The 72,089-nt window shown below is 43.4% G+C and overlaps 1 long non-coding RNA gene across 1 annotated transcript; it reads left to right on the top strand.

Moving 5' to 3' along the window:
* The first annotated feature begins 24,250 nt into the window (after positions 1-24,250).
* Positions 24,251-40,320, top strand: LOC129329195 (uncharacterized). The gene is made up of 3 exons (XR_008596926.1): positions 24,251-24,343; positions 29,831-29,950; positions 39,290-40,320. It is a non-coding gene; the product is annotated as an uncharacterized LOC129329195 (long non-coding RNA).
* Positions 40,321-72,089: the final 31,769 nt, after the last annotated feature.

Genomic DNA, 72,089 nt, shown 5'->3' with positions numbered 1-72,089 from the left:
GAAAGATCTCTGTCTTTTGGTGCTACACCTCTGAAGATGCCAGCCACAGCTGCTGGCGAAACGTCAGGAACTACAATGCCAAGACCACAGCAATACAGCCCGGAAAACCCACAACAACCATCGTTCTCTGGCCGTGAAAGCCTTCGACAATACAATACATGTTATGTTATATTTGAATGCATGCTATGCTTTGTTGTATGGTATAGTATACAGCAAATACTATATTGATAGTATAGTTGACAGAGTATTTGTATAAAAGAATTAGAATATGCTTAGAGTAAGAGATATTATGAGCTATGTGTTGAAGAAAAATATAAGTGAAATAGTATTAAGCAATAAAAAGGGGGTAAGGGTTGGAAAGCTGTTGGAAGTCAATAGGGAGGGGGGAGGAAAAGGGTGAGGAATAAAATTAATTAGATATGAAGGGAATGTATGTATTAAATTTAAAAATTTATACTCACCAATAAAAATTTTTTTAAAAAAAATTCAAATGCTTTGTTGCCACAGTTAAGAATAAGTTTGGCAAAGCACTTCAAAGTCTACGTACTGATGATGGTGGAGAATATTGTAATGCAGAATTTAAGAGATTTCTGGATCTTGAAGGCATTGAGCATAAAGTAACTAAACCTCAATCGCCACAACAAAATGAATGTTCTGAGAGACTGAACAGGACTATACAGGAAATGTGCAGATTTATGCTTATACATTCTGGATTACCCAATGGATTATGGGCTGAAGCTGTCAACACAGAAGTTTACCTGCACAACAGAGTACCTTCAAAAGTAACAAGCATCACTCCATTTGAAGCCTGGTTTGGCAAGAAGCCAGCTCTGAAGCATATCAAAGCTTTTGGTTCCAAGGCTTATGATTATATACCAAGGGAAACGAGAGGAAAGCTTGATCCCCGAGCTGAAGTTGGACAAATTGTAGGGTATGCTATTGGTGGGAAAGGATACAGAATTTACAATGCTCGAGAACACAGAGTCAAAGAACAGAATGTGGTATATGTGGATGAGAACCATTTGCCACACACTTCTAACACAACTGAATCCACAGTGACAACTGATCCAAGAGATACAGAAACTGCTCCAGTAGAACTGGTTGATGGGTTACCTGCAGTGACACCCGGGAAACCGGCAAGTCCACCTTCTCAAGAGATTGCCCAAACAGAAGGGGAAGCAGGGACTGGACCAGAGGAGACAGAAGCAGCAACTACTGTGAGACGATCAGAAAGAAGCAAATAAGGAAACCCAACAAAGAAATATGGATTCTGTGAAACTGTGCAACTTATAAAAGAGCCTAAAAATCAGAAAGACATATGTAAACTACCTGCAGAAGAAAGAGACAAATGGATTGAAGCAATGGAAGAGGAACTACAATCCATAAATGTAAAACAAGTGTGGACTCTCACAAATTTACCTCCAGACAGAAAACCTGTTGGATGCAAATGGGTGTTCAAAATCAAGCACAATGCTGATGGAACTGTTGAGAAATACAAGGCATGTTTAGAAGCCAAAGGATTCTCTCAGGAATATGGAACTGACTATTTTGAGACTTTTGCACCAGTTATCAACCATGTAATGTTCAGGGCACTACTCAGTGTTGCAGTATCAAGAGACATGCTAGTAGAGCACCTGGATATAAAGACAGCCTTTATCAACGGAGAATTATCTGAAGAAACCTATATGGAGCAACCTGAAGGATTCCAGATCAAGGGAATGGAAGATCATGTGTACAAGCTCAACAAAGGTCTATATGGCTTAAAGCAAGCAGCAAAAGCCTGGTATGACAAAATATCAGGGCTACTACAAAAGCAAGGATTCAAGCAAGGAAAAGCTGAACCATGTCTGTACACCAGAGTTAAAAATGGACAATACCAATACATTCTTATTTATGTTGATGACTTGATAATATCTTGCCAAGACAGACAAGACATCAAAGAAATAGTTGATGGACTGAACAAAGAGGTAGAGGTGAAGCAACTTGGAGATGCACAACATTACCTCAGAATACAGCTAGAAAGGCTTGAAGATGGAACTTTTCTCCTAAGTCAGAAAAGAAAAATACCGGACTTTATAGAATCTATTGGCATGAAAAACTGCAATGTGACAAGTATACCACTTGAACCTGATTACCTGAAAGAAAGGGATGGACAACCACTTAGGAATATTGGTGAATACAGTGAAGCAGTTGAAAATCTTTTGTACCTGAGCAAAACCACAAGACTTGATATAACAGCAGCTGTTGGCATTTTATGCAGAAAAGTAAGTTCTCCTAATCATCATGACTGGAACGCAATAAAGAAACTAGCAAGATACCTGAAAGGAACAGCAGCCCTAAAGCTGAGAATCTCGCCATCTGAAAAACCAAGACTGGTAATGGTTGGATATATGGATGCTAACTGGGGAGAAGAATCAAGCAACTACAAATCAACTAGTGCATACCTATTCTTTTATGGAGATGGAATGATAGACTGGACTAGTAGGAAACAAACCATTGTAGCAGAATCTACAGCGGAAGCTGAATGTGTGTCAGTGGCAAGTGCCAGCAGTGTCAATCTTTATTACGGTCATAGACCACACAATAATAGCATACAACCCAGTCATGGTAAGTCATATTATTTACAAATCTATTCACTAAAATTTCAGGGTACAGAGTCTTAAATATTTAAAACCTTAAAACCTGAGTGCCTAAGACCAAATTATTAAATATTAAAATCCTTAACATTATAAAATATTTAAATATTTCCCCCTGTAAAATACTTCCTAATCCGTATGGCTTGCACTGCAAAATTTGCCACCTTTAATGTAATTTCATGGTCCTTATCGGCTAAAAGCTTATCTAGATAGAATCTGTCATTTCTACCTGGGAATCGATTACAAATTGGAGTTATGAAGATTGCCCTAATATTTTGATAAAGCTCACACTCGAAGAGTACGTGTCCCCTAGTTTCTATCTTTCCAGCCCCGCATATACATACTCTTTTCTCGAGTGGTTGTTTTGCATATCTGCCCTCCATGACCGCTGATGATAACGTGTCCATTCTGAGGAGGGTAACTGCTCTTCTATAATCTGCTTTATCCAAGTTTTGTAAGTAAGGCATCATTATCACTTGGTTTAGGCTATCTATTCCCGGGAAATACCCTTTGACTTGACTCAAGTCGTTCTGCCTTTCAATATCCAGGATTCTTTGTTTCACAAAGGGTTTGACCATGTCATGTTCCATATTCATCAAAAACTGTTTGGAAAGACCATAATAACCCAATTGCGCTCCGTTTCTTTGATCCAAAGTGGTACTCTAGAATCCCATGCTATTAAATCGGTTAAACCGGAGGGATTAGTTATTAGCTTAAACCAATAGACAATGGTACAATCCACAGGCGTGCTTTTACAGTGACCATACCGGATTCCAAACGAATATGTGCATTAGAGACACAAAAGGGAACCTGCAAAATGTGCCTTAAAAACTTGGATTGCACTTTTTCCAGTGACTGCCAATAAGACTGATGTGTTGTTATGCTCAAGGGCGCCGCATAAAGTAATTGGGCAAGAGACTTAGCCTTGAAAATCTTGACTGCTGCTGCAACATTCCGGCCCCCAGAAGACCAATAAAATTTCTCAATCGCTTGCGCACTTTTAGCTGTGCTTGTTGTAACATGGTCCACATGAGCTTTTCTAGAGCCTGAAGCCTGAAAGGCAGTTCCTAAATATTTAAAACAATGGACTTGCTCAATATCCACCGAGTCTATCTTCCACTGGTAAGTTTGCCACTTGCTCCCAAAAACTAGAACCTTTGATTTTTGATAATTAATTTTGATGTAATTGGCCTGACAGTATTGAGCTAATATTTCCATAGCTCGTTTAAGGCCACTGGGGGTTCTAGAGATTAATACTGCATCATCTGCATATAGCAGAAGGGGGACATGCCTGTCAGCAACCTTGGAGGCATGTACCTCCGGGCAGTTTAAGTACTCCCCTAGGTCATTTATAAAGAGGTTGAACAGAGTTGGTGCTAAAATACAACCCTGTTTAACCCCTTTCTCTGCTTTTATGGCTTCTGTAAGGTGGCCTTGGGCATCTGTCCTTACTTGGATCTTAGTATTCCTGTATAGAGCCCTCATTAGGGTCAGCAATCTCTTTTCAATACCCATCCCTTTTAGCTTTTCCCATAGTAGGTTACGATGTAGCATATCAAAAGCAGATTTAAAATCTATAAAGGCTGATACAGGGAAACGATATTATTAGATGCGTATTTCGTGATCAAATGGTCTAAAATTACACAGTGATCCAAGGTTGAGCATCTTGGTCTAAATCCGGCCTGTTCTTCTCTCAGAATATTATTTTGCTCAATCCACTCCCAGAGTTTTCCTTTCAGGTGACTAGCATACAACTTACTTATTATACTTAGGAGGCTAATAGGTCTGTAGTTATTTGGGTCACTTTTGTTGCCTTTCTTAAAAATAGGAACTATAACTCCTGTATTCCAGCCTATAGGAATTCTTGCTGTCCTGTCTATTTCTGTAAACAATTTGGCGAGCAGTGGAGCCCACCAATCTCTGTTTTCTTTAATCAGCTTGGCCGGTATTAAATCAAGCCTTTTTTGATTTCAAGGTTTCAATTAGAGATCTTACTTCCGAAGGCTCAACAGGTGGCCATTCTGGTAAGTCTTCTAAATTCTCCAGCAAAGGCGCTGGCTCCTCAGCTGTTCCATATAGTTCTTTATAATGGTTTTTCCAGGCCTCCAGCATAACAGCATTAGAGACCTGGGAAGGAGTTCTATCAGAACAGTTGGCCACCATACTTCAAAAGAGCGAGGGGTTTTTTAGCCTTACTGCGTGCCCTAATTGCATCCAAGCCAGGTCCCTTGCCTCGTTCTTTTTCCTATTAATTAGCTTTTTATATTTGGCTTTCTGTGACTTTAACTGTTCTTTATTCGCAGTCCCTGGGTCGGATCTGTATGTCAGATATGTACTACCGAGCTCCTTCCTTGCCAGTATGCACTCCCTATCAAACCAACCATTTGTCTTTACCCCAGATTTGCTCTTTGGATCAGTTGGATGCCCTTCTAATGGGGGGTGTAAATGGTGAATGAGGACCTCATATAATGTAATAGTCTCATCCCCTTTGTCTGATGTGATGATTTCCCTTGCCAATTTTATAATAGTTTCTTGATTAAGAAGTTCTTGCATATCCTCATTTTATCATCCCATCTTAATTTAAGATATTTCCCCCCATATTCGATGGTGCCCTTATAACTATCTTCGGTTCGTGGATTGAGGCTGGAAGTTGACATAATCAAAGTGAGAGGGATGTGATCGCCACCACAATATGTGGCCACCTCAAATGATTCCACAAAATGAACCAAACTTTCTGAGATCAACATGTAGACAATTACACTTAACCTTGTGCCAGACCAGTATGTATATTCCCCAGGATGGTCATTTATATGAGAACCATTTAGGATTCTTAAGTTCAAGGCATACGTCATACGTGCCAGCATGAATCCTGCATAATTATTTTTTAGATCTTTCGATAACCTAGTATAGGGTAAGTGGGATGTTTCTAAACTAGGGGGGCAAGCATTGTAGCTATTGTGTAAGGTGTTATCATCTCTTCCCAGTCTAGCATTAAAGTCCCCTCCCATTACAACATGAGTGGCTGGGTTTGTTCTAATCAATTGCCAAATATACATTTCCAAACCTCCCCATGTCTGTTCTATTTGAGCTTTAGTTTTAATGGGGGGATGTAGGCATTCACTACTAGGCAGTCAATTCCTTTAAATTTCAAAATCAAGGCCATCATGATTTGATCATATGAAGGGAGTTGGATAATCTTAACTCTCAAGGCTGTTGATACCAATATTCCTAAACCACCCTTGGCTCTACCTCTTACAGAAGGTTCAGCCTGTACCTCATATGAACTATATCCCTCTAACATCGGGGAGTGAGTACACCATGTCTCCTGCAACAATATAACATCAAATTTCTTCATAAGGTTTTTTGCATCTAGTTCTTTTGTTCTAGGCCCCCAACCCATAATATTCCAGGATATTATTGCAATCAAATGGAAAGGGTGTCCTCTCTTCTGCTGTCTCTCTGATAGTCAATCTGTTTCTATTACATCCAGTGTCCTATAGGGGTCTTGCTAGACACATCCGTTTTGGATGAGGGTCTGCTGTCCTTTGTAACTCTTATAGCTGGCATCCTTATGATCATTCTGACTGGGAACATGACTTCTGGTGTCAGGCCCCTTCCTTTGGGGTGTATTATCGCCAGTTTCTTCCTCTAGCTTCTTCTGTTTCTGGTTTGGGCTTGAATAGTCCAGCAGAAGATGATCCATATCGTTGTTGGCTTTGCTCTGAGTAGCCCCCACAGTCAAACTGGCTTCCGTTGCTATTTCCATCTCCTCCTTTGCAGGCATTTGATGGATTTCCACCAGCTTTTCATAAACCCCTCCCATTCTGGAGATTATAGCTGTTTGATCTTCAGGTGGGAGAGTTGCAAAATTATGAAGCAGCTCTTTCTCCTAAGGGTTCTCAAGCCAATCATTCCCTTCTTTGATGTATGGCCTTGTTATTTCTGGCCTCTGGGTTGAATTATCATCTCCTTTTATTGCAGGTTCCTGGGGGGATTCCTTGTTATCCGTTGTCATCTCTTTAGTATCATAGGGTTCTTTATTTGGCTGTTTGGTGAATAAAGGTCTTTTAATACTGTCACCAAACACACGGATAGGGAAAATACCTTTATGCCTCAGGGTATTTCTGAGGGCCAACATCTTATGTGGGATCTTTGCGCTCTTAAATGTAAGAATTATCCTATGTGCTTGATTGTCATTGGTGATGTCCTCTACCCCTTCCAGATCTATGTTCATTCTCCTCATCCTCAGGAGATAACTTAAGTGCTCCACCACTTGGTGCCTGTGCTTCCATAAGTGAATCCTTCCCCTGTACCTGCCGATTGTCAGAGCAATCTTGTTAGCATGTAGGAGCAGGCATTGGTCCTGAATGTCTGCAGCTTGCCATTGCCTGCCACGGGTGTTCTTTTCTTCGTAACATCTCCTCCAATTAACCCTCCATTCAGTCCTTGATCTTAGTTGGTTTCCCTCCTTAATTTCTGTGATTGCTCTGCTTAGTTTCTCGAGGTGGGTTTCCATAACAGACAGGGTGTTAAATATAGAAAATACAATTCGAGCAATCAGTTCAATCATCATCTTAATTGTTGAGTCGTCCTCCCCTTCGTTGGATGCACTTGGATTGCAGTTGCTTTCTCTTCCCTCTTCATTATTTCCAATTGCAATTCTTCCATTCTCACTCTCTCCTCCTATCTCCTGATCTTTTCCCTTCACACCCTCTTTGCCCAGTACAGCAAAGCGATTTGTTACAGGGATATTATATACTGTCTCGTCCCTCAAGGGGAAAAACTCACTTATCTTTGTCTGTTTACAGATAGGCATGGTGGCGTCCTCCTCTTCAGTGCCGTGAGGCCTCTTTAAAGCACCCATCTGTCCTCTATTGATTTCCTTCCTCCCCTGTCTGTCCTCTCTTCTTTCTTATGGAGTGTTTTATTTTTCAGTTCCTCCAATTCTCTTGGTTTATGCTGGCAAGTAGCTCACTATCACAGTTAGTCTGCTATGGAGCACACTCCCACTCAGTGCTGGCTTCAGCGTAGCTTTGCTAAAATAAAAGTCAGCTAAAGATAATGATTCAAAATACCTCTGAATGCCTCCGGAGAACCACTGTGATATTCAGCAAAACACAGCTACAGTTTAGGAAGTCTGTTTAGGAAAGCTGATGAGTTTATAAAACAAATAAAACAAAGTGCCATCAGTGAGCTAGAGTGGATCTTCAACTTGCTAAAGGACTTTGGAATAGGCGAACCTCTACCTGTAGTTATGTTTGAGGACAATCAAGCCTGTATCGCTATATGCAAAGAAGAAAGTACCAAAGCAAGAAGCAGATCTATTGGATTTAAATGTGAACTTCTGAGAGATATGTACCAGAAGGGACTAATCGAAATTGAACAGTGTCGTACAGAAGAAATGGTGGCTGATATTCTAACTAAATCATTGTCTAAAACAAAGTTTGAATATCATTGTGAAATGTTCAATATGTTTGATCCTAATGCTGAGATAAAAGATGAATAATGTTTGTTGGCTATGAATGTATAATGACTTCCATGCGAGACCTTGAGAAGGGGTGTTGGAATATATGTGTACTGCAAGGTCCGACATTCAGTCGTTATGGGGTTAATGTGTTTACCTACCATGCTATTGTTTAGATTGACCTGGAAGAGAACCTGGCATAAAGCCAATAGCCTAGAAGCCTGGGAAACTGAAGGATGTTTGTAAACTGTTATTGGTCATAGGTCAGGTGATTTTCTTTTCAGGGTCAAGAAGACGGAGGAAAAATCTCCATTCCTATATATCTCTTTGTCTGTACTTGTGGTTAGCAAGATGTAGTCTTAAGCTTTGTTATTTTGTAGCAATCCTGTGTACCTTTTTCCTTTAGAAGTAAATGATTTTGAAAGTGTACTGATGCTCAGACTCTCTATTGATTCAAGATTCATTGCACCTCTGTTTTTAAAGCTATTTTAACCCTTTTCCCCAACACATTTTTTCTTGCTTGCTTTTGATGTCTTCTGTTCTTTCACAATACTTGTGGTGAACATATTAAGAAGCATATGTTGGGGACTAGAGGCTCTGCTACTTTTTGCTCTGCTCACAATTTAGACTACTGAATGAGCAGTAGCAATAAAATAGTAGCAATACTAGATGAAGCAACAGCAACAGTGGTTATCTTTTGTTAGCAAGCTGTAAGCAATTAGATTTATAACAAACTAGAAACAAAGCCCATTCTGGGAAAAAATACAATGGGCTCTAGAAAGGGGAGAGCGGGCAGGTAGGCATTCCTTTCTCCTCTGTCACTGATCCCGGATGGTGAAGGAGTGGGATGGGCATTGCCACCTGCTCCACACCTGATCTCAGCAACAGGAAGGGGTGGTGGGCTTTGCTACCTGCTGCACATCTGATACAGGCCAGATAAAGGGCATTGCCACCTGCTCCTGATCTCAGCTGGGTGAAGGGAAAATGGGCATTGCCTTCTGCTCTGTGCCTGATTATGGCTAGATGAAGTGGGGGCAGGTATTGCTGCCTGCTCCAAGCCTGATCCCAGCTGGGTGAAGGGGAGTAGGCATTGCCACCTGTTCCTTGCTGGTTGAAGGGAGGAGCAAGCACTACTTTCTGCTCTTCACCTGATCCTGACAGGTTAAGGCAGGCTACGTGCTCCGCTCCTGATCCCAACTGGGTGAAGAGAGTGCGGCCATTCCCACCTTCTCTGCTCCTGATTCCGGCAGGTTGAAGGGGGGGCAGAGATTGCTGCCTGATTGGCTCCTGATTCCAATATGGTGAGGACGGGGTGGGCATTGCCACCTGCTCAGAGCCTTATTCCAGTAGGTTGAAGGGGACAGGCATTTCCACCTGCTCCACTTCTTGTCCTGGCTGGGTGAATGGAAGAAGGGAATTGCCTTCTGCTCTGTGCTGATCCCATCCAGGTGCACTGGATGGACATTGGCCCCTGCTCCACTCCTGATCACAGCTGGGTGAAGAGGGCAGGCAATGCCATCTGCTCTGCTCCTGATCCCAGCTGGGTGAAGGGGGTTGGGCATTTCCACCTGCTCCGCTCTTAATACCAGCTGAGTTAAGGCAGAGAGTGGGCATAACCACCTGCTCCACTCCTGATCCCAGCTGGGTGAAGGGGGTGCATTGTCATCTGCTCCACTCCTTATACCAGCCCAAGAAAAGTTCGTGAAAGCTAACTAACATGAACAATAAAGAATAAACACTTACATAATTCAATCACATGTAATTATTATATCATAAAACGCAATAAACACTTATATAATTCAATCACATGTAATTATTATATCATAAACTGCAATATATCGATCGTTGTGTACTGTATATAATTCCAAGCACGCATCATCACCTCAGCCACATCAATAAATAATTCAGTACATCAGTTTGTTAGAGGAGGTCACAACTAAAGTGCTACGTGCTAAGCCTTGCTCATGCAATTTCTTGACAACCGTATAGGTGTTTTCTTAAAGTGCAAGGTGCTATAGCAGCAAATTGTTCATACAAGCACAATGTGCCTCACAAAATGTTCATCCAGTGATTGACTGTTGAAAGGCCGCCGGGGGAATTAAGAAGAGAAGGAGCAGTCCAACCACAACCAAGCCATCTGACGAATGGACCAGTTCCTGAAAAAGCCGTTTTGGAATGTATATTTACAATTACATTGGCTGTTGTTAATATATGCACTGAGCCACTTTATACCACTAAAATTTTTCATAAGAATTTTGACGTTTTTTTGTTTTTGGTCCCTTAGCTGTGGTTTCCACTCTAGTTTACATGCATTATTACTAAGGGTGCTTCTTTTTGCTTTGCCGCTCCTATTACCAGCTGCGTTGGCAAGAGGTGGTCATTGCCACCTGCTCCGCTCCTAATACCAGTTGGGTTAAGGCAGAGAGTGGACATATTTACCTACTCTGCTCCTGATCCCAGCTACATGAAGGGGGAGGCACTGCTACCCTCTCTGCTCTTGTATTCAGAGCAGATGCCCACCCCCACCTTAAACCAGCTTGTATTAAGGTGGGGGTGGGCATTGCCACCTGCTCTGCTCCTAGTACCAGCTGGGTTAAGGTGGGGGGCAGGCATTACCACCTGCTCCGGTACTAATACCAGCTGAGTTAAGGTGGTGGTGGACATTACCACCTGTTCTGCTCCTAATACCAGCTGGCTGAAGGGGGGGTGAGCATTGCCCCCTGCTCCACTCCTAATATCAGCTGGGTTAAGGTTGGGGATGGGCAATGCCATTTGCTCCACACCGAATACGAGCCAGGTTAAGGTGCATGGATGGCATTGCCTCCTGCTCTGCTCCTGTTCCCTGCCTGGGCTTCCCACCACAGCATGTTTTCTGGAGCAATGTGGTGAGTTACCTGGGCTTTCCTCTGTGGCAGCGCCCTCTGGTGGTGCACCAGGGTATAAATGAGTTGTCTGAAACATGCTTATTCAATTATATAGTAAGATGTCATAGCCAGACTTTCTCCCCAGTAGGTACCCAAAGAGCTTACATTGTTCTCCTGCCATCCATTTTATCCTCACAACAACTCTGTGAGGTAGTATCCAGATCCTACCCCAGCAGCCTCAGACTTACCTCTGCCTACAAATAAGAAACCTTAACTTATTTTGCAAAAAGTGGGAGGAGGCAGTACAGGCTTCTGCAGATATCCGGACCAACATGGTCCAATCTCCTTCATTTTTGGCTCTGTAGCACCCACAGTCATCCTGTAGTGTTGGCTGTGGACCATTGGTCCATCCTTGGTCTCTACTGTCTAGACTGGCCGTGACTCTCTAGGGTCTCAAGCAGAAGGATTCCACGTCACTTACTGCCTGATCCTTTTAACAGGAGATGCTGGAGAATGAACCTGGAACCTTCTGTATAGCAAGCAGATGCTCTGTCACTGAGCCACAGCCCCCTCCCCACAGCCCTACACCTAGGTTTCTCTTTTGATGACTTATGCCTGTCACTTAGTATCTTGCCTTTCCTTGCCAATTGTGTGTATAAGTGGTGGTGTGAGTGAGTGAGAGTTATCAGTCAATCTGTTACCAGGAATGGGCCTCCTAGTGAGTAAGTGGGGGAATTAGCAGCAAGGAGGAAGGCTATGTAAGAGGGGTAACAATGGGATATCTCCACCAGTGTTTCCGGGGTCCTTTCCCCAAGGAAGTAGACAAGACTTGGTGCTTTAAGGTCAAAGAGTATTTTTATTTAAAGAGAAAACAACCAACATGCACATAAGAGGCAATTAAAAATGGTTGGTACACACACAGAGTCCTAGGAAGCTAGCCAGAAACTGGAATAGAGTCAGGGGAGGAGACGTATATTCAGGAACATAGAGTAGTCTACAGAGGAAGAGAATAGCTTCAAACATCCCACATTCTCAGCCAGGAGAGAAAGACTTAGAGTCAAACTACAAGTGACGCCTGACACAGGTTGGACACTTGTCAGCTTCCCTCAAGTTTTTATGGGAAATGTAGGCATCCTGGTCTTGCAGCTGTAATGGAGAGCCAAGCTGTAAAATCAGGACGCCTACATTTCCCATCAAAACTTGAGGGAAGCTGACAAGTGTCCAACCTGTGTAAGGCGTCACTTGTAGCTTGGCTGTTAGGGAGAGTGGCCCCAAGGGTACAATGCTCATATCTGAACGCTCAGCTTACACAATTTGAATGGGGCAAGAGCCCTGGTTCTTATAGGGCAAAATGTGTCCTGAGGCTGGGGAGCTCCCTCAGCCATTGGAACAAAGACCGTAAAGGTCAGTCTCTGGGAATTACAAGGGTTTGATTACCTTGATTGCTTATTGCCAGGGTGTGTGAAAAAAATGCAAAGTGTCTCCTGCTGCCTCACAAAGGGGCAGTTTGCTAATGAAGGCCACCAGAGCTAAGTCGATGAATTTAGATGTGAGAAATATAGGTTCCCAGAGAAATATAAACTTATTAGTGCTGCTTGATTGATCTTCAATCTTAGGGTGGGGATTTCATCATGGAAGGAGGGAATCGGAATGTGCCAAGTGGGGTGACTCAGTGAGTCCCTGTCTTATCACAGCTCACATCCATAGCTAGGAAGGTAGTAAATCAAATCACCTCAGTCCTCTGCATTCTCCATGAACATTCCTTTCATGCCTGATCTCCCAGGCAGGTCTAAGCAACTCTCTTTGCCCAGCTGGATGGAATCCCCCTTGCTGCATTTGATCCAGGGGTCCTATGATTTTATATCATAGGCCTGTTTATTAAATATGGCAGAGGCCAGAGCAAATTGCTTACAAAACTGCCAGGAGTTAACAAAGTGTCTTCCAATCTGAATCCAAAATAGTGCTGTGAAAGGCATTGGGATTCTGGAGGTGGGGGAATAAAATACTCAGAGAGGGCATATTGAGGACTAGAGAGAGTTAGATCTTGATACATCCAGAGTATCATAAGAGAGTGAAATGAATAAGCTAACAGAAATCTGAGTGAAAGGAGGGTGAAGTGATTGTGACACCTAAGTCAGAAGAATAACATACTCACTTTTAATTTCTGAAGAAAAATTATTCAACAACCTGAATGAACTAATAAATATTTATTTTGTTTCTTTTGTTCACTCCAGAGTTATATATAATCCCCAGGGCCATATAGTCTCACAAGGGAGCCATAACGCTTGGTCAAATTATTCAGGGAAAAATTAAATTAACTAGTTTGGAATTGAATTCCAGGTGGCCAATTTGATTTTTCTAGCTTCATTTTCTGATTACTTTTGCCTGTCACAGATGGATGGATCCTTTTATTATTATAGATTTCTTCGGCTATTCATCTATACAAATTATTACGTCTGTTCCATTTTTAGAATTATTTATCTTTTAGCTCACAATGAAGGTTGAACTGAAAGTACAGATTTTGAAATGTTTTTGCATTGCAAAGTATTTCTCTTCTTATATGAACTATACTGGTTTTGACCCTAAACTCCTCTCCAGCTTGAGGAAGGCATTTCTATGCACAGAAGAGGGAGCGCTTTTCTAAAATTTGATTGATCGAACTGACCCCCACCCCAGCATTTTTCTTCACAATGATCCCAAGTGCCCTGATTGGTGGAGGAAAGTAGACAGACCACTGCCTAGGTGGCACTGCAAAACAAACCGAGATGCACCCCAGCAGGTCTACTCAGTGTAAGTCCCATGTTATTCATTAGTGCTTACTCCCAGGGGTGTGTCTTTTGAATTGCAGCCTATGATTGAAGTATCTCTTCCAAACATTTCCAAAGCTGATAGGCAGAGAGAGAATCTGAGAATCTGATTATAGGGAGACAATGCCATTTCCCACATAGCAATGGAGTGGGGGGAGCGATGCACTCATACTCATTGTGCTCATTCTCCTTGGGATTAATAAATAATGTAAGTTCTCTCCCTCCTTGGGATCTGATTGGTGACCTGTTCAGGAAAACAAGATGCTGCTCTGAAAGGCAAGCCCAGTGCTTGCCTGCTGCTGGAAGGTTAGATACAAAACAGAGAGACACATGAGAAGACAAGAGTCTCTGGAAAAGACAATAACGCTAGGAAAAGTGGAAGGCAGTAGGAAAAGAGGAAGACCTAAAACAAGATGGCTTGACTCAATAAGAGAAGCCACCACGTCCTCCAGTTTGCAGGATCTGAGCAAGTCTGTGAATGATGTTTTGGAGGTCTTTCATTCATAGGGTCACGATAGGTTGGAGATGACTTGACGGCACATAACACACACACACACACACACAAAACATAAGGACAATCAATCAATCAATCAATCAATCAATCAAAAGGTTAAATCAAACAGCAAACCATTACAGTCTCCCTTTACCAAAACATCTCTCTGAACTATTTCCTTATAGCACAGTCCTCTCACCTGTGTAAAAAAGCCTGCCTGAGTAATTCACTCTTGCAAAGTATGTTAAAAGGCAGGAGAGTGGAGGATCCCCTAACCTCATCCGGCAGGCCATTCTATAAGGTGGGGGGGGCACAACAGAGAATGTGTGTGTGTGTGAGCTCTTGTTGATTCTGCTCATTTGCAGCAGGAAGCCGAGTTCAGATGAATGAAGCTGTCATGGTGTCATAAAGAGAGAGGTAGTCCTTTATAGACGAGAGATCAAAGCTATGGAAGGTATGTGATAGGAAAAATCTTGAACTGAACTCGATTACTGATCTGCATCCAGTGGGGTGACTGCAGAATGGGAGTAATATGCATGTTCCACCTAGCTTCCGATAATAACTGAGCTGCAGTATCCTATACCAATTCAATTCTGCAAGCAGAAACTTTTAGAGTGAGTTCCCTAACACATACTGTGACTATGAGCTGGGTCTTTTAGGAGTAAGTAGTTCTTTAGGTATCCCCATTCAAGGCCATTTGAGGGCTTGTTTGTTAAAGCATCAGCAACATGAATAGAAATTGGTATCAATGGGCAGGCAGTGGAACACTTAAATTGTCAGTATGTGTTTCCCATCATGAGCATCTTCGCAAGCTTTGCTGTTTCATTTTGCATTTAGTTGCCAGATTATCACAGGACACCCCATGTAGTGGCTACTGCAGTGAACTAACTTGGATCACATTATTGCAGGGATAAATATGCCCACATCCTACTTCTCAAGGAAGGAAAACAGTGGACAAATCAAGGGAGGGTTCTAGCTAAGACTGATATTTTCCTGCTTATGGTGTGTGATTTTCTGCCCCCTGCCACTGCTTCCTGTTGTTGCTCAGCTGAGTGACAGGAGGAAACTGGTTGATAAAATGGTGGGGAGGATCAGCATTCCTGACACAATGATGCAACTTTTGGCATGATCTGGAAGTGACATTATCAGACCAAAAAACACTCTAGCATTCAACCACAGCCCTATGGTTAAATCACAGAGTTTTGGGCAAATGCTAGAGCATCACCCCCAATGCAATGATGTCACTTTTGGGTCATGCTGGAAGTGACAAGATTGCATCAGGAGTGCTGAATGTACCCCATGCCTATAAGTTCCTTTCTCCCCCTTCTCCTGCCTAGTTCTACCTCTGGATAAAACAAAATGAAATCAGATTGTGAACGGTTTTGGGGGGAGGGGGTTGTATGTGTGCATGTGAGATAGAGAACCAGGTTTTCCCCACAGAAGAAACAAAAGGTGATGCCACACAAAATTCCCCAAGACTGTGGATGGTGAGCAATATCCTAATAGGGTTCCCAACTCCGGGTTGCTGAGCCTGGGAAAAGTGGAGTTTAGAGAGGGGAGGGAGCTCAGAAAGGATGTGATACCATAGAGTCCACCCTGTAAAGCAGCCATTTATTCCATGGGAACTAAACCCTGTAGTTTGGAGATCAGTTGTGATTTCAGGAGATCTCCAGGGCCCATATGGAGGCTAGCAACCCTATGTCTTAACCAGAAAAAAATATGGAAGTTTAATTCTAGTAACTTTAAGATATTTTTTCTTATCTCTTATTATTATCTCTTCATGGTCCCAACACTACGGATAGATTAGTTGATAAGAAGAATGTGTTTATTGACCATCATCATTTTTCTTTTCCTCTATTCTTATTAAATGTGGTTTTGGTAATTTATACATTTTTTTCTTCAATGTAATCTGTGACTTTATTTTTATGAAACTGATGTTATATGGTAGGAACTAGAGATGGGCACAATCCCAAAAAAATTAACGATCCAGCTGATCGTGGATCGGCACCAGCGATGATCCCGAATTAACGATCCACACCGATCATCTCCTGTTCCCCAGCTGTGGATCATGGAGGCCAAAGCGGGGCGAGCTGGTATTATGTGGGAAGGTGCGTGGTGCCGGCGGCCGCTGGGCCTGGCAGGCATGGGGAGGCGGCAACAAGCCGCCTCCCCTCAGGGGGCAGGGGGTCTGGCTGCTCGTCTGTGCGTGGCCGTCAGAACTGCCTATCAGGGTTTGCAGGAATGAGATTGGAGTGCCCATGGCTATAGAACACCCCCTTCCCCCTCCCTCCCCTGGGTGTCTTCTCCTAACTGGTGACTGCTTTGCTGCTCCGTGTTTGGAAGGAAGCCCTGCTGATCAAGGAAAGCTGGGCTTCCATTCGGATTTCCAGGGCAACAGAAGGAGGGCAAACAGAGCTCAGGCTTTCTCCTGGCTCCGTTGCCAGGGGAACAGATTGCTGGTGCCTGAGTGTCTGGCTACAATGTGGACAGAGCCATCCTTGGGGTCAGCTTCCCGATGGCACAACTAACTGGCTTCAGACTATGACATCTTTACATTTGTCCAAAATATGGATGTTATGCTGACACAGTACTGGATTTTTATTATTATAAAGAGTATTTAAATTGGAAGTATTATGAATCTGACTTCACCAGCAGTGAGAAGCGGTACAGCACATCCTCCCCCCTCAAGGTTCTCCCACTTCATTCTGCGGCACATTTTGACCAGGCCTTGGATGCCAGGATGAAGAGACTGTGTTAACTGTGCCACTTCAGACTGAGGAGGGATGATGACTAGGGCTGCCAGGTTCCCCTGTGTGAGCGGGTGATTCCCTGCTCCCAGCCTCTGCCTCCCACTGCCACTCACCTGGCTGGTAGGAAGGAAAGCCAACATCACGCAACAACATCACTTCTGGAAGTGATATCATTGCACCTGCTGGTAGTGGGCACGTGCCTTGATCATGCCACAAAATGCACACAACCAGAGTAAGTGCCAGGTACTCCACCGGATAGGAGTGAAGGGGACCTGGCAACCCTAGGGGCGACGTCAATTCTGAATACTGTCCCATTTATAATACTTTCTGAAAATAGAAATCTAACATATAAATGAGAAGTTTTCCAGCACTTCATGGCTCCTGTGAAGTTTAGATATCTATGACCACGGCCCAATATCTTTCTCAATTAGATGTTCCCCCTTATAGGAGGGAGTTCACCTTGGCTAGATGTGCAGCTATGCCATCAATGGTATTAGAAGGAAGATATAAAAAGATTCCATATGCAGAAAGATTTTGCCTTTGCGCTATGCGCAAAGTGGAATCCCTGGAACATGGGTTTTTTTTTTCCGTTGTCCTTTTTACAAGGAACTTTGAGACGATTATTTCTCCCCTTCTTGATAGACCAACAGTTTATGCAGATACGACCTGCTAATACGACCTGCTTGGAGAAACTTTTAATAGATGAATATTCAACTATCTCCAGGCGTATAGCCAAGTTTTGTGCTTATATGATAAAAGCTCGTAGCAAGCAACAAGATCACACACAGAGACCTATTGCTCCCTCCCTTTTTGTAGGGTATTAATGATACGTATGCTTTTAAATATGTATTTTAAATTGTATGACGTATTTTTATATCTCATATTTTATATACTGGAATTTAGAACTGTTGTAACTGTTGTTGATGGTTCTTACTGGTCATTGATCATAAACAATAAATAAATCAGCAGAGTTCTTGCTTTTTAATTTTCATTGGAAGCTTAAACATGTGATCCTTGTCATCAGCTGTCATGTTTGAAGTCACAACAGGCAAGTTATGGTGCAGCCAGATATGCTTCTCTTTTGCTGGCAGCCTGCCTCAACTAAGACTCTATGCCTGGATAATATTATTTTTTAAAATGTGTGTGTGTATGTATATGTATGTATGTATATGTGTGTATGTATATGTGTGTGTATACACACACACACACACACACACACACATATATATATATATATATATATATATATATATATATATATATAAATTGGCTTTTTGTTTAATTCAACTTTGGGAGAAAATTCCAATGTGTCAATGAGAAATCAATCAATCCTTCCCCTGTAGTCAGAAGTGGTATAATCCATTTTGCCACTGCATTCCACAGCAGGCAGGGCCACGCCTCCAGGCCTCAGCTCTTCGTTCTATATGGTCAACTCAGTAGTCCCCCCCACAAACAGACTTTTATCACCTTTTGATAATAAGTCCAGAGGGGTAGCCATGTTAGTCAATTGTAGTAAAGTAAAACAGAAGTACAATTGAACCTTAAAAACTAAGAAAATTTATTCTGAAATAAAGATGTATGTGTCAGAGCTAGGGTAGGCAACCTCCAGGTGTGGCATGGAGATCTCTCTCAGAATTACAGCTGATCTCCAGAATATAAAGATTGCTCTGAAGGGTGAACTCTAACATTATACCCAGTTGAGGCTCCTCCTTTCCACAAACCCTTTTCTCCCCAGGCACCATCCCCTAACCTCCAGGAATTGCACAAGTCAGAGTTGGCAACCATAGTCAAAGCTCATGTCATAGCAGGCATCCATGCATCTGACCAAGTGAGCTCTAAGTTGCAAAGCTTTTGCTGGAATAAATTCCCTTAGTCTTTAAGGTACTTCTGGACTTCTTTTCATCATCTTTTGAAGTATTTTTGCAAATGACCCACTAAAGCCTTCTTGCTGTCCCAGCCATGACTCCATTTCCCTTATCTCTATCCCTTTATTTACTCACCAACAGCACAGAAGAGCAGGACAGGGAAGCCAAGGAGAAGAAGCTGGTTCATCATAGGTTTCAAAGGGGCAATTACCAAACAGGATAAGCTCTTGCCAGTATCTCCCTCCCAGATACCTCCCAACAGACAGGTGATTTCTATTTATCCTCTCGAAAGGAATGGGTAAACAATAAGGGTGGGGTACTGAGTTCCTGTGGAAACTGGTGTATAAATCACATTCCTAATAACGAGAATAGGGCATCTTCTGGGAACAGCAACTGCTGACTCCTTATAACTGGAATAAGTTATGCTTTGGGAACAGTAATGACTGATGGCAACAGCTGAATAATTAAAATGAGGCATAGGGTTTTTTGCCAAACAAACATTATTCCAAAACATTTCCAGGTAACATATTTTCCATGACAGGACAATAAACTCTATGTGGTTTTACTGTCATAAAACATTTCATGCAAACCTCCCTAAGAACCCCATTTGCCCAGTGTCTCATCCAGATAATCCCTCTGTAATTGTGTCTTCTATATTTTGAAGGCCATTTCTGCCAAAAGTCATCTACAGACCTTTCCCTACACATCTATGATAGGCCCCATCTGTCCATCCACTTGTGGTGGCCATAACTCCTCCAAAGATAAAGCCAGGAGCCTCAAAATTAGCCACCAGCTTCAGGGTGACAGTGGATGTTGCAATGCCAAACATTGGAATTGGAACATCCTGGCCCAGCTTATCTGCAGAATCCCACCCACCCCTGGTCGTCTCTGGCAAGCATAACTCAAAACTGGCCTCTGCCTTCAGGATGATGATAGGAGTTCCTGCACTAAATGAAGCAACAGCTTCAGAGATTATCCCTTCCTGGAAAACTGTAGGCAAAATGAGATTTATAGCAAATGTCATGCCCTATCTTTCTCCCAGGGGGGACCCAAAGTAGTTTACATTGTTCTCTCCTCCCTTTTATTGTCACAACCTGGCCTGGCACAAGGTCAGTCAGCACTTTTCAGTGGCGAAGTTGGGATTAGATCCTGGACCTCCTAGATCCTAGTCAGGCCCTCTACCACTAAACCACACTGGCTCTGGGAGCTCAGGGAGTCTCTTAAGCCCCTTTGTTTTGTAAAGGAAGGGCTATCTTCCACCTTCCCTGTCTGTGCTGCCTTTCTCCCAATGGGGACAGAAAGTGGCTGACATTGTTCTCTTTCCCTCTATTGTTGTGTAACAGAGGAGATATTGTCCCCCCAACCTGTCTGTGCTGCCTGCCCTCCATGGCTTCTGTTGAATAAACTTTTGCTTCCCTTGCAAATACTATCGTGATGACGAAGAGTTTATCTATGCTAGGATGTTTAGAGTCCCTTCATTTTTGGCACTCCAAGTCCCATCTTCACCCTGAAGCTGGTGCTGAAGTTTGAAATTCCTACCTTCATTGTCTGATGAGTTATGCTTGTCACAAACAGACAAATAGCACAAGATGGAAGCATTCTGGGGATAATCTAGGCCAGTCTAATTCCCTTTGTTTTTGGAACTAAAACTTCTGTGATGATCCTGAAGCAAGTGGCCCATTTTGAGATTCCCATCTTTATTTTCTGCTTAATTATGCCTGCCACAGCCAACTGTAGCTTCCATTGCGAACAACAGATTGGAGTTTTAAGTGGGTAGCCATGTTGGTCTGCAGTAGAACAGCAGGATTTGAGTCGAGTTGCACTTTAGAGATCAACAAGATTTTCAAGCCACAAGGTTTCAGTTCATGTCTGAAGAAGGGAGATCTGATTCTCAAAATTTCCCTAAAAATCTTGTTGGTCTCTAAGGTGCCACTGGACCCAAATTCTGCATGAAGAGAGTAGGGATTTCTGAATATATTTGGGGCTAGGATCCTCTAAATCCTTCTAATTTTCACTTTGCAAGTCCCACAATCATCTTGAAGCCAGTGTCCAATGCCTGGCTTTATTTTCAAATGAGTTATGCCTGCCATAAATAGACAATCTTAGCTTTAATTGCAAATGGTGATGTGTTCGTGTATGTTGGAGATTGCATTGGACAGAATGTTTGGATTCTCCCTTTTTTTGGCATAGCACCTCCCATCATCATTCTGAAACAATTGGCCAATTTTGAGCCTCTGAGCTTTATTTCCAAGTGACCATGTCAGCCAGACCTACCTACCTGCCTGCCTGCTTCTCTCTCTCTCTCTCTCTTGTACTGCTTATACGGCTATTGACTGAAGCAGATATTAAAATGGGAAGAACTTTACTTAATGTCATTTCTCTGGTGTTTAATTATTGCCCTTACTATGAACAATGCCTCTTGAGTGAAAAAATACAATGGGCTCTAGAAAAGTGATTTGGTGATCCCCCTTCCAGTGGCAGGCAGGCACTTCACAGCGGCCTGGAAGCCAGAGCGCAAGGGTGCTGAGGGGAGGTGCGGGGAGAAGTGGTTAGGCCATTGATTCAGTAGGCCCCCTCCTGGCAGCAAGTGGGCACTTCACAGTGGCCTGGAGGCCAGAGCAGGAGGATGGTGAGGGGAGGCAGGGGAGGAGAGCTTAGGCCATTGATTCAGAAGGCCCCCTCCCATCAGCAAGTGGGCACTTTGCAGCAGCCTGGAGGCCAGAGCAGGAGGATGCTGAGCGGAGGCAGGGGAGGAGAGCTTAGGCGATTGATTCAGAAGGCCCCCTCCCATCAGCAAGTGGGCACTTTGCAGCAGCCTGGAGGCCAGAGCAGGAAGATGCTGAGCAGAGGCAGGGGAGGAGAGCTTAGGCCATTGATTCAGAAGGCCCCCTTCCATCAGCAAGTGGGCACTTTGCAGCAGCCTGGAGGCCAGAGCAGGAGGATGCTGAGCGGAGGCAGGGGAGGAGAGCTTAGGCCATTGGTTCAGAAGGCTCCCTCTTGGGGGCAAGTGGGCACTTCGCAGCAGCCTGGAGGCCAGAGCAGGAGGATGCTGAGGGGAGGCAGGGGAGGAGAGCTTAGGCCATTGGTTCAGAAGGCTCCCTCTTGGGGGCAAGTGGGCACTTCATGGTGGCCTGGAGGCCAGAGCAGGAGAGTGCTGAGGGGAGGCATGGGGAGGGCTTAGGTTGTCAGACTCATCAACAATACACCTGTGTGAGGATAAAAAGTGAGTTGTCGTCACCAAAACGACTTGCCTTTTATATAGTAGGATATATTTAGCCAAAGTAAGAGTAATAGAATCATTTGTATCTGATAATAACCAAGTCACTTGCACAGATGGAAAAGATGGATGGACAGATCCTTTTATTAGTATGCATCTGTGGACTCACATTCACAACAGAAAAAGAAAAATAATTAAACCCCAGAATTACACCTCCCAAAGACAGACATCTCCAGAGATCAGTTCTCCTGAGGTGAATGGCTGCTTTGGAAGGTGGACTCTACAGCATTATATCCTGATGACTCCCCACCACCACCACCTCCCCAAACCCTGCCTTGTCCAGGCTCCCCCACTCCTCTGGAATCTCCAGGAATTCCTCAACCTGGAGTTGGTGAAACCCAATTACACATGTAATCTACAATTTCTGGATATTTTGAACTGGAAGTTATCACTGCCACACAGTGTAATTATAGTTCACTCTGCTTAAAATCACAGCAATCAGGATTATCCAGAGCAAAAAAAGCAAAATGGCTCAGTCCCTGCGTCATGAGGAGATTCCACAAGACTTCATAACAGATTCTAGCTTTAGTGATGAGAAAGATATTGCCTTAGTCTCTCAGAACAAGATGGTTTTAGCCAGAATTTGTATATTCTATGATTGTGGGAGGGGAGAGAGGAGGAGACATTGTACCTGATCGCTTAGAGGCTGAAGGACCTGATGGGAAAGTTACATGTCCTTATCTGAGGTCTGGGTTGGGTTTTGGTGGAAGGTAAGCGTTAAACCCCAGGAGTCTGTGATACATTACAGAAACCCTGGCTGGATCAGAAGCATGAGATGACTAGGGATGTGTTCCTGAAAAAAGTGGTATTTTTTGGATTTGGATATTGTGAAGTGCATAAATACCAGCATTCAATTGTATTTGGGTCCCCCACTACTGTTTCAGGATGCAGGTCCATTTTTCCCCAGGATCCCAGCATTATACAGGTTTCATTATTCCTTTGGGGGACTCTTTCAGGGTGACCAGAGTGGCTGTTTTTCAATCAAAGGACACTAAAACTGCAGAAGAGCTAGTGTTGCCTATCCACTAAAGAACTTTTAATTTTCAAGTGAGTTGGACTAAGAAGCCCAATTCTACAGGCCCCTGAAGAAGATGCCCCCAGCCATTCTATTTGCAGAGGGGAAAATAGGGCTCTCTGCCTCGTCCGCCCCAAGAAGGCACGGAAGGAGGAGTGAGTCAGAAGAACTGCAGCTCTGCTGGGCCTTGTACCTGGTGTGCGCTAGTTGGGAGCCCTTTCTCCAAGCCACTGCCTGGGAAATTCAAAGAATCAAAGAAAACAACATGATGCTGCTGCTGCTACTGCAGTAAGCACCCAAACAGGAAAAAATACACAGATTTTTCTGGAGGAGCAGGGGTGTTTTTCATAAGGCCTGAGAATCTTGGATTTTTGTAACCACTAAAAAACAGCAGTAAGAACTCCAAACAGTGATTTGCATGTATATTTTCAGCTTGGGAATTCTCCAGAGCACACTCCTAGTGCTGACACCATGCTGTAGTTGGCAATTGTTCCCTTGTGGGCTGAAAAGATATCTGACTGACCTCTTGGATATCATATTGATATTGTGCAGGCATCTGTCAAGTGTAGATAAAAGTCTGGACAACAGCCAGGCAAAAGGTGCTCCAAAATGCGGCTAAGATCATATTATGTACACCGTGTTCCTGGATGCCATTAAGGAGCAATCCTTTTCTAAGCATATATGCGTCGTTTAAATATTCTCGTAACTGAATCACTACTTGTGAAGTAAGGCCAGCATTTTCCCGGAAAATAGTAGTAGTCTAGCAACCTCACAACACCTGTTCTCAGACACAAAGATGCTTTGGTAGAATGTGTGATGAAAAGATGCCAGATTTTTTTAATAGTTCTTTCCATAAATCTTCTATAATTTCAAGCCATCATTATCGTATTCCTGTAGATATATTATACAATGTAAAATAACAATTAAAATATGGTTATGCACTGTGAGTATCTTCCCGTAAGAAAGCTCTGCCACACCTTCATTTTTTTTTCTCCCTCTTGCTTTTTTCACAGGTCTTGGAGAGAATAAATTGCAACACCTGCCCAGATGTAGCCGAAGAGCTTCACAGCTGTGGGGCAGCCAGACAGCTTCTCTTCACAACTGCAAAAATTAACTCAAAATGAATGTGATTCTTCTACTTGGTTTCTCTAATCTGCTGTTCTTCACAACTGGTAAGTGAATAGCAGGAATACAGGTGTGTGCACTATTTTTTTTTTAAATAGCAAAGAGTCCAGTAGCACCTTTCAGACTAACCAACTTTACTGTAGCATAAGCTTTTGAGAACCACAGTTCTCTTAGTCAGAGGGACATATCTTGTATCTGACGAAGAGAACTGTGGTTCTCGAAAGCTTATGCTACAGTAAAGTTGATTAGTCTTAAAGGTACTACTGGACTCTTTGCTATTTTGCTACTACAGACTAACACACTAACACCTCTGGATCTAAATTTTTTTGGGTAGAGGTATGAGGAATCTGATAAATACTGGTATTCCCGAAATTGGGGTCAAAATGCCAGTTTTGTATTCAGATCAGTTTTTGCCCCCAGGAATATGAATATCTTCGGCTTCATTATTCCCTATGGGGAAATATTTCTGGGGGGCTGGTGGATCTGTTTTCCTGCAAACCATAGCATAATTGCAAAGGAGGGAGGGCTGCATGTCCTTTAAAGAACCCCTATGTTTCAAAAAGATTGGATCAAGGGGTCCAGTTCTCCAGGCCCTTGAACAAGGTCTCCCAGCTACTCTCCGTAGTATCATTCATGACCCCAACTCAGTGACTGAGGAGCACCAGCAGGTCCAGGGTGGGCCCAGCGCAGAGGCGCCTGTTGAGGACAAACCAGCTGCGCCAAAGGCCACTCTGCCAGAGGCTGCAAGAGAAACTGTAGCTTGCTGGGCCTTCAGGCAGGAGTCAAACCCAGGCCTGTATCCCCCCAGGATCCTCTCCCACTCTGCAGGAATGGCGGTGGATGGCCCAGACAGAGGCGGGACAAAGGAGGGGAAGTGCCGGACTGTCCACACACAGCCTCCCTGTGGATCCAGAACAAAGTGCTGAGAGTGGTGCTCCCTTGCAGGATCCTGGCCAGAGTACAGTGCAGCGTCAATTCCTGTCAGCAAGTGCAGCTGAGCATGATTAGCACCCGTCCTATGGGCTGAGGGTTGAAAAGGCTGCATTGCTGGATCAACTTGTCCACTAGGTGCAAGCGCTGCAATCCAGCTCCCAGCCTCCTGTTGCTCTGCCTTCCTAGGCCTAGCTGGCAAGCAGTTGACCCTACTCCTGAGGAGTCCAAACCTGGCCAGCCTGTAGAGCGCATGGGGGGGGGGTCCTGTGCTTTCTCTGGGAGAAAGCAGCCTTAGCTAAACACACAAGAGCAACTACTGACCCACCAAAATAACTAACAAAGCCTGACAGAACTGGAAGAGGCATACTGTGGTCACTCAGGGTGCCACTCACCGTCATCTGATTTTGTAGAGCTACAGCAGCCTGCAGAATTTCTTCAGCTGGTGATGCTGTGTCACAAGCCATGCTTTTCAGAAGCTTGTGATTTCCCAAGTACAGAGTACAACTGAGTATAAAAGATTTTGCCGTAAAATTACACGACCATTGAAATGAGCCCAAGCTCCAAAGGCAGACATAGCCAATATTCCATGTGTAATAACATGGGGGGTGGATATCGTAGCATGCTTCAGAATGATTATTTGATTGCAGCTTCTTCCTCTCCCCTTTGGCTTTTCAATCAAAAGTTTATCAGTAGGCAATCTAGGGTTGTCAGCCCCCCACTGGGGGTGGGGGATCCCCTGCCTCCACCCTCCACCCCTGCCCCTACTTACCTGGCCGGCAGGGGAAAAACAGGACTCATGGGCGCGCTCTCAGGTGGTGTGGCACACTTCAGGGCGGCACGGCACACTACCACAGGCCTAAAATGGCCCAGATTGGGCCCGAAACAGCCTGTTCTAAGCCAGGGTGCTCCTCTGCTGGAATGACATCGGAGGAAGCACAGCTTTTTACAACGACAGTTTGCCCTTGTATGGATATAGATACAAAGACATTATTTTGATGAATTGACTGCATGAATTTAGGTGATGTACTTACCTTATGCTGGTTCTATACTGTGCATTGGCTTAAGAATAGAACTTAAATGTGGAATGGACTTTTGTGTACTGATACTATAATATATTATGTAATTACCTAACTGTATTCTTGCACTTTGAGCACTGGCACTTTGTATATAGATATTATATTTATAGTATTTATGTATTGTACTGAGTCTTCTTGAGGTTTTCCTCTTTTGTTTTGGTCCGTGTAATTCCTAAGAGCCAGCATGGGATCCTCAAGAACAAGTCATATCAGACTAACTGTATCTCCTTTTTTGATAGAGTTACTTCTTTGTTGGATCAGGGGAATTCTGTGGACGTCTTAATTTCAGCATGGTTTTTGATAAGATCACACATGATATTCTTGTTGGTACGCACTAAACAAAAAAAGAACAATTACAGTTAAACTGAAATCACTTGATCATGTTATTTAAACAGGTCTCTATACCTTACCAAGGTAGAAGAGCCGTATTACTTCCTGGAGCTAAACCTGAAATAACATAATGCTTAACTTTTCCCATCCTCGAACCTTAATTAGTAAACTAGAACACTGTATTTGTTAGAATATATGCAGAGGCTTCTACGCAGAAAAGTTAGAATTATAAGCAGGCTGCAATGAGAAAAATGACTATTAAGTATGTCTGATTGGAATTTTATTACCCTTTTGTGGGGTAGGAGGCTGAGATCTTTTCCTTTTAAGAGATATAGTCTCTGGGTCTCTGGGTATCTCCAGACTGATATTCTTCAGCAGGGTCAAACCTGATTCTTGGTCTTCTGCCAGATAAGTGTTCCCTTTGTATGTGACTCAGAGCTTTGTAAAGCTTGACCATCTGTATCCAATGCCTGCTTCTCTAAGAGTTCCTGTGATCAGTTTAAGTTCTCTTCTTTTGTTGAGGATTTCTTTCAGCAGATCAACAAAGACAGCAATATAAGACCCATTATAAGTAAGTGAGTTCTGTTGTCTGGCCATTTCTAAGATCTTTCTTCTTGAACTCCCATCTGAAAAAGTTGCTAAAATGTCCCTGGGGCTTTTCCTTCGTGGATTATTTGGCAAACCAAGCCGATGCGCTGTGGTAATTAAAGGGGCAGTATTATCTCTGAGGTTTAGAATTTTTGTTAGCCATTTATTCAAGAAAGCTGCAGGATCTTCATTTATTGCTTCATTTTCTTCAATCTTTCTAAACTTAAGATGAAGTTTGCGATTTGAAAGTTCTAGGGACTGAATTTTGCTTTTCATTAAGTCACTGTCCTTTTGCAAGGCTTGGATTTCATTTTGCAACGAAGTACTCAGATCCATTGCACAATCGGCTTTATGAATGGCTCTAGTAATGTCCAATTTTATATCTGAGAGCTGGTCGGTTAAATTTGTAAATTTGTAAATTTATTTGTAAGATTCTTTGCTCCATTTTTTGTAGCAACAAAGGCAGATTAGTTTCAGACAAAGTTTTACCTGTTGCATTTGCCTCAGATGCCATTTTGAGTGCTTCTTCTCCAGCGTTGTTTTGAGTCTCAGGCTGCAACGGTGCGGGAAAGTAATCCTGGAGCTTTTTAGCTGACTTGCCATTTGCGTTTTTCTTTTCTGCATTGTGCTTGCCCATTATTTGAGCGTTCTTGCTTAAATGAGTTGCTTTCTTATACTAATTGGCTCGAGGGAGGAGCAGAGCTCAGGTTTCTGCGACTGTCTTCATCCGAAGCAGCGCCACGCCCCCTAAGAAAATGAATTTCAACAGAGATAAATGTAAAGTTCTGCATTTAGGTAGAAAAAAAACCATGAATAATTCTGGGATGGGGAGGTTTGTCTTGTCAATAATACATGTGAAAAGGATCTAGGGGTCGTAATAGATTATACATTGACCAGGAGTCAGCAGTGTGATGCAGTAGCTAAAAAGGAGAATGTATTTTGGGCTGCTTCAAAGGAGAATATTATCCAGATCACGTGAAGTGATGGTATCAATTTACTCTGCTCTGGTTAGACCTCATCTGGAGTACTGTCTTCAGTTTTGGGCATCACAGTTTAAGAAGGATGTTGACAAGCTGAAGCGAGTGCAAACGAAGGCAACAAAGATGGTAAAAGGTCTCTGGACTCTAGAGACCAAGTCTTACAAGGAAAGATTGAAGGAGTTGGATATGTTTAGTTTGGAGAGGAGATGCCTGAGAGGTGACATGATAACAATCTTCAAGTACTTGAAGAGCTGTCAGATAAATGGTGGTGCAGAGTTGTTTTCCGTTGAAATTAAAAGAGTTTTCGGCTAGACATTAGGAAGAACTTCCTGACAAAGCAGTTCTTCAGTTGAACAGGCTTCCTCAGGAGGTGTTGTGCTCTCTTTTTTGGGGAGGTTTTTAAACAGACCCAAGATGGCCATCTGTTAGCAATGCTGATTCTATGACTCAGAATGACTTTAGGCAGATTGTGAGTGGTAGGGCAGGAAAAGAGGAGCTGGTGCTAGGCTCCCGTGGCCCTTTCTTATGTGCCTAGGGTATTGCCAGGAAGGACTTTTTCTCTAGGACAGACTGACTTGGGATCCCAGCAGGGGTTTTTTATGTGTGTGTCTTCCTCTGGCACTGATTGGGGTCACTGGGGGAGTAGGGGGGAGCTGTGAATGTCCTGCACTGTGCAGGGAGTTGGACTAGATGATCCTTTGGGGTATCTTCCAGCTCTATATTTCTAAGAAACCTCTCCTTATACTTTTGCAAATATGGATGCCATCCTTTCTCTGGACACTCTCTAAATGTTCCAATTCTTGAGTATTTACAGAATGCAAAGTAATTTCCTATGACATTGTATTGTATTTGATTTCAAGTTCATTTTACAGTAACCCTTACCTAGCATGCAGTATTGGGGTAGATCCAACTATCCTCCAAGAAGCTTTCCTGCAGCCTAAAGAGTCTTCTTCTAGCTTAAGTAGCTCTTCTCCAATGGAAGAGCCACTTGGATTGGAAGGAGGCTTCAAACCTGAGCCGAAAGGAAAGGTGGGGTATAAGTGTTTTAATAAACAAATAAGTAAATAAATAGACTTTGCTTAATTGAGTGGTAAGATGGGGTCCCCTGACCTGGATAGCCCAAGCAAGCCCAATCTCATTAAGATCTCAGAAGCTAAGTAGGATTTGCCTTAGTCATTGGATAGGAAACCTCCTCCGGGTTGCTATGCTGTGGCTGGAAATGGAAACCACCTCTTTTAGAGTCTTGCCTTGAAAACCACAGCAGGGGTTGCCATAAGTCTACTATGACTGATGCCACTTCCTCCATCGAGATAGGGTCCAAACCATGATTTCCTATTTGTCAATATGTGTAGATTAGCTTGAAGTAAAATTTTGTTTGTTCATTGGCACGTAAGAGTATGGAACATGCCAACTCATGAGATTCTTTATCTGATGCCAGCCAAAATAGAAATGTTTGGCTAAGTATCAGAATGCCTAAATCACCCACATTTTAATTGATGAGAAAGAAAATCTTAGGAGAGGAAAATAGAATGTCAAAGTTCACATTTGTAAAGGGTAACCAATGGGATTCTTCTGTGAATTTGAAATATTTGGGAATATTCTTTTCAGAGATACTTTTTCTCCGCAGCCCAAGACTTCCTCTGCAATCAATGTTTAACTATATATCCTGGGAACTGTCTCGATGAGAAACCATGCCCAGCAGTGCGTGGGAAATGTTTCACAGAAACTGTCTATCAAGGTCCCAAAGGTAGGTTTAAAAATATAAACTCATGGTGCTTTGAGTGGGCTCAATCCTGTTCTGTCACCACTCCTGCCAGGTGCGGGGAGAACAGAGAAGCTGGTGGTCCAGGGTCTGGCCTTAAAGGGGATGGGTGCATCTGCCCTGCAGCCTTGTGGGTTTGCCGCACCTTCTTGAGATGATGCTTCAGGAACAGGCTCCTGAGGCCTTGGAGTTCAGATCCGGGAATGGTCTTGTGATATTAGGCATCTCCTGTACCCCCAGATTGTCCCCATCAAGGTAACATCTCCTGTTCATTTTTGGAGGAATCTGTTCCTCAGTCTGAGTCCAGCTAAGGAAGAGACCCCACAGAGCCATCCTCTGAGCTGTAGATTTGTGGACATGCTTGTAACCTACTAGTGCCAGGAGACCCAGGTCCTCTCCAGACTACATCCCATCAACTCTTGAAATGTCTGGACTGGCAGTTGGAAGAAGGTCTTAGAAGGCAGAAAAAATTATCTTGGAAGACAAGTGAACTGTCCAGTAGCTGGGCTGCCAACTAGGATTCCTGCCATGACAGCAAACATGGGAGGTGTGTAGGGGAGTGCATTCAGGGGTATCCAAGCCTAAAATATGTCTGGAAATTGCTTTTTCAGGTTGGCTCAGATATACCTCAAGTGACTCAAAACATTTACAAAATTCTAGGAGTAACAGAAATTAATCTCTTGGAATTTCAGGAGTATTTCAGGTTTCAAGATGGAGAGGGAGAAAAGAGGAAATGGGCCCAGAAAATAGCTGTTTAGTGGTGTCTTGTGCCTTTAATTTTAAAGGGTTATTATTTTCTATGAGAGGAGAACTGGGGCCATGTCTACTGTCATAGAAACTCATAATTTAAAAATTTAAAAGTAGCAGGCACCAACAAACAGATGAGCCAACAGCTGATAGTTTGCTCACACCCACCATGTCCCTTTAAACCAGTTATACTCTACAGCTCACTATGAGCTTCTTTTGCAATTACCATCAACTGAAAGAGCCTAATGGCTACTATATGCTGTGTGTGCCACCCCACCAAACACACACATACAATACTTTAATTTGCACTAATGCTATTAATATTAAATATACAACTGGGTCCAAAAGGTGATTAATGCCTCCCTGAGAGAGATAGCGGCTGCCCAAGTCTGGAAACAGGCTGTGGTGTGTCAACTTCTAAAGAACCCTTGTGTCAATGCTAATTACTCTAAGTTAATTATCCCAAGGATGGACTGTGATAGGTCCATCAATACAACAATGGGGCCTAGGCCAATCATGGGGTGCATTTATGGGTAGGTCAACCCTGGCTACAAACTTGGCCAGTGCTTCCACAGGCCTTTTTGATCCTCCTCACCTGTATGTGTGCTTTGTGCCAAGTGGTGCCCAGGCTCATTACCCTCCCCCAAGGTGCCCTAAGGCCCGTACCTGGTGCAGAAATATGTTGCACAGCACCAAGGATGCTTTTTACTAGTGTACCCAGCCATAAGGCAATAGATGGCCTGTTCTGGATACAGTTTCTACCAAAACAATGGGTCATATCATCAGCAGACCTTTGCCGTGCTGAAAAAAATCCTATGCACTCATAAACACACCCAATGTATAGATGGGTCGAAGATCCCCTGTGGGCTTGAGTACTGCCTCTGCCCCTTGTTCCTGTGATCTATCTTGCCAGTGGTAAAGAGTCTGGGTGTGCTCCTGGATGTCTCCCTATTGATGGAGGCCCAGGTCATGGCGGTTGCCAAGTCTGCATTTTTCCATCTTCGTCAGATCAGGCAACTTGCCCCCTACCTGATGCCCCAGGACCTGGCTACAGTGATCCATGCAACGGTCACCTCCAGGCTAGATTACTGTAACTCACTCTACGCTGGGCTATCCTTGGGCCTGACCCGGAAACTACAACTGGTCCAGAATGTGGCGGCGCAGGTCCTGACTGGTATACCTTACCAGTCACACATCACGCCTGTCATGCGCCAGCTGCACTGGCTTCTGGTTGAATTCCAAATCAGGTTCAAAGTGTTGGTTCTTACCTTTAAAGCCCTGAGCGGGTTGGGACCGGCATATCTCCGGGACCGCCTCTCCCTGTACATTCCCCAGAGATCGCTTTGATCAGCGAATAAATATTTACTTGTGGTCCCCGGCCCTAAGCAAGCCCGCCTCGCTTCAACCAGGGCCAGGGCCTTTTCAGTCCTGGCCCCAGCCTGGTGGAACGCTCTGTCAATGGAAACCCGGGCCCAGTGGAACACATTATCATTCCGCCGGGCCTGTAAGACAGAGCTGTTCCACCAGGCGTTTGGTGATTGAAGGGGGCGGTGCCATGTCGGCCTCCCACCTTTGGGGTGGGGGAGGGTTCTCCCCACCACTGCACTTTGTTAATTTGTTTTATTGTCTGTATATTGATTTTAGTTCTTGTTTTTATCGATTTTAACTGTTCACCGCCCAGAGCCCCTGGGGATGGGCAGTATATAAATTGAAATATAATAATAATATAATGAGTAAAGGACTAAAGCAATTTTGAGAAATTCAGCGAATTTAAAAGAAGAAAATAGCGTTAAAAGAGAGAAAATAAGTTTTGTTTATACATACCTGTGGTTTTGCAAGAGATAACAATGCTGGGAAAGGGAGGAAGGAGCAAGAATCTGTGAGAACAAAAGGGACATTGAGAATAGATGACCTTCCTGCCTAGAGAGGGAACAAGTGGAAGAGGAAGTGGAGGAGGAGAATGGAAAAGGACTCCGGAAGCAAAACAAAGGCACCATTGAGAGGAGTTGAGACTAGAAGGTCAGCAGGAAGCGGAAGTTGGCCATTTTAAGAAGGTAAGGAGGAACAAATTGGACAAAACACCATAGAGAAATACTGCCTGACATCTTGGTGATGTCTAAAATATTAAGTTGAGAAAAAAAGTTAATTTTTAAAGTAAAGACCTGGAAATTAAAGGAAGCAGACGTGAATATTAAAAACGGAGCTCAGAAAGAGGGCAGACACTTGGGGTGGTGTGAAAACTAGCCCAGGCATGACAAAGAAAGGTGAGAAAGAAATGCAAGCAGCGATGGAGGCGATGGAGAAAAAAGTGACTGATGGCAACAAGGAGTTGTCTCAAACAATACAACTAATGGAGGAGAGCTTGCTAAAAAATTTAAAAGACCTAATAAAAGCAGAGGTCTCTGAATTGGCAAAGAGTATAGAAGATGTTAAAACGGAGCTTCAAACAACAAATCAAACAGTAAAGGAGGTGGAGCAGACGACCTCTGGTTTAAAAACAGAAAACCAAGTGTTAAAGGAGCTGATGGTGGTGATGGAATGCAGAATTATGGAAAATCAATTATGATTTCGAGGAGTCCCAGAGTCCTTGACTCAAAATACACAGGAACAAATGACTGAAATATTGTCAGATTATTTGGAAAAACAGCCAGAAGAAATTCAAGGCAATATGGATTTGGCCTACAGAATAAATTCCAGCTTTGCACAGCAGAAAAATATACCTAGGGATATAATTTTACAACTCACATCCAAAAGAATGAAGGAAGAGATTTTAAGTAGGCATTTTCAAAACTCTCTGATAGGGGTATGCAATTCGGGTATATGATACCCGAAAACAACCCGAAACGTTTCAGAAAACCCGAAACGTTTCGGGTAATCCGAAACAGCGATTTCCGAAACGTTTCGGGTTGTTTCGGGTTGTTTCGGATTTTTCAATGGGAAAATGCCTCCGTCTTCCCAGATGCCTGGGGGAGGCATTTTCCCACCGAATCAAGCCAAAATTGGTGGGAACCTTCCTCTAACTCCTCTCTAACAAACCCCCAAGTTTCAGACCAATTGGACTTTGGGGGGCCATGTTATGGCCCCCCAAACCAGGTCCCCCTATCCTCGCCTAAAAAAGGGAAACGTGAACGTATTTTTAGCTTGCTGCTGCTGCTGATCTTCTTCATTATTTCCTATGGGGAAAAAATGAAGAGGCAGGCTTGTCTTGCCAGGGGTGGCATTTTGCATGCAAAATGCCCCCCAACCCTCAGGGGCCCTTCTCCCACCTTTTCTCCCACCCACCACCAAGGCTCAGCCTGCTCCCACTTGGGGGGGGGAGGCAATTCATGGCCTCCCCAAGTAGGAGCTCTTTTCTCCACCAATTCCACCTGGGGGAATTCCAGCCCAGGGGTGCCACAATGGTGGGCAAACTTGTGAGTGCCAACTAGTTTGAGGGAAAGAGCACCTGACCTGACACACAGACAACCACCCCGTGACACCCCCACCACCTACTGAGGAGGCTGGCCAGCCTCCCCATTGTTCCCTATGATGGGAACCAACTGCACAACAAAGAATAAAACACGAACAACACAAAATAAAGTTTTTTAAAAAATATTTTCTCCCTTTCAAAGTAAAAGTAGGGAAAGCATTATGACACATTACACCAGCAGTCCCCCACACAGAAAAATAACACAACTCTCACTTAACATCAGAGAATCACAAAAAAAATTCCTGTCAAAAACACTTTATTTCTTTAACTGCTTTAGGTTACACAGTAGGAGGGCACAACAAGGCATGATAGCAGTGTACTACACAGAATAATAGAACCCACTTCACCGTTTTTGACAGCAATTGTGTTTGGGTGATTCTCTGATGTGAAGTGAGTTGTGTTATTTTTGTGTAGTACACTGCTTTCATGCCCTGTTGTGCCTTCCTACTGTGTAACCTAAAGCAGTTAAAGAAATAAAGTGCTTTTGACAGCAATTTTTAGGGTGATTCTTTAATGTGAAGTGAGTTGTGTTATTTTTGTGTAAGATACTGCTGCCATGTCCTTTGGTGTGCCCCCCTGCTGTGTAACCTAAAGCTGTTCAAGAAATAAAGTGTTTTTGACAGGAATTGTGTTTTTGTGATTCTCTGATGTTAAGTGAGTTGTGTTAATTTTTCTGTGTGGGGGACTGCTGGTGTAATGTGTCATAATGCTTTGCCTACTTGTACTTTGAAAGGGAGAAAATAATTTTTTAAAAACTTTTTTTAATAAATTTTTTTTTAAAAAAAATTTTAAAAAGTGGGAGCAGGCTGAGCCTTGGTAGGGGTGGGAGGAAAGGTGGGAGAAGGGCCCCTGAGGGTTGGGGGGCATTTTGCATGCAAAATGCCTCCCCTGGCAAGACAAGCCTGCCTCTTCATTTTTTCCCCATAGATAATAATGAAGAAGATTAGCAGCAGCAGCAAGCTAAAAATACGTTCACGTTTCCCCTTTTTTAGGCGAGGATAGGGGGACACTGGATAGGAGGATAGGGGCACACTGTTTTGTTATTCTTGTTTCGGGTTTCCCGAAACAAGAATCTGTTTCGGATACAGGTAAAAGCCTGTTTCGGATACAGGCAAAAGCCGAAACGGCTAGCCATTTCGGCTTTCGGCTTATGGGTTTGTTTTGGCTTCTTTTGGCTTTCTTTCAGCTTTTTCAATGGGAAAATGCCTCCGTCTTCCCGGACGCCTGGGGGAGGCATTTTCCCACCGAATCATCCCAAAATTGGTGGGAACCTTCCTCTAACCCCTCTCTAACAACCCCCCAAGTTTCAGACCGATTGGACTTTGGGGGGCCATGTTATAGCCCCCCAAACCAGGTTTCCCTATCCTCTCATTAAGAAGCACTGAGCAGCATATTGTTAGACTGCTGCTGCTCATCTTCTTCATTATTTCCTATGGGGAAAAAATGAAGAGGCAGGCTTCCTTTGCCAGGGGTGGCATTTTGCATGCAAAATGCCCCCCAACCCTCTGGGGCCCTTCTCCCACCCTTCCTCCCACCCCCCACCAAGGCTCAGCCTGCTCCCCCTTGGGGGGGCCCATTTCATGGCCTCCCCAAGTAGGTGCTCTGTTCTCTACTGCTTACAGCTGGGGGAGGCTTGTCTTGCCAGGGGTGGCATTTTGCATGCAAAACGCCACCCCTACCTTCAGGGGCCCTTCTCCCACCCTTACTCCCATCCCCCACCAAGGCTCAGCCTGCTCCCCCTTGGGGGGGCCCATTTCATGGCCTCCCCAAGTAGGTGCTCTCAGCCCCCAAAGTCCACCCCCTACTGCCCCATACAAACCCAATTCCCCCCATCTGCCAAACACAGACCCAAATCCCCCCAGTAGCCCCTCACAGACCCAAATCCACCCCCAGCTGCCCCACGCCCACCATAACCCCAGGAACAGGCTGGCCAGCCCTCCCCCTTTTGTAACTCCTAAACTCTCTTTCCCAGGGCAATTCTGCACAGCCCATGGGTGCCACAATGGTGGGCACACTCCTGAGTGCCAACTTATCCCTGGGAAAGAGCACCTGACACACAACCACCCCCTGACACCCCCCCCCCCCACACCTACATAGAAGGCTGGCCTGCCTGCCCCATTGTTCCCAATGCTGGGAACCAACCTCACACCAAAGAAGGGAACACACACACAATGATTCAAGTTTGAAAAAACTTTATTTTATCACTTTCAAAGTACAATGGGTCAAAAAATCACAACAAATCACACAAATTATCCCCCACACAAAAGGACTACACAATTCACTACACATCAGAGAATCTTAAAAAAAATTTTTTTTAACAAACTCTAAAATTTTTGAACTGAATTGGGTTATGCAGTAGGAGTGCACAACAGGGCATGAAAACAGAAGTCCCCTAGACAAAATTAACACAACGAACTTCAAATCACAGATTAAACAAAACCATAACAAGAGCTTTCAAAAACACTTTATTCCATGAACTGCTTAAATTTACACAGCAGCAAGGCACAAAAGGGCATGGAAACAGCATGCTTGCAGTGATTCACACTACACAAACATAACACACAACTCAATTAATATTAGACAATCAGCAAAACTTGTAACCAGCATTACAAGATGTGGGTTGCACAGCGGGGGCGCAAAATGGGTCAAAAACACTTTCTGTCTTGGACAGATGTAGGCAACATGGCAGCAGGGCACACCCACAGGCAGGACAGCATTGTCTCAGACTCTGAGTCAGAAAATAACACAACTATCATGAAATAAAATGCTAATTTGCTCATCCCCTCGACACCTCCATAACAACAAAACACAACACAAAAAGTTTTTTGAAGCGTGCTTGTGAGTGCCAGGCTAGCCAGCAAACAGGCACCAAAGCCAGAGCAGCAGGCCTGTGTGTGGGCCAGAGGCTGGCACACTTGTTCAAGAGCCTGGTGGGAAGCCTTGGGAGAAAGGGGCCAGACACAGCAAAGCAACCCCACACCAATCCAATTTGTGAAGCATAACTGTGAGTGCCAGGCCAGCTAGCAGAGAGGGTGACCAAAGCCAGAGCAGCAGGCCTGTGTGTGGGCCAGATGCTGGCACACTTGTTCAAGAGCCTGGTGGGAAGCCTTGGGAGAAGGGGGCCAGACACAGCAAAGCAACCCCTCACCAATCCAGTTTGTGAAGCATAATTGTGAGAGCCAGCCAGAAGAAAGGCACCAAAGCCACCAAGCAGAGCTTCTGGCCTGTGTAGGCCCAAAGCTGGTACACTCATTTTTTATTCCTGGGAAACAGTAGATCAAGCCCACCCCACACTCAAGCATGACAAAGTAAACATTAAAGAAGGCAAGCAACATTGTCTGCCCAACCTGTCCCCCAGGCCATGCCAAGACTTAACTGAAACACCTTTTTGCAGAGGCAGGCCACAGCAGCACATTGCCCAGCATCAAAAAAATTACAAAAATTTTAAAAAGGCCTACCAGGTGTCCTCTCAGGATGTCCAGCACAGTTGATCCTCCAGGCAGATGTCCTCCAGGTGCAGTCTCTCTTCTCCTCTCTCGGTCAGCAGCAGCAACAGAAGTGTTCCAGACCAGTCTGGCCCCAAATTTAAATCCCCTGCTGCAGCCTCAGCCAAAGATTTAAATCTATTGGCTGGCAGAAGGATGCAGCAGTGGGATTGGTGACTCCTAAAGTCCCCCCTCCCCTGCCTTTCCCCACCCACACTCCAACAGTCACCCTCCTCCTGCTCCCCCTCTCCTACCTGTTAATTTTGGCGGGAATCTCTGCTTCCACTGCTTTGCAAATGCAAAGTGCAATGCTAGCAGCAATGCACCTTGCATTTGCAAGGCAAAGCACAGGATTCCCTATCCTCCTTTGCAAGAGGGGTGGGGGGTGACAGAAGGAGTGAGTGATTCACTCCTTCTCCCCCCCTCCCCTCTTCGAAGAGCCTGCAGGAAGCCTTAGCTTCCAGCAGGATTTTGCTAGACGCTTGCTAAGGCAAATGCCTAGCAAAAACAAAATGGCGATTCTTGAATGCCGAAAGAAAGCCGAAACAAGCCGAAACGTTTCGGCTTGTTTTGTTTCAGATAACCCGAAACGTTTCGGCTTTCCCCGAAACGTTTCGGATAACCCGAAATAACCTGAAAGACGTTTCTTTCGGCTTTCTTTCGGGATTCGGAAAGCCAAAATGCACATCCCTAGTCCCCACCAATTTTGGCTTGATTCGGTGGGAAAATGCCTCCCCCAGGCGTCTGGGAAGACGGAGGCATTTTCCCATTGAAAAATCCGAAACAACCCGAAACAACCCGAAACATTTCGGAAATCACTGTTTTGGATTACCTGAAACGTTTCGGGTTTTCTGAAACATTTCGGGAGAACCCGAAACAACCCGAAACAGGTTGTTTCGGGTTTTTTCCGGGTATCATATACTCGAATTGCACACCCCTAATGAAATGTAATTTGTTGAAGAGCCCGGAAATGCTGTTGCTAGGATCGAATATGCAAGAAGTTAACATGAGGAATAGAACTTTGTTATATTATATGACTGTTGCAGCAAGAATTTTGTATGCACAATACTGGAAACAAGAAGACATACCAGAAGTTGAGGAATGGATCTAAAAGCTGTTGCACATGGCGGAAATGGACAAATTGACAAGGAAATTGAGAGAGCAGAATCCGAATGAATTTTTAACTGACTGGAAGAAGTTTAAGGACTACCTGGAAAATAAATGGGATGTGAGAGGACAACTGTGGACTCTAGATAGTTATTAAGTAATATGAGCTATGAGAATGAACATGAACTTTACCTTAGATAATAGGGACTACGTAATAAATAGAGATAACGATAAGAAATTAAGGCGTTTTAGTGCTGTTGGAAGTCAAAAAGGGAAAAGGGGGAGGGGGAAGGGATGGGGGGCATATACTGTAATTATAAGGGTAAATGAGTATGTATTGTATATTATGTAATGTGTTAACTCATTCAATAAAATTTCTATTAAAAAAAAGGAATGAATGAATGAATAAAAAAACCAAAAAAACAAACGAACGAATGAATAAATACATAATATTCCTTTGTGCTTCTCTGTGATATCATCCTCCCATCACCGGTTTCAATTTTTTTTTCCTCACAGGTAAAGAATTTCTTTGGAATATGTACGGATGTGTTGCTCACTGGATGGAACACACCTGTGACACAGTGCGCTGGATGGCTGGATTAATCTATGTTACCACTTGTTGCAACTCTGAGAAATGCAATGGACATCGTTCTCCTTTCCCTCCAGCTAACTGTACCAGGGGTGTGTGAGATGGCAGAAGATGCCCAAACATTTTCTCTCCATCTACTCTTAGCTCATCCAGTCCACTGTCCAGCCAGAGAATCTGGACTTCCTTTACCCTCTTTGAGCAGGCTCATAACTTAAGAGTCTGTACATGATCTTCTCATGTGTTCATCTGGTTTGTACCTGGCATGTCTTAATCTCTTGATAAGGTGAAAGGGGAAAGAATAAACTTGCACCGTGGTATATGTTGTGTCCAGTTATTTATTTACTTCTATATACAATTACATGTTGGGGAAACTGTGAGAAATCAAGCCTGAGAAATGTGTGGGGAATAAAGGGCTAAGCTACAAGTGACGAATGCTACTTGAATGGTAAGTATTGTAAACAGACTCACATGTATTCCTCCCACATGGTGATCAAGTGGCGCACAAGTGAACAGGGAGGAATACATGTGAGTCTGTTCACTTGCCGTTCAAGTGTCATTTGTCACTTGTAGCTTCGCCCAAAGGATGTTTAACTACTTCAAGTAAACTGAAACTTGGATTGGGATGTGCAATTTATTCCATAGTTGTTCCTCCCTACCCCTATTTTTACTTCTGTACTTATTGTTGTTTTTATTGATGTTGTTATCTGCCCTGAGTCTGTTTGCAAATAAAGAAATGAATGAATTAAAAAACCAAAAAAACAAACAAGCGAATGAATGAATGAAGAAATACATAATATTCCTTTGGCTTCTCTGTGATATCACCCTCCCATCACCAGTTTCAAAATATTTTTTTTTCTCACAGGTAAAGAATTTCTTTGGAATATTTACGGATGTGTTGCTAAGTTGAATGAACGCTACTGTAACACAGTGCGCTGAATGGCTGGATGCAGAGGAGTTAGCCGTGTTAGTCTGTGGTAGCAAAATCAAAAAGAGTCCAGTAGCACCTTTAAGACTAACCAATTTTATTGTAGCATCAGCTTTCGAGAAGAGAACTTGATTCTCGAAAGCTTATGCTACAATAAAATTGGTTAGTCTTACAGGTGCTACTGGACTCTTTTTGAATGGCTGGATTAATCTATGTTACCACTTGTTGCAACTCTGAGAAATGCAATGGGCATCATTCTCCTTTCCCTCCAGCTAACTGTACCAGGGGTGTGTGAGATGGCAGAAGATGCCCAAACATTTTCTCTCCGTCTACTCTTAGCTCATCCAATCCACTGTCCAGCCAGAGAATCTGGACTTCCTTTACCCTCTTTGAGCAGGCTCATAACTTAAGAGTCTGTACGTGATCTTCTCATGTGTTCATCTGGTTTGTACCTGGCATGTCTTAGCCCATTTCCACACACGTTGAATAATCCACTTTCAATACGCTTTAGTGAACATTTGTAACTGATTTTCCATGTGTGGAACAAAAAATCCACTGAGACACTGAGAGATCTCTGTCTTTTGGTGCTACACCTCTGAAGATGCCAGCCACAGCTGCTGGTGAAATGTCAGGAACTACAATGCCAAGACCACGGCAATACAGCCCGGAAAACCCTCAACAACCAAAAAATCCACTTCTAAAGGATAACTAAAGCATATTGAAAGTGGATTATTCAACGTATGTGGAATCGGCTTTAATCTCTTAATAAGGTGAAAGGTGAAAGAATAAAAAATGCACCATGGTATATGTTCTGTCCAGTCATTTATTTACTTCTATATACAATTACATGTTGGGGAAGCTGTGAGAAATCAATGGGAGGTTAAATAATGGGGGAATTCTCCTTGACAACCTAGATCTTTCCGTTCAGGGGAAATTAGATGTTAGAAGCTACATCAGGCCAGTTTGCTCTTCCCTTTCTTTAACAGACCCTGAATTCCCTTATGTGCCCTCCAGAGAGCTATAAACATGTGGAGTCCACTTCTCTTTCTTTAGCAGATGCAGAACTCCTTTCTGCGCCTTCTGGACAGCTATAAACAAGCAGAGTCCTAATTGGGCTTCCTTTGAAAGAGGTTCTGTATTTCCGTTTAAAAATAGTGTTAAAAATTGTGCAGACTGCACATAGTCTAAACCATCGAGCCATTGAGCTTTTCCTCAAGCACAATTACACACGCCCACAAGAAGGGACCCGTAGAAGGTGAGCGTCTGTGGGTGGGGCAGTGGCATCAGCGCACTCTCAAGCAGGAGAGCACTCCAACCAGTGCAGTGCAGCAACATTAAAAACAATCCTGCTTCATGTTACCTTTTTTTATGGGGCCAATAAATTATGACCTTTGCATTCTACTGTTGCCTGTTGTTTCCTTGTGCTCTGTAGTTTTGTTCCCACAATGAGGCATGAATCCAAATCCTTCCTTTAATGGTGCAAAATGGGGCATACTCACTGCCAATCTTCTCCATTGCCCAAGTGCAGGCAGGAAGGCAGAATGATTGTTTGAATTCTTTCTCCCACCACCTCACCTAAACAGATGTATGTCTTCCCCATAAGTTTTCCTTCTGCTGTGAGGGCAGGCAGGATTGTTTTTGAAAGGGGGGAGTGGGTACAAATTTGCCATTTGGCAAATTTTTCACCTGATTAGAAAGGCATATGCGCTGTGGAATGGAAACATGTCTGAGGTCCCTTGGAGGGAGAGAGGGGATTTTCCATCAAAGAGAAGCCATCCCCTGCTATGAGTGAGGGGTGGAGTTCTGTGCCTAGGTGGTACCAGGGATACCACCATAAAAGAGGGCTCAGGCAGACAAGGAGGTGCTGGGTGGTTTTGTGTTTCTGAGATTTAATAGGAAGAAGGTTAGGAGAACAGGATAGCACTATGTGGGTGCTTCAACCCAACCTTTCCACCATATTGTCCACCACAATGAGGCATCACTTTCATCATGATGCCACCCCCCACCAGCCCTCCCCAGCTTTCTAGAGCCTGTTGTATTTATTTGCACAACAGGCTTTGTTTCTAGTATTTTATAAGCGAGTAGAAGCACATTTTAGGCAGTTCAGAACAGTGACCATAGCCATGACTCCAAAGAAAAATCACAGTTTTGCCACCTAGGATTTTAAGTTACACTGAATGTGTTTGTTCTAATTGATGTTTTTTGAGTGCACTCATTAGCTATACCCTTAAGATCAATTTCCTGATACGTCTGTTTATGTTCACGAAGAAGAGCCATGTGTTTAAGTCTTGCCTGTCTCGTGCTTGACTGTAGAAAGGTCTTTATTCAACAAAATGAACTTTCTGAGGTACAGGAGGAAACAGGTATGGTAAGGCTTATTTTGATGTTTAGCTAATTCTGGTAGTAGCTGATGCAGACATTTTCCTTGTCTGAAAATTCTAGGCTTTGCACATTAGATGTTGTATTTTGGTCCTTGGCAAATATGTGTGAATGTCTGCTGGGACAGGCTTACCTGGTTTGTGCAGGAAGGGTGTAATCCCTGAAGCTTCTAACTTTTGTAATAGCATTTCAAATTTGCCAAAGTGTTTTATACCTTTTAATCCAAACAACCACCAGGCAAAGTAAGCCACAGTGCAATAATCCTATAACATAATTCAGTAAGTGAGTTTCCGATGACTCCCATGGATTCCACAGTGCAGGCGTGCCCTCGCGCGCCCCTAGCAGGGATGAGAGGTGAGTCTCAGCAACAGGGCTTGCTGAGTAGGCAGGAGAAGGAGCATGCCCCACTGCCTGCTCCCCTCCCTGCCCGCATCTCCAGCCAAATGGTGAAGTGCCCTCCTGCCCTGCCCTGCCCTTTCTAGAGCCCATTGTATTGTTTCCCTACAATGGGCTTTGTTACTAGTACTATTATATGCTTGAAACCAGTTTAGTTGTACCTGCGTAGGTGGTGAACAATGGTCAATACATACCTACTTGACCAACTCTTTTGAGTATAAACATTTTAAAAAGAATGCTTAACAAGCTTGCTTGGGCCATTAATTAACTTAAAAAAGGAATTAGTTTCCCATCCACTTCAGCAAACATAGGATATCGCAGGCTTGAAGAAGACACAAAATATCTATGTGTGCATTAAATATTTTTGGATAGAGGTATCAGGAATCTGATAAATATTGTTATTCTCGATACTAGGGTCAAAAATACCAGTTTTGTATTCAGATCCGCTTTCCCCCCTGACAATCTGAATATATTTGGCTCCATTATTCCCTATGGAGGAATGTTTCTGAAGGGCTGGTGGATTTGTTTTCATGCAAACTACAGCAAAATTGCAAAGGAAGGAGGGCTGCCTAATCTTTTTTTAAAAGCCCAAGTTTCAAGACAATTGGGTCAAGGGGTCCGATTCTCCAGGCCCTTGAATAAGATCTCCCAGCTACTCTCCATGGTGTCATGGCCCCTCCAACCATTTCAGTGATTGGAAAGGTTTTGCCATTGTAACTTCTCCTTGTATGTATTCTATGGGGCTTAGGAAGCAAACTTTCAGACAGATTTAAGTTAAGGAAAAAAATCTCTTAAAAACCTTTTAATCATTAATACAACTTTTTTTTCCTTTAACTAAACTCATAAGTGCAACCATACAGAAACTTTAAACTAACTATGTCTTTGAAAGGGTAAACAGTTCAACTTGTCTGATTCCATTAAGTAATAGAGTCCTCTTTCACTATCCTTCCAGTTCAAAGCAACTGCAGCCCAGTCTTCTGTCCTCTTCTTGGGGAATTACAGCCCTGCAAAAATAATACAGTCCCAGTAACATCAACCAAACACAGTACACATACACCACTTTAAGTCATTTTGTTCATATACACATTTCTAATTACTTTATTCAAGGTGATAAGCAGGGCTTTTTTTCAGCTGGAACACGGTGGAACGGAGTTCTGGCACCTCTTGAAAATGGTCACATGGCTGGTGGCCCCACCCCCTGATCTCCCAACAGAGGGGAGTTTAGATTGCCCTCCAGAAGTTTAGATTGCCATGTGACCATTTTCGCCAAGGGTGACTTAAACTTTTAAAAACTCCCCCCTTGTTCCAAAGTGACATCATTGTGTGGTCCTGGGAGCGTGTGCGCACACTTTGTGCATGCACATGTGGTACCAGGGGCACCACCTCCCACCAAGAGTTGCCCCCTGGCAACCCACTGAGTTCCACCACCTCTTTTCCCAGAAAAAAGCCCTGGTGATAAGAGCATATTAATTACTATTAAGCTCCCCAGCAACCGGCTTCTTCCTCAGCTCCCTGGCTCTAGCTACAGACTCCGCCCTACTGGGCTGAAAAATTCAGGACATAGCCATTTAACTTAGCAGGTTTGGTTCTAACCCTTCGAGGCCTAGAAGGCACTACACTGAATTGCTCTGGGTCTGCAAATGGTTCTTCAGTGCTGACTGCGCTCACTGTAAGAGACTTCTGGGGCACAATTTCTGTTCTTCCTTGAACCAGGAGGCAGGGTTTTTTTTTGAGGGGGAATGCTCCGGAATGCCATTCCAGAACCTCTCTAAAGAGGTCACATGTCTGGTGGCCCCACCCACCAGATTCCCTTTCCTCCTGGAGCCCCAGCGTCTCTTTAGCTTTTAGCAGTTCTGCAAGTCTGCACCATTTAGAGGTGAGTCCCCCTTGCTTGTCTTCCTTCCTACCTGCTGGCTTGCCCCAGCTTGCCAGGGCACTTTGCAATCCCCGCAGGCCAGCTGGAGGGGTGTGTATGTAAGTTTAAATGCATAAATATTTTGCAGGAATATTGCAAGCAGATTTACTTAGATCCTTTGGTTTTCTGCACACAGCCATATATCCCCTTTTTTGCACGCTGTTTTTTAAAACTTGCACCTCCGTAGTGGAAGAATGTGTAGGTGAAAATGTTCTTGAGACTAGAAGAGCCCCAAGACTTCCTTAGCATAAGAAAAAAGTGGAAGTTTGCAGCGTACATGGCTACCTCTTCTCTTCCTGTCCTGGAGAGCTCAAAGAGACCACATGGCAATCCTGGGAAGGGGGCTGTTGTTAGGCTTCCAAGATGCAAATGCCTCGTTTTGGCACCAGCCAGCCCCATTCGCACTTGCTGCGGTTCTCTTCAGTGCCCTTTTTGATCCAAGCGGAGAGGTGCATTTTCCCTTGAGCAGCTGGTTGTTCAGGTAAAGGGGCTTCCTCGGGAACACTTCCTCTCCCGTTTTCTCCCCCACCCCCTTCCAAGACTGTGTAGAAAATCATTTTATCTCCCCCCACCCCCGCCATTTTGGGAAGGACTTGCTTTTAAGGCTGCTTTGGCAGCAGCGAGAGCACTAGGCTTGGTACATCAATGGTTTGGCAAAGTTTCCTTATATGGGAAGTGAGAGAGGCAAAAGAAAGCAACAGACCGGCAAAACGGGGAGCTGAGCTGCCTTTTGCAGCTGCGGCAAAGCCGAGGGATGTAAATATTTTGCCAGTCTGTTTGTGAAAGTTTTGTGAGTTGCTAGCAACTGTTCTGCATTTTCTCAGAGGTGAGTTTTGTGAGTAGCTTCATTAAAATCTAGCTGCATTTATAGATTCTGAGTAGGCTACCTGAAGTGGAAATGTTTGGGGAAGGAACAGAAGCAGGACTTGATTGGTCTGGAGACCAAGGCTTGAGAGGAAAGGCTGGAAGAAGGCTTCGAACCTGAACCAAAAGGAAAGGTAGGGGTATAAACGTTTTGATAAACAAATAAGTAAATAAATAGACTTTGCTTAGTTGAGTGGTAGGATGGGGTCCCCTGACCTGGATAGCCAAAGTAAGCCCAATCTCATTAAGATCTCAGAAGCTAAATAGGGTTGGCCTTAGTCATTGGATAGGGAACCTCCTCCGGGTTGCTATGCTGTGGCAGGAAATGGAAACCACCTCTTTTCGAGTCTTGCCTTGGGGTTGCCATAAGTCTACTATGACTGATGCCACTTCCTCCATCGAGATAGGGTCTAAACCACTATTTCATATTTGTCGATATGTGTAGATTAGCTTGAAGTAAAATTTTATGTTTGTTCATTGGCACGTAAGAGTATGGAACATGCCAACTCATGAGATTCTTTATCTGATGCCAGCCAAAATAGAAATGTTTGGCTAAGTATCAGAATGCCTAAGTCACCCACATTTTAATTGATGAGAAAGAAAATCTTAGGTGAGGAACATAGAACGTCAAAGTTCACATTTGTAAAGGGTAACCAATGGGATTCTTCTGTGAATTTGAAATATTTGGGAATATTCTTTTCAGAGATACTTTTTCTCCGCAGCCCAAGACTTCCTCTGCAATCAATGTTTAACTATATATCCTGGGAACTGTCTCGATGACAAACCATGCCCAGCAGTGGGTGGGAAATGTTTCACAGAAACTGTCTATCAAGGTCCTAAAGGTAGGTTTAAAAAATATAAACTCATGGTGCTTCGAGTGGGCTCAATCCTGTTCTGTCACCACTCCTGCCAGGTGCGGGGAGAACAGAGAGGCTGGTGGTCCAGGGTCTGGCCTTAAAGGGGATGGGTGCATCTGCCCTGCAGCCTTGTGGGTTTGCCGCACCTTCTTGAGATGATGCTTCAGGAACAGGCTCCTGAGGCCTTGGAGTTCAGGTCCGGGAATGGTCTTGTGATATTAGGCATCTCCTGTGCCCCCAGATTGTCCCCATCAAGGTAACATCTCCTGTTCATTTTTGGAGGAATCTGTTCCTCAGTCTGAGTCCAGCTAAGGAAGAGACCCCACAGAGCCATCCTCTGAGCTGGAGATTTGTGGACATGCTTGTAACCTACTAGTGCCAGGAGACCCAGGTCCTCTCCAGACTACATCCCATCAACTCTTGAAATGTCTGGACTGGCAGTCGGAAGAAGGTCTTAGAAGGCAGAAAAAATTATCTTGGAAGACAAGTGAACTGTCCAGTAGCTGGGCTGCCAACTAGGATTCCTGCCATGACAGCAAACATGGGAGGTGTGTAGGGGAGTGCATTCAGGGGTATCCAAGCCTAAAATATGTCTGGAAATTGCTTTTTCAGGTTGGCTCAGATATACCTCAAGTGACGCAAAACATTTCCAAAATTCTAGGAGTAACAGAAATTAATCTCTTGGAATTTCTGGAATATTTCAGAGTTCAAGATGGGCAGGGAGAAGAGAGGAAGCTGGCCCAGCAAACAGCTGTCTGGTGCTGCCTGGTGCCTTTAATTTTAAAGGGTTATTATTTTCTATACGAGGAGTACTGGTGCCAGGTCTACTGTCATAGAAACTCATAATTTAAAAATTTAAAAGTAGCAGGCACCAACAAACGGATGAGCCAACAGCTGATATTTTGCTCACACCCACCATGTCCCGTTAAACCAGTTCTACTCTACAGTTCACTATGAGCTTCTTTTGCAATTACCATCAACTGAAAGAGCCTAATGGCTACTTTGTGCTGTGTGTGCCACCCCACTAAACACACACATACAGTACTTTAATTTACATTAATGCTATTACTATTAAATATACAACTGCGTCCAAAAGGTGGTTAATGACTCCCTGAGAGAGGTAGTGGCAGCCCAAGTCTGGAAACAGGCTGTGGTGTGTCAACTTCTAAAGAACCCTAGTGTCATAGCTAATTATTCTAAGTTAATTATCCCAAGGATGGGCTACGCTAGGCCCATCAACACAACAATGGGGCGTAGGCCAATCGTGGCCAGCTTTTATGGGCAGGTCAACCCTGGCTACAAACGCGGCCAGTGCTTCCACAGGCCTTTTTCTAATCCTCCTTACCTGCATGTGTGCTATGTGCCAAGAGGTGCCCAGACTCATTTCCCTCCCCCAAGGTACCCTAAGGCCCATACCTGGTGTGGAAGAATGTTGCACAGCACCAGTGTACCCAGCCATAAGGCAATAGATGGCCTGTTCTGGATACAGTTTCCACCAAAACAATGGGTCATATCAGCAGCAGACCTTTGTGGTGCTGAAAAAAAATCCTATGCACCCATAAACACACCCAATGTATAGGTGGGTTAAAGATCCCCGTGGGCTTGAGTACTGCCTCTGCCCCTTGTTCCTGTGATCTGACTTGGACCTACGAAATACCAAGACTGCCCCCCTCCCCAGGGAAAGCACCAGAACTGTACTTGATACATCCCAACATGATTGAGCCAAAAGCAGCATAAATGGCAAGCAAAGTTGCTGCCCTGAAATGAAGGAGTTCCTTGGGAGTTGAGCAGTGCCACCTTTATCCCTGTAGCAGCAGCCTCATCAGTTCCGGAATCCATAAACTTCTGACTCTGTCTTACAATGACTGCCTTTGTACTTGGGGCCAGCAGTGACATCACCAGGTACCAACAAATACGTGACCCAACAGACAACAGCCGATAGTTCGCTCATACCCACCACGTCCCTTTAAACCAGTTACACTTCACAGTGAACCTCTTTTGCAACTACAATCAACCAAAAGATCCTCATAGCTACTATATGCTATGTGTGCCACCCATCAACCACACACATACAATACTATTAAACTATTAAGATGAGATATACAATTATAACCTTTACTGGGTGCAAGAGGTGCTTAATGCCTCTTTGAGAGACTGGGTGATTGCCCAAGAACTCTACCCTGGACTCAGGAGATTTCAGTAACTATTGACCAGTCTTAAACATTCCCTTCTTGAGCAAAATGATTGAATGGGTGGTAGCTGGACAACTTCAAGCATTCCTGGATGAAGCAGATGGCTTGGATCCTTTCCCAAGTGGTTTCAGACCTGTTTATGGGAATGAAATAGCTTTAGTTGCCCTGGCGGATGACCTGAGACAGGAGATGGCAATTGGGAGTATAATTCTGTTGATTCTCCTGGATTTCTCATCACTAAGGGCAGCTTGAAAATTTGAGATAACAAACCAGATGCCCTGAAACTATAAATATTTTTCAATGGGTGCCTCTAGAGGTGAGAGGAGGGTAAGTGGGCCTTTAGGTGCCGGGACAGATACAAAGACTGCATAGGGTACAATAGAACCTTACTTTTTTCTATGGTACAGTCACTATTTGAGCCTCTGGCAAAGTGGCACAGCAGAGGGGGAAGGCAGCTCCCTCTTTAGAGAAGCGCCACAAAGATGCAAGCCTGAGAAATTTCTGGGGAATAAAGGCTGTTTAACTTACTACTTCAACTAAACTGAAACTAGGATCAGAATGTGCAATTTACTCCATAGTTGTTCCTCCCCACCCCTATATTACCTCTGTATTTATTGTTATTTTTATTGATGTTGTTAGCCGCCCTGAGCCTGTTTGCAGGGAGGGTGGGATATAAATTCAGATAAATAAATAAATATCAAAATATTATCTTTTTTCTCACAGGTAGAAAATTTCTTTGGAATACTTATGGATGTGTGAAATGAACGCAATTGTGACAGTGTGCTTGATGGCTGGATTAATCTATGTTACCACTTGTTGCAACTCTGAGAAATGCAATGGACATCGTTCTCTTTTCCCTCCTGCTAACTGTACCAGGGGTGTGTGAGATGGCAGAAGATGGCCGAACATTTTCTCTCCGTCTACTCTTAGCTCATCCAATCCACTGTCCAGCAAGAGAATCAGGACTTCCTTTACCCTCTTTGAGCAGGCGCATAACTTAAGAGTCTGTACGTGATCTTCTCATGTGTTCATCTGGTTTGTACCTGTCATGTCTTAATCTCGTGATAAGGTGAAAGGGGAAAGAATAAACTTGCACCATGGTATATGTTGTGTCCAGTCATTTATTTGCTTCTATATACAATTACATGTTGGGGAAGCTGTGAGAAATCAATGGGAGGTTAAATAATGGGGGAATTCTCCTTGACAACCTAGATCTTTCCCTTCAGGGGGAAATTAGATGTTAGAAGCTAGATCTGGCCAGTTTGCTCTTCCCTTTCTTTAACAGACCCTGAATCCCCTTACGTGCCTTCCAGAGAGCTATAAACATGCTGAGTCCTCATCAGGCTTCCTTAGAAGAGGTTCTGTGGGGAGTTTTAAATTTAAAAATAGTGCATTCAGAGTCACCCAAGTATGCAGTGCCCCTTATGTCTGCGCAAGGACCTGTTTCATTGCCTAAGTGCCATCAGGTCATGGACTTATGGCGATCCCTACTGGGGCTTTCAAGGCAAATGAGATGCAGTGGTGGTTTGCCATTGCCTTCCTCTGCAGAATCTTTCTTGGTGGACTCCTCTCCAAGTACTGACCCTGCTCAGCTTCCGGGACTGTGCTATACCATGCTGCTTTCCCTCCGCCTTACACATAGACACCCAAATGTTAAATTCTGGTTTTGAAGGGAAAGTTTGGAAGGTTCTGTGACCACCTCCCACCAACACTGCAAGGCAGCTGAACTGAAGGAGCTTCCTGCTCATCTAGGATAGGAACAATTGAAGGGAGAATCTTAAGCAGCCCATAATAGATCTTTGGATTTGGACAGATGAGCAGCTTTAAACCTCTCATTGTGGGGTAAAGTAAACACACTCACAATGGACTTCAAATTACATATATTTTGTGTGTCATTTCTTTTCCTGTACCTGTAGGTGTTAGGAATGTGCACCATGAAAATGTTTAGCTCCATGGTTACCAGAATAATGTCATTCCATTACTAGTTTATTCTTGGTCCGCTGGTGCTAGCTTGGATTTGATCTGTTTGGGTTTTCTTTGTTTTCCTGAGTTTCTGCTCATTACACATGTGTTGGCCACAAGTACACAAATGCTCACTGTTCTTTTCAAGAGGGGTGGGGAAACAGGGCTCTGGGTCAGCTGTTTTCATACTTAATCAAAAAAATCACATCAACCATTAGTCCCCCTCCTAGTCTAAACCATCGATCCACTAAGTTTTCCCTCAAGCACAATTACACATGCACACAACAAGGGACCCGTAGAAGGTGAGTGTCAGTGGGTGGGGCAGTGGCATTAGGGCATTCCCAAGCAGGAGAGCGCTCCAGCCACTGCAGTGCAGCAACATTAAAAACAATCCTGCTTCATGTTACCTTTTTTCTTTTTCTATGGTGCTGTTGCCTGTTGTTTCTCTGTGCTCTGTAGTTTTGTTCCCACAATGAGGCATGAATCCAAATCCTTCCATTAATGGTGCAAATGGAGCATACTCACTGCCAATCTTCTCCATTGCCCAAATGCAGGCAGGAAGACAGAATGATTGTTTGTATTCTTCCTTCCACCACCTCACCTAAACAGATGTATATTTTCCCCATAAGTTTTCCTTCTGCTGTGAGGGCAGGCAGGATTGTTTTTGAAAGGGGGGAGTAGGAACCAATTTACCATTGGACTGAGAAAAAGAGAGGGGCCTGAAAGACTGTGGAAGCAATCCTAATCAGGTCTATTCAGATGTAAGTCCCACGTTATTCAATAGTGCTTACTCCCAGGGGAGCGTCTTTCAAATTGCAGCCTATGACTGAAGTCTCCCAAACACTTTGAAGGCTGATAGGAGTGGAGGGAACTCCCTTTGCAGGGAGGGAAACAATGCCACAGGGGGGAAAGTTCCTGGGTGTGGTTCTTTCATATGATACTGTATGTGCAACATCCCATTACATTCATTGGTCAATGTTCTGTGGCAAACTGTGCGGGCGAGGGGGGTTCCATTCTGTCATTCCCTCCATTTGTCACTCAGTTGCCAACTCACCAATAATTCTGGTCTCCCCCTCAAAAACAAACACCTCCACGAACACTTTATTTTCAACAATTTTTTCTTGTGTCCATGAACTTCTTGTTAACCTTCAGTTGCATGGCAGGGCATGAGAATGATCTTTTGTGGAAGCATGCAAACTCTAAGAGATGCGGGAATCAACAGGTGGGAGACCTGCAGGCCCAGTCTCCCTTTCCAATTAAAAACATTAACCAAAAGCTGAAAGAAAGAGGAGTGGAACTGAGCTCAGAGAGGCCCCCTTGCTTCCTGCTCATTCACTGCTTCTCACCAGATAGGTTGTCCACATGGAAAAATGATCTGGGAAGACTTTGCAGTGCTTATCTGACCAGCGGCAGAAGGAGACGACACAGCTTAGGGAATGGATACAAGTCATGTCGTCCGTGTCCAATCATGCCCACCTGTTCCACCATACAGTGTTCCTCTGACTCCTGTGTAACAGACTGACAGAATGCACACAGATCTGGTGACAGCGTCCTGCACCCTGCATTAACTTCTCTTTCCTCCTACGATGCAGTGAAGTCTGTTTGCGCCTATTGTCGGAGGGGGAAAATTGGCTAAAAACACCAGAATAAGAGTGATGTGTCATTGCTGGGTAAGTTGACAGGCACTGTGTGTGTGTTTCCTTAAAAATGGAGGGACAGTGAGAAAAAGGAAGAGGAGGGGAGAGATGGAGGGATGTGTGGAATGAAAATCCCAATCCACAAAAAATGAATAAAAACCTGTTGTGATTATCCAGAACGGAGATGCTGGTCTGGGCTGCTTACCCTTCTGAACGTTCCGTGGTATTTTTCTATTTCAAGTGCTTCCAAGTCTCAACTAGTTCTGCTTCATCAGAGCAGTGTGCATGCTCTTCTCATTTATCAAGCAGTTATTTGTTTCCAAATTATTTTCCCCAGACAACCAATCACATTTGTTCCATCCAATGTGATAGAGCATAGAGCTGTCCCCTCCCACTCAGTCACCAAAGCCCCAGGGTGCTTGAAGCCAGGGCAGCTGTTGGGTTGGGGGGGGGGGCGGAGAGAGAGACTGTGTTCAGAGAGAAAGGAAGCTTGATGGTCAGTGCCACACCACGCTACCCCCAGTTTTGAACTTCGAGAAACTCCAATAATGCAACAGGAAGCCCTTTAAACAGACTGTTTGCAAACTTGAACTTGTTACTAAGGAGTGGTAGAAAAGGGGATTGCACAGATGAATGCACAAGCACATAGTATAATTCTTCCCTGAGGCACCTATTTCCTAAAGCAATAAGCAAAAATATAATTTGTGGCAAGAAGCAATGAATTTGGAGGGTAGACAAAGTTTCCATACACAGTGTCAATAAATGCAGAGGAGTTAGCCGTGTTAGTCTGTTGTAGCAAAATAAAAAAAAGTCCAGTAGCACCTTTAAGACTAACCAACTTTATTGCAGCATAAGCTTTCGAGAATCACAGTTCTCTTCGTCAGATGCATCTGACAAAGAGAACTGTGATTCTCGAAAGCTAGTGTCAATAAACTGTCCTTTGCTTCCCTCTAGTGACAGGATGTAAACACAACAGCTTTCTTTATTCTTTATAGAATTCAACAGCTGCTTTTGGTTTCTAGGCAATTTTGCTATGATTTCCTTCTCTCTCATAGCAGCCTGAGAGCCCAGATTAGCCTGATCTTGTTAGAAGTTGGAAGATTTTACCATCTAAAAAACATTTTATACCAATTCTCCCTTAATATTTGACAATCTGTAAATCTGATGTCTTTAGTTCTCAATTTTTCCCACTGGTTCACATATATATTTTCTCCAAAATTTTGAATCCATTTTATCATACAATTGTTTACTTGTATTGTCAGAGGCTTTCACAGCCGGAGAACGATGGCTGTTGTGGGTTTTCCGGGCTGTATTGCCGTGGTCTTGGCATTGTAGTTCCTGACGTTTCGCCAGCAGCTGTGGCTGGCATCTTCAGAGGTGTAGCACCAAAAGACTTTGTCTTGCCCACAGACAGCCTGCTAATCTTGAACAACTCCTCAATCACAATACTGTACTTTTTATCACAGGCACAAACTCTAGGACCAGGGCCTACAACAAACCAAGATGCCAAATCTGTCTCCATATTCACTCCAACAACAACATATTTGGACCTAACCAGTTACACCATCTGAGATGCATTCATGTGCTTATCTTCCAATGTTATATACTGTCAGTCCCTGGCAGTTAGGTCCCTCAAGCCCTCCACAGTTAACACAAAGGTGTTCCAGTTGAAGTAGCTTTATTGAGATCCATACAGTACAGGTATTCACCCAAAGGTGCGTATTGGCAGAAGCAGGGCTCATTTTGAGGGGGAACGCACAGGAACGCAGTTCCAGCAGTTCCCGAAAGAGGTCACATGTCAGATGGCCCACCTAACTCTCTGCCATTTTGGGCCCGTTTTGGCCTGGATTGGAGCTGAAATGGCCTGGATCGGGCCTCTGATGGGTGGTGGATCACTCTCCTGCTCATCAGTGGCCCAATCTTAACCATTTTGGGCTCCTTTTTAGCCCCTTTCAGCCCCTTTTTGCCATTTTGGGCCTAATTTCAGCCCTGAATGGCCAGGATTGGGTCCAAAGCCAGAATAGGTGATGGCAAGAGGCGTGGCATATGCTAATGAGTTGGGCTAATGAGTTCCTCCAGCTCTTTTTCTATGAAATGACATCTGGGCAGAAGTAACAATTCAAATTAAGATATCAAGTTACAGGGAATTTTTTCCCGCCCTCCAAAGTCCGTTGACATTCTGGCACGAAACTTCACAAAGTTGTATAGGAACAAACTAGTTTAGACTACATAAGGCACACAGGGAATTATCTCAGTTCTTGGGAAAGATACAGTGGAGGCTGTGATCAATTAGCTCCAAGGACACTTGCTTTAAAACTGAAAGTACATGGTTCTAATAGATAATGGAGAGGCTTCTCTGGCTGTCTTGCAATTAACAGCTAAGACACTCTCTCTTTTTTTTAATAAAAATTTTATTGGTGAGTACATAAACTGTTATTAAATACACAAATTCCCCGTCTTATCTAAATTATATCAGCCCCCACCCTTCCCCCCTCCTTATTGACTTCCAACAGCTTTCCAACCCCTAGCCCATCTTATTATTTAAATTACTCTTAACTATAATTTTTCTAAATCTTATATATATTGTATCACTTATTCTAAGCATATTCAAATTCTTCTATATCTCCAATTTTCTAATATATCAATCTACATTTCGCTGTTTAGACTATCTATTTTTAATACAATCTCCTTATTACTAATATTAGCTTAGATTAATTAATAAGTAAGTTTCCCCATTAGTGGTAAAGTTACTTCTCTCTCCCCTTTATAAAGTCACATATTAATAATTCTCAAACTGCCAGAGTTCTCCTTTCACATCCCATTTTTTTCTAGATATTGTTTCAGCTTCTCCCAGTCTGCAATGTATTCTCCTGGATCAAGATCTTTCAATTTTCTTGTCATTTTGTCCATTTCTGTCATGTACAATAATTTGTAAATCCAATCTTCTACAGTTGGTATTTCTTGCACTTTCCATTTCTGCGCATACAAAAGTCTTGCTGCTCTAATCATGTAAAATAGCAATGTTCTATGCTGTTTTGGAACATCTTCCATTCTCAAGTTTAGTAGCAGCAATTCTGGGTTCTTATTTATTTGGGTTTGCAACACCTCATTAATTATTTTAATTATATCTCCCCAGTATTGCTTAGCTACCTCACAAGTCCACCACATATGATACAATGATCCTTCGTGTTTTTTACATTTCCAGCATTTATCTGATATATTTGCATTTCCAAGCGCAATCTTCTTAGGCATTAAATACCACCTATACATCATTTTATAAACATTCTCTTTAATATTGGTACAAGTTGAAGTCTTCAAAGTATTTTTCCACAAATATTCCCATGATTCCATTGTTATTTCTTTGTGAAAGTTTATTGTCCATTTCACCATCTGGACTTTGACTGTCTCGTTTTAGAAGTATTTTATATATTTTCGAAATGTCTTTTTTACCTTGTAAAATCACTTCTTCTAACTCCGCGTTTTTTAGTCTTATTCCTCCACTTAAACAGTCCGAGTTATAAAGATCCCTGATTTGCCTATATTGAAACCATCCATATTGAGGAGATAACTCTTCTTGTGTCTTTATTTTTAGTATTCTATGTTCCATCGACGTTATCTCTTTATAAGTTAAACATTGTTGTTCATTATAAACAGCTCTCGGATCTATTACTTCATATGGTACCACCCATGACGGGATACCACTTTCCATATAATTCTTGTATTTCTTCCAGATTGTGAAAAGGCTTCTTCTAATATAGTGATGCAAAAACATAGAGTCCGCTTTAACTTTATCGTACCATAAGTAGGCATGCCATCCAAACAATTTTTTGTGTCCCTCCAAGGCCAGCAATTTACGGTCTTTTAGCGTTATCCAATCTTTTAACCAGGCCAGACAAATTGCTTCATAATATAATCTTACGTTTGGCAGTTGCAGTCCCCCTCTTTCTTTCAAATCTTGTAATACTTTCATTTTCACTCGGGGCTTCCTGCCTGCCCACACGAAGTCTGAAATTTTTCTTTGCCATTTGTCAAATTGTTTGAAGTCTCAGATAATTGGAATAGTTTGCAGCAAAAACATCACACGTGGTAACACATTCATCTTCACTGCTGCTATTCTTCCTAACCATGACAAACTAACAGCTAAGACACTCTCAAATGACTTACACAGAATACAGTATGTAGCGTTGGCAAACAGCAATGACCAATATAAAATATCAAATGCAAAATATAAACGTGGCATGTGTACATACAAACATGACACAGATGCTGGCATACATGACATATACACTGTCAAATGTCGGCAATGCCCTTCCACTCTCTACATTGGACAAATTGGTCAGTCCCTAGAATAAATGGACATAAATCTGATATTAAAAATCACAATACTCAAAAACCAGTGGGGGAACATTTTGATCTTCCAGGACATTCCATTGCTGACCTCAAACAAAGAAGGTTCGAGGGGACATTACAACATGAAATTACTGGTGGGTTCATTTGGAAGTTCAGAACAACAGAATCCTCGGGACTAAATAGAGACATAGGATGCGTATCTCACTAATAATCTCTGCTCTAATCAAGCTGCATTGTACCTTTAATCCCGACTCTCTTCTTTGTTTCATGCCATCCAACTCCTGATGAGGATTTAAGGCTCTAGTCCTCCTTGTAACTGAAGGGAGCTTTGACTCTTGAAAGCTTAGTGGTGGTGGAATGTGCCGGTTTGCCATTGCCTGCCTCTGTAACCCTGCTCTTTGTTGGAGACTTCCCATCCAATTACTAACAAGAGCTGACCCTGCTTAGCTTCTGAGATCTAATGAAATTGCGACATTCCAGTTTATACCCTGAAAATCTTGTTGGTCTCTAAGGTGCCACTGGACTCAAATTCTGCTGTTCTACCATAGATTAACACAGCTACCCACATATTTTAATGCATTTGAATTAAAAGTGCTCTGCCATACAATGAAGTAAGTATGCACTTTGCTGTGAAAATTTTCCCTGTGCTTGGATTCTATCACTTGATGTTCTTGAATCAAATCGTTCATAAGTTTTGGGGGGCTGGAGGGGGGATGTTACACTAACTAGTTTTGCAAATGGTTTTGAGATAGGAGTTCAATACTGCTTGATGAATGCTGGCAAAATTTCTTACAAATCTTCTGTAATACCCACCACATCCCAGGAAAAGGTGTGGAGGTCCACTTTGCATGAGGTGAGTACTCAAGAGACTGCCCTAAATGCCTCCATATCAGGCCCAGGAAATGGTTTAAATACACAGCAGCCTCGGTTGCCACATGATGCGGCAGCTGCTCACCCTCTGCAATGTTGTGCCAGAGCCTGGCTACTTCTTCCTCCTGGTCCATAGCATCAAGGTATCTCTCATAGCTAGTAATTCCTGGCGCAACAAAGAGTCCATGTCTTGCTGAGTGCTCCCCCCTCCCCCCAAAAAATTATCAGACACCTTACCCCAAACTTAAACAATATGGGAAGTTTATTGATGACATTCTACATTACATCTTACTTTTTTCTTTTAAATTACTAATAGGTCACAACCAACCATTTCAACATAGATATGTAAAACATTGCCAGTGCCAATAAATCAATACAAATAAACAAATACAAATAGAATCAGTCCTAGCTTTTCCAATACCAGGACTTTTTACTAGACCAGAACAGAGCAGTGGCTCTTCCAAAGCAGGGGCAAGATGCCCTTTGCCAGCATCTTGGATTTGTGCTACTGTGCATTTCATCTGTGTTTAAAAAAAAATGATAAAAGGAGCACCTGTAGCTTTAATCAGATGGTCTCAGTAGCAACCATAACCATTTAGCCAGCATTCCAGGCTTGGTTTCTGTTGGTAAAAAGCAGGGTGAGGGGGAAGGCCAGGCTCATAAGCAACCATCAGATGACTTGATACTACATGACTTGCATGATTCACCCAGGCCTTACTGCTTGCAACTGTTCAACAGCAGCCACCCCCTCCCACAAAAGCCAGTGTAGTGTAGTGTAGTGGTTAATGTTTCAAAGAAGGATCTGGGAGACCCAGGTTCAAATCACCACTCTTCTATGAAAACTCACTGGGTGATTTTGATGTCACAAACTCTCAGCTGGGCCCAGAGGGAATCTTTGTCTGGGGGCCCATGGTGGCTGTTGACAGCCCTGGTTACACCTGCCAGAGGCAACCAGAGCTTGCACTACAAAATGTGTGTGTATATGTGTGTGGAGGGGGGATCTGGGGATTATCTGGAGCAGGATGTTCCAACTTCCTTTATGCCTGACACTGCAAATCCTATGATCATGAAGGACTCAATTATCATCATGAAGGACGGATGGACAGATGGACGGATGGATGGACAAATAGACAAATAGACATGGATACTTCCTTTTATTATTACAGATAAAATGATACTGCAGCACCAGTGTACATGACAGTTTGCAAAGTAGGACAAGCCAAAAAGAAATGCCCCTGAGCCAATGAGTTTTCAATTTCAGCGTACAGAAAGGGAATGCAGAGGATAGGGGATATGAAGGATAAAAGTAAGAAGCAATGAAAGTGACCAGCTGCAGAGAAACAAATTTATTTTGGCTGGAGATGATGATGGAGGAATGACGGCAAATGCTTAATGGAAAAGGTAGATTTTAAAGAGCAAGTCAAAGAATGAGATGCAGAGGAGTTAGCCGTGTTAGTCTGTAGTAGCAAAATCAAAAAGAGTCCAGTAGCACCTTTAAGACTAACCAACTTTATTGTAGCATAAGCTTTCGAGAATCACAGTTCTCTTCATCAGATGCATGGAGGGCAAGACGAAACTGGTCAGATATATAGGTGGAGAGGGGAGGGAGGAGTAGATGCAAACAGTAGCTTCTGATATGGAGATTAGTTTGCTTCTGTTAAGGAAGTCAGTTACTTCTGATAATGAGATAACCATTCACAGTCTCTATTCAATCCCAGCCTGACTGAGTCAAATTTACATATGAATTCCAATTCAGCAGCTTCCTGTTGGATTTTGTTTTTGAAAGGTTTCTGTTGAACTACAGTGACCTTTAAGCCCTCATGTGCCAACAATGTCCATCTGCTCTGTACATTGGACAAACCAGCCAACCTCTGCACAAAAGAATAAATGGACACAAATCTGACATTAAAAATGGTAACATCCAGAAACCAGTGGGAGAACACTTCAATCTACCAGGACATTCCATCAAGGACTTAAAGGTCACTGTAGTTTAACAGAAACCTTTCAAAAACAAAATCCAACAGGAAGCTGCTGAGTTGGAATTCATATGTAAATTTGACTCAGTCGGGCTGGGATTGAATAGAGACTATGAATGGTTATCTCATTATCAGAAGTAACTGACTTCTGCTATTGCTATTTCAGCTATTGGGTTTCCCTGCATCCTCTATTTTCTAGGCCATTGAATTCAATGGACAAGATCTGCTCTTTGATCTGCAAACTGAATCCACATATAGCCCATTAGGTCATTGCTTTCTCCTACTTTGGCTGATACCCCGGCTGCAAGTTATGAGAACTGAACAGACTTCTTAGGCTCTACCAGCAAGGAAAAGTTGAAAGCCGAGCAAAAGTTTTTATAGGCTGAATTGCAACCTTCTTACTTCTTTCAAAATCTCCTGAACTTTATATTCAAAAAGCTTTGAATATTTGTCTTGTTATGGTATTCTGGATAGTTGCGGATTATGTCTATCTATTTTACACCAGGGTCACATTCCTTATAAAATGAATTTTGATATAAAGAGTTTGGTTATATTTTGGGTCATGCAAGGTATTTATAGTGAGCTTTTCATGGCTTATTGCTTCTTTCTGGTAGTGGTTTGGCAGAAATAATAGTCCTGAATTCTCAGAACACACCTTCCTGAAAAACCCTGACAAAAAATCTCAAGCCAGTAACAACACTTACCAAATATCTGGATGCCCTAACCCAAATCTGGATCTGAAACTATTATGAAAGTTTTTGAAGTGCTATAACTAGACATGGGCACGAACAGCATCACGAACAGAAAAAACCCACAAACAGCCCAATCTGCTGTTTGCGAGCAAACTGTTCATGAGGCCCCATCCTAAACGAACAGGTGGTCATTAAAAGCCTTGTTAGTTGCCTTCAGCAGCAGCAATCCAGACAGTCTGGCGCCTGCTGCAATCAATCCCCTTGGCAAACTCTGTCTGAACTCCTTCTGGCTTTCCTTCTGGCTTTAACCCTTCAAAGTACTTCCAGCAGAGAGTCCCGTTTTTTGCCACTGTGAAGAGAAAATGACAACAAAGGGGGAGACCCATGCATCACACCTTTCCCGGGGGGCAATCTCTCTGAAACTTGGGTTTTTTTTGGAGGACAGTGAAGACTATGTCCCCTGCAAATTTGGTGGGTATTGGACATTGGGAAGGTCAGTTTGTAACCCCTCAAATTAGCTGCCTTCCAACAGGCAGGTCCGTTTTTGCCACTGTGAACAGAAAGTAACAGCAAATGGGGGGGGGGGCACACATGGATCATGCCTTTCCCAGGGTGCAATCTCTCTGAAACTGTGGGGGAGGGTGTCTTCAGAGGACAGTGGGGACCATGTGAGTCATCCAGGGCCAATGGAGAATATTCTATGGACCAAGTTATTCTGTCCTCAGGTGATTTTTTATGTGGAGTTAATAACGTGTCTCTTGGGACCAGGTTGGAACATAGTCTGGCTCTTTTTACTTCTTTAGGATAGCCACGTGCTATGAAAGCCCTCTCTATTTTGTGAGATTCCCTGTTGTAATCCTCAAACATGGTGGAATTCCGTTTTAATCTCAAAAACTGGCTGTATGGTATGTTCTTTTTTAAAAGCATGCTATGGTAAGAGGAAAAGTGGAGGTAGGCAAACCTGTCAGTGGGTTTTCTAAAGGGCTTGACGCCCAATCTCCCTTGTGCTGTCCTGTATACACTCACGTCTAAGAAGTTGATCTCATCATGACTGTGATGCCATGAGAATTTAATATTGGCATCCACAGAATTCATCCACAGGCCCAATCCTTCCACAGATTCCTCATTGGCCAAAATTATGGCCACATCATCAATGTACCTACCAAAATACAAAATCTCTTTAAAGAAGGGGTTTCTCTCTGAGTTGAGAAAAAAAATTTCTTCTAGATCGGCCATGTATAAGTTGGCGATGCTGGGTGCCGCGGGGCAACCCATCGCAACACCCTTACACTGAAAGTAAAATTGTTCCTTAAACCAAAAATAGTTCTTCTCCAAGACTATATCTACTAATTGGAGAATAAATGAAGTAGGGGGACTACTAACAGGTCTAGCTCTAAGGGCATTTTCAACAACCATTCTGGCTCCCTCATGGGGAACAGACGTATATAAGGACTCCACATCCATAGTCATAAGGACAGTTTGATGTGGAATGGTGAACTTTTCAATGATGTTGATAAAGGACATAGTGTCCTTGATGTATGATTTGGTTTTCTGTACTATAGGCTGCAAATAATAATCAATGAAAAAAGAAAGGGGCTCTAAAATGGAATTTGAGCCAGAAATGATGGGACGGCCGGGAGGAGGGAATCTATTTTTATGGATTTTAGGGAGAACATAGAAAACTGGAGTACGGGGTGAGGGATTTATTAAATCCGTATAAGTACCTTGATCAATCTCCCCTATGGCTAATGCCTCACCTAACACACTTCTGATAAGTCTCTGTATATCTGGGAGAGGGTCCTTATCTATGGGGCAGTAGTAATCTCTATTGTTTAACTGGCATTCCACTTCCTTAAGGTAATCAGTGGTGTTCATGATAACCACGCCTCCTCCCTTATCTGCGAGTTTTAAAGTGATAGACTCATCCTGATCTAGATTGTTAAGAGCCCTACGTTCTGCCATAGTTAAATTCTGCCAAACATGACGGGGTCTTTTTCCCAATATCTCTATCTCTCTCTTTACTAGATGCTCGAAAGTGTCTATCAGATGGTCATCTACTTTGGGCATGAAAGTAGACTTGTGTTTGACCCCACCTGTTCTTATTGGTGAACTTTTGGTGTCAAACACTTTCCACAGTTTAATTAGTCTCAATAATTTAAACAGGTCTACCTTGGTCTTAAATGCATTGTAAGGGGACGTAGGCACAAACCCTAAGCCCTTATTCAAAACCAATTTTGTACATTCGGATTGTACATTCAGATTTTGTGGGCAAAATATCTCCCAGCAACATGCAACGTCTGTGATCTATCAGTTAATCTTGATAACATCATCAACCCCTTGACAGGAAAGAACCTTTACTGTAAGGGTTTTTCAACTTGCACCACTGCTTGTGTTGTATATGTGATTCGTTGCACCTGTGGTCTGCTGTATGTAGGGAGTACTATGAGACCTTAAGACTCCGCATCCAAGAACATTTGTCTAGAATAAGAACAAAAGCACTTGAGGCCCCTTTGAGTCAACACTTCAGTGAACACCACACTCATGAACGTGAGTTTCAATTCTCCGTTCTGCAGACGGTAATTAACAAGAATTCCTTTGATGTCTGCAGGGCTTTGTTGCGGTTAGAGACTCAATGGATTGTTCGTTTAAACAGCTTAACACCTCACGGGCTGAATAATGAGGTAGATTTTACCCCCTTTCTAGGTCCGTGATGTTTTGCAAGATTTGATGTGTTGTAAGATTTGGTTGCACTAAAATATTGTACATCACAGTTATGTTTTGGTAACTTACCCACTGGCCAATTACGATACTGCCTCTTTAATGGAACATAAAGTAGGTGTGTCTAACTTAACAAGCATCATGACTTGAAATAGCAGTTCCATCCCGCGCCCCCCTCACCAAGTGAAAAAATACTTTGGAGACAGACCATACTAAATGTGACAGGAAAATTGTGGATGACTTAATCTCAGTGAGTTTTTCCTTGATGTGGGGCTTGGTTATATTTTACAGTAGAAATTTATGTATGCATAAGTTTCATTGTAAAACTTACAAAGTGTTTTGTTACAATGTTTATAAGATGGATATGCACTTATACCTTACCTGTATGTTAATTCCAGAAATAGTGGCTTTAGAAGAAGCACACGGGTGCGAAACAGGATATTTTGAAGCTGGCAAGCCCGTTGCCACCTCCAGCCGGGAGTTTACAGTAAACAAAAATGTTTGACTCACGGGCCAAATTGATTTATTCTTCACTGTGTGGTGTGAAATTTAGTTCTGTACTTCTGAACATAAAACTTCATTGTTGGATTCTGGTCCCTGTGATTTTTTTGGTTTGCACTACCTGGAGGCTGGCAACCCTACATGGAGCACACCAGGGCCCTTGCTGCCCACCAGCAGTGGTTCCCGCATCTGCAGCTGGATGCAGGAGCATACCAGAGGGCTTCCTGCCCTCCTGGCAGTTTTCCCTGCCTCTCCAGCTGCCTGATTCTGCCCCAATCAGGTGAAATCGGGGGGCTGCAGGGCTCAGGAGCACACCAGGGGGCTTGCTGCCTCCCCACAGCTCTTCCCACCTCTCCAAGTGCCCAATTCTGCCCCATTCTCAGCCAGATCGGGCATCTGCAGGAAGCAGGAGTGTACCAGGGTGCTTGCCGCCCCCGCAGCAGCTCTCCCCTCTCTGCAGCCAACTGTGGGGAGCAGGAGCAAGCCAGGACCTTTGCTCCCCCCTCCCCACAGTGCTGCCCTCTCTGCAGCTGGCTGCGGGGCACAGGACCGTGCCAGGACCTTTGCTGCACCCTCCCCTGGTAGCACACCCTGCTTCTGCAGCCAGCTGCAGGGCAGGAGCATGCCATAAAGGTGGCAGATAGGCCCAGCATGGCAGCACTGCCCTCCCAAGGTCCTGCAGCAGAGCCCCACTAAATCAGTTTTCTAGAGCCCGTTGTATTTTTTCTTACAACGGGCTCTGTTGCTAGTTTAATAATAATAATTCAAATTCAGATTTGTTCTGATTACCTAAACCGTTTGACAATATTATCTGTGCAAATGACCTCAACTAAAAGTGTTGAAAGAAATATGGATGAATAATAATAACAACAACATTCGATTTATATACCACCCTTCAGAATGACTTAGCACCCACTCAGAGTGGTTTACAAAGTATGTTATTATTATCCCAACAAAACACCCTGTGAGATGGGTGGAGCTGAGAGAGCTCCTAGAAGCTGTGACTGACCCAAGGTCACCCAGATGGCTTCAAGTGGAGGAGTGGGGAATCAAACCCAGTTCTCCAGATTAGAGTCCTAGTCTTAACCATTACATCAAATCTAGTCATTTTACATAAAACCTCCTCATAGAACCAAATATCTCCTCCTTCTCTCTTACACTTCATAAACCCAATTGGGGCCAATAAATCATATCTTCCAACAGTGTGGAAGGAAAATTTTCAAATTAGAAAAAGTGGGAAGAAAAAATCAAGGAGTATAAAAACAGCATCCAACCTCCAAAGCATGTTATAATTTGTTTTTTACAGATGAACTGTGTTAATACAACGAACAAACATTTTAAGAGTAAAATTCAAAGAAATCAGATATTGGTAAGATACTGAAGCATATCGTAACTGCTAGTAAGGGAGGGGGTTGCAGAAAGAGCATTTTCATTCTGTGGTGAAACCCCAACTTTTGCACGCCCCCACAATGGAACTTACTTTTAACCCCGGAACGTTGATTCTCTTGAGCATGATCTGAGAGAAATAAAGGAAAGGGTAATGTTTTATACAACTTTCACATATCTGTGATGAACCTACTGAGCTACTTGGGAGTGAATTATGCATGAAAACCATTTAGAAGAAAACTTTTTAGAAATGATTATCAGCATTCTTCAGAAGTATGAACTTGTCCAAGATTTGCAAAGGATGGGCACCGGATAAGGCAAGGAATGCTATTGGTCAGTAGCAGGGAATGGAATCTCCGTTAAAAAGAATGAACTGATTAGTGTTTGTGCTAGACATTTCTTGAACCCCTTTGAAGAAAATATCTAAAACAATAGCCTTTGTGCAGTGGAGCTGTTCAAGTTACCTGAAGCTTTGCTTTCTGTTCAGTATTCCCACAGTTAGGAAGTACTTCAAGATCATCATTGGTCTGAATTAAAATAGCACATCAAAGATTGCTTTGGAAAAAAGTCAGTAACAAGATGTTCTTAAAGAAAATATGCCATACACATTTGCCCTTTGTGCATTTATGTATATTTTTATTTATGTCATTTGTACCCCATCTCTGTCCCTAATGCATATGGAAACTGGCATACCTAATTCTCCACTCTTTCACTATATCCTGAAAACACCCCTGTCTGGTAGGTTAGGCTAAGACTGTGTGACTGGCCCAAGGTCAGCCAGAGAACTTCTGTGGAAGAGTGGGGATTTGAACCGGGTTCTTTGAGATCCTATTCTGATACCCTAACCACAATACCATGCCGTTATGACTGTATTTTGAAGCCTTTACAAGGTTGTGAATAATTCCAAATAAATATTCTGGCACAAACTCCACAGATTTCACCGTGTCAGCAAAACTGAAGTAGAGGCAAAGAAAATATAGAGTAATAGTATGAATTTAAAATGGAATTGATTAAAAAGAGAAAAAAGAAAAACTGAGTATAAGATTTCAGGGAGAACTCCTTTCACACTCCTGTCTTGCTTCTCGTTTTTCTTAAGTGAAAGCACCTCCACCTCTGCGTTGGATTTCTCTCTGATGTTAGTTGTCTGCACAGCCTCCGCCCCCCCCCCCCCCATTGGAATATGAGTTCTGATTGGAAGAAAGTGTTGGCTGATTGCCAAAATGCAGCAGTAGTCACACAGTACTGGTTTTAAAGTGTGAAAAAGTTGATTTAAGAACTACATTGTTGATAGTGCAGGAGAGAGATAGAGACTAGAGATGGACAAGAACTGGGAAAATGGCAGTTTGGGGCAGTTTATGGTTCATGAAAAGCAATGAACCACGAACCACCATGAATTTACTCAGTTCATGAACCGGTTTGTTCGGTTCATGGTTCCTCGCCTCTGGGGGCAGCAAAGCAGCAGCAGCCGCAGCACTTTTCTAGCCGTTTGCATTTGCAAAGACTTCCTGCCCTGCTGCTTTTTTCACCAGATGGAAGGGGGAGGTGGGAACCCCCTCCTCCCCCTCTTATCAAGTGAAAAAACAGGGCAGGAAGTTTGAAAGCAACACTTTTCTTGCTGCTTGCAAGTGTTGCTTTCAAACGCCTGCCGCTTTTCAGCTGATGGGAGGGGAATCTCCCATCAGCTGAAAAAAGCTTCTGGTGTTTGAAGGCAGCTCCCATCAGCTGAAAAAAGCTGTTTTCAAACGCCAGCCACTTTTTTCCACTGAGGGGAGGAACTTTGGTTTGTGTTTTGGTTCATGCCCATCTCTGATAGAAACAGAGTCTAGCTATCTAGCTGGCTAGGAGTGAGAGTATCTAAAAACCAACAAGAGGGGAATAGTCTCCAGTATATAACAATACAAAGGGGGATTGAGTCCGAGGAGACTATATAGCCAAATCATTCATAACCAGGGGCTGAGCCTTGATAATCCATTTTGCTCTGGTTGATGCAAATCCCTAAGATTGTAAGCAAAATGATCTATAATTTCACTGTGTACCAGAGATGACTTGGGTTTCAAATAATTCAGAATCCTTTAGATTACATGTGTATACTGGAATCGCCAACTCTTCTAAATAACATTGAAGCTATAAATAGACCGACTGAACACAAAATATTAAGATGGAGGTATGAAATTTTTTTGGAAGCTTGTGCTAAAATATGCCTGTGATGAAGCGACAAGGTGAAACGGGATGTGACAAAATTTGCTAGCTGAACCCGTAGGCGTGACCTTTCACAGCTTCACAGCCTTGGTGTGACAACTTGAACAACTTGAACTTTACAGTCTCTCTGCTCCTTAGAGTTGGCTTCTGGGCTATTTATAGCTTCAATGTTATTTAGAAGAGTGTGTTTGCACCACTGAAAAGGAACTTTTTGTGAATGAATTAAGAAATGGTGAATCATCCTTTCCACCATTTGAAATTGATTATAGATTGTATATGAATTTTGTATAGATATTGCAATATGATTGGTTTGTAACATTTTGTAAATATTTTGATACACTTTTGCACTTTATAAAATTGTTAAAAATTTTACAAAAAACTATTTTGTTTATGGTAGGGCTTTTTGCCTTGTTTACTTCCCCTGGGAATAGTTTGTTGGTTTTCCAGTCTGTAATTCCAGAGAGAGCCCTCTCAGTTCCTAGTATTTCCACTCAGATGAATTGATCTTTGGAGATCTCTGTCCTTTGGAGTTGTAATTCTAGGAGATTTCCAGGCCCCACTTAGAGTTTGGCAACCCTGATGTATAGAAAGAATATAAGCACTGCTTGGAGAGACACTCTTCAAGGTGTCCAAAACAAGGCCAGAGAACTGGGATGCATGATGGACTGAGTGTAGCTGTAGGGGGAGGAAAAGGAGAAGAGGAGGAGAGCAGGAGAGATGAGACCAAGAGACCAATAATTGAGCAGGGGGCAGGTGGAGAAAAAGTGAATGCAAAGATTAACATGGGAGTCAGACCCAGCATGTTCTTATATTGAGGGAAAAAATCTTGATAAACCAACATCCATTAAACTCAAGTAAACCCTAGCATAGAGTTCCCCGCTGAAGGTGTCAAATGCCGTGCATTAGTCAGAAAAACATCTGACATGGTATAGGGCCAAACAGTGTGTGCATGTGCGTGCGTGCATGCAAATAGCTGGTGCATAAAAGGGCACTGTGTGAAGAATCAAGAGAATTTCTCCTAACATCACTCACTACTGCAGACTCACTGTAAAAGAGATGTTCAAGGTACAAACTTAGAATGTTACAAACCGAGTGCCTTTGAAGATCATGGAGTGGGGGATTCCAGGGGGCTGTACTGGGCTCATGGACTGCTTATCATTTCCACAGTTCCCTGTGACTATTTTCCCCTTGGGTACCCACTGACCCTTCCCTGTGACTATTTTCCCCTTGGGTACCCACTGACCCTTCCCTATTACTCCATTTCCTCCACCGATCCACCTCTTCTCTGTTGCTCTGTTCCTCAGTCCTTCCTTATTACTAACTTTTCATTGCTTCCTGGCCGAGCCTGCATATGCTGTCAGCGCAGCAGTGGTTGGAGGGCTTGTGTGGGGATCCTGCTTATGAGTGGCTTGGCCCTTCTCTGCCACCAGCCTCCTCTTTGTGTCCTGCAATGGATGGGTGGAGTGGGCCCCATCACTGCCGGCACCGTGGCACTTCACCCAGCCCAGCAATCTTCTTTTCTGCACAGTTCAGCTGGAGTACCCTGATGCTGTCTGGTCCTTGTGGGGGCACTGTGGTGGTCATTTAGTTCAACCCATCCCCTCAAGTTTCTTACTGCTCTGAGACATGAGTGAGGTAAGTTGCGCATGGGCACACCATGTGCACTTTTTATCTCCAAATTGCTCTCTCATTTGAGCTAAACTTTTCATTCACCTCAGAGACAATGCATGTTGGATGGGATGCTTTTAACACTTCACAAAGTATTCTGGAGACACTTTACTATAAGGAACTGGCTGAAGCTGTTTCCCAACATTGCCATAACTTTCTACTGTTATGTACCTTTGTCCTTTTCAAATTGCAAAGGAGTAAGTCTGAAAATTAAGCCTGATTAAAAATATGTCACAGTCAACAGAGTTGCAGTCATTATCTGTTCTTTCTATAAAATGAGATGTTCTGAGAACCATTTGGATGATGTCCTGTCTGCTGAGAAAAGTAGGGAAAGGAAAATAAAAGCAAAAGTGTAGTTGTACCTTTACTAGGACCAGCTAAAACAATCACAAAACAATATGTAAGTTTTCAGGTTTTACTGCACTCTTCCTCAGGCAGCTTCCAATGAACATTCTACTACCAGCTTTCCTGAAACTTACCAAAATATATTCTTTCTTGGTAGCATTGGTTCTCTCCACAAGTATAGCAGGAGACATGGAGACATGGCTCAGGACCAACACAATAGTCAAAACACCACAGGCCCTGTGCTGAGAAAGAGAGCGTTGTCACTCAGCAGAATGTTGAGCCTATTTTCGGGGGGTTTCCTATCATGCTAACTCAAAATCAGCCTTTAAATAAGACGACATCATGTTCTGTGATTAAATCTGCTATTTTTTTTTCTTGTTTGCTTTTGATGTGTTTTGTTCTTTCACAATATTGTCAGTGAATGTATTCAGAAGCATATATTGGGCACTAGGGGCTCTGCTACGAAGTGCTCGGCTCACAATAAATGGTAGTTTGAATACCAAATAAGCAATTTGGTATTTGCAAAAAGAGCTGCAGCAATACCGGATGAAACAACAAGCAACAGTGATCATCTTTTGTTGGCAAATGGGTACAGTTGGCAAGTGGGCTCCTGTTGTTAATTTTATCCTCACAACAACTCTGTGAGGTAGCATTCATTCCAGACCTCACCCCTACAGCCTCAGACTCACCTCTGCCTAGTCAGTACCCCTAGATGCTTCCTTGCAGCAGGCGTCCATCCCAAATTAGAGGCCCTGGCCTGCTGGGCTCATGGAGTGCGAGACCCTGAAGGGTCTCATAGTGACATTGATGCTCCTGGAGCAGGCATGGACCTGGTGTCAGGAATGGGTCTTGTTCCAGGCCAAAAGCCATGATAACTTCACCTGATTAGAAAGGCTGATGCTAGTGGCATATTTGCTTTGGAATGGAAAGGCATCTGAGGGCCCATTGAGAGGGAGATGGGATTTTCCATTGAAAAGAAGCCATCCCCTGCTATGAGTGGGGGGTGGAGTTCTGTGCCTAGGTGGTACCAGGGATACCTCTATAAAAGAGGGCTCAGGCAGCCAAGGAGGAGGTGGGAGGCCGTGTGTTTCTGAGATTCAATGGGAAGCAGCCTAGGAGATCAAGAGCGGGCTATGTGAGTGCTTCAACCCAATCTTTCCACCATATCCTCCCCACAATCCTCATCATTAAGGCTAAACCTGGCAAAGTCAAAAGACCCCCCCCCCCCCCAATCTCATTAACCACTCACAGAGAGATAAGAGTGAAAGGGTGTTACTGGCTCAAATTCACCCAGTGCGCTTCCATGACTGAGGGAGAATTCAAACCTAATCAGAAACTGTTAAGAACTACGCCACACTGGCTGTGATAGCTGAAGGAGGTTCTTAGACCCCTTTTGTTTTGTCAGAGAGAGGATATTTCCCATCCTGCCTCTCTGTGCTGCCTGCAGTTTTCTGTCTTCTTGTGAGTAAATCTTTGCTTCCATTGCAAATAGCAGTGGGATGCCGTGGAGCTACTCTGTGTGAGGGCTCAGCATAGGGGGAGGAGAATGGCGGGGGAGGGAGGAAGTGGGGTGACTGCTAACCCCCCTCCTCTCTCATCTTTAAGGCCTGCTTTTCTGGGCCCTTTAAAAAGAATCATGCTAGAGACGGTCAGAGCTCCAGGCTCTGACCCTAGCCGGGGCAAGTCTGACACTTATGTACATCAGGGTCCCATAGGTGGAGCTAATTCTCATTACTAGGAAATGACAGTGGAAGTGGGGTGAAGGGGAAGGAGAGTCCTAGACTCACTGCCTCCTATTGTCTTGACAAACACAGCGTGGAACTAACTAGACAAAACTCTTGCAATGGTAAATTAATGAAACACAACACCTAAGTACTCTAAAGAGGCTTTACTACCAATAAATAAAGACTAGCAAAGCATTGAAAATGCAGGCCAGAAACCACACGTCAAATGTTGCACAGCTACACACAGAGACACTATCCTTCCCACTTGTTGTATTATAAGCAGCCACAAATCGAGATCAAAACAATTAAGAATTGGAACAAGGTTTTACTACAAGCAGGTAAATGAACAGGGGGATTGAAACTAGAGTAGGGATGTGTATAACAGAAAAAAATGAGCCAAAAATATATACAGAAATCACTGAATTGGCTCGTTAAAAGAGGTTTCCAGAACTCTGAATTAAATCCGGTAAACTAATTGGAACAAGTCCCTCTTACAAAAAGTTTGTGTGTTTCATTTCATACTTTCCAGCAGGAGGCAGGCACTGGGCTCACCTTGCAGGACCACAACTTGTTTTCCTAAACAGCATTCACCAATCAAATCCCAAGGGGAACAAAACCTTACATTATGAATAAACTCTGAGGGCAGGAATAGGGAATGAGACCAATGTACTTGAGTGCATTCCCCCACACACACATACACCAATCAGGTCCTCTCAAGGGGAGACCCCCTCCCTTCCCAACCTATCAGCTTTGGAAACATTTGGAAGGGAGACTTCAATCATAGGTTGTAATTTGAAAGACATTTCCCTGGGAGTAAGCACTATTGAATAACACAGGTCCTACATCTGAGTAGACCTGTTGCATTTTGGTTTGTTTTGCAGCGCTACCCAGGCACTGATATATTTCTTCCCTCACTCCTTGCAAATTGGGGAATTTTGAATTGCTGTGAGAAAAAGTGCTGGGGGGGGGGGTCTGTTCACTCTATCCAATTTGATAAAAGCCTGGAAGACTTCAATTGTATGCTGCAGTTCAAAAGAGACTTCCCTGGATGTAAGCACTGTTGAATAACATGGGACTAACATCTGAGCAAACCTGTTTAGGATTGCTTTCTCTTTTTCTGAGTCAAATGGCAAACTTGTACCTACTCCCTCCTTCTTTTTTGGGGTAGTGG

This window comes from Eublepharis macularius, chromosome 4 (assembly GCF_028583425.1).
Source record: "Eublepharis macularius isolate TG4126 chromosome 4, MPM_Emac_v1.0, whole genome shotgun sequence".
Classification (NCBI taxonomy): Eukaryota; Metazoa; Chordata; class Lepidosauria; order Squamata; family Eublepharidae; genus Eublepharis; species Eublepharis macularius.
Note: the sequence above shows the minus strand (reverse complement) of the source record. Positions and strands in the feature narration are given on the sequence as shown.